This window comes from Manis pentadactyla, chromosome 8 (genome assembly GCF_030020395.1).
Source record: "Manis pentadactyla isolate mManPen7 chromosome 8, mManPen7.hap1, whole genome shotgun sequence".
Taxonomy (NCBI): domain Eukaryota; kingdom Metazoa; phylum Chordata; class Mammalia; order Pholidota; family Manidae; genus Manis; species Manis pentadactyla.
In genome coordinates this window covers 121,069,107-121,141,195 of record NC_080026.1, presented here as the reverse complement: position 1 = coordinate 121,141,195, position 72,089 = coordinate 121,069,107, and positions in this window count along the sequence as shown.

The following is a 72,089-nucleotide window of genomic DNA, read 5'->3' as shown; positions in this document are numbered from 1 at the left end:
AACTATCTTGACAGGTGAATGTGGTTGACCTTCTGATACAGAGTCCTGAGAAATTGTGAAAGGGGATGCAGCCTCTTGAAAAAATTCAACCTAAAGTAAGGCTCTCTTTATCTCTGTTTGTGTCACAGATTCTATGTCTCTGTCACCACTCTTCCCCTAGCAGCAACTAATGCAAAGAAAGGCCCATTGCTCCCAGAAGGTTGCTGAGCAAGGACAGTCTAGGGCCTTGTCAATCTGGTCCTTGTCTAAGCTATCTAGCTTCCTTTCTCATGACTCTTCCCCCCTTGGGTACCATTTCCCTCCTATCTTTGTTCACTTGTTAATGGGCAATGAATGCACCATTATACCATTCATCCATCCTCTCTGTGGTCAAATCATTCTTCAGGTCCAAAGATATCTAATTTAGTTCCTTAAGTGGAGCAAAGTGGTCCTTCTTCTTAGCTCTTTGGAATGTTGTATTGCAGGGAAAATGGATGTCCATATGGCCAGGATCCTCACCTGACCCTAATCTACTTGTCCACTACACGCTTGCAATGATGTAATTGACCTACTGTATAGGCACATGCTTACACACCTGTTGCAATGAGATATTATTGACTGTGCTCTGCCAAGTGCTTTGTGTGGAGACAGTGGTGGAGGGGAATTTGCAGACTTACTGGATACAAAAGTGATTTTAGCACTCAACTTGCCACTGGGAGAATAAAGCTTGGTATAAACCCTTGTATTCCCAATGTTCTGTTGTCATTTTTTGGTCTCAGTGAATCCAGAGTGAATTTGCCCAAAGCTGATATCCCCCTCCAGTGTGACATGCACAAAACTTAGAGCTTTTTTTTTTGGTATCATTAATCTACAATTACATGAGGAAAATTATGTTTAATAGGTTCCCCCCTTCACCAAGTCCCTCCCACAACCCCTATTACAGTCACTGTCCATCAGTGTAGTAAGATGCAACTTACAGCTTTTTTTTGATGATTTGCATTGCATATTGGGTAAAACCCCAAACCTCTTGTATGGCTTGCAGTGTCCTGAAAAATTTACTGTGGCTTCTTTTTCATGCTTCATCTTATGGTATCTATCCCCATGCCCCACCCTGTCTCACAGATATCTAGCTACTAATGACTTCTTCTAATTCCTCAAAAGCAGGGAAACCTCAGGGCGTTTGTCTGTCCTATTATTTCAGTGTAGAAGAGGTTTTTCCCTAGTGTTCATTTGTTCAATTTCTACTCATCCTTCTGATAGCTTAGTGAAACTTAGATTCTTGCAGAGTGGTTAACAGTGTGTCCTGCATAGGTAGAATGTCTGGATTTGTATCTGTTTCTACTGCTTACAGTACTTGACCTTGGGAAATTTGCTGAACCTGCTAGGCTCTGGAAATATAATAATTTCCTAATTATTATATTGGGAATAATAATGGTAAGTACCTCAGAGTGTTGTAAAATGGCTTAAACAACCCAAGGGGACCTGGAAAAATGACAGTCGTGCATTATTTTAAAAATTCCTCCAAATAAACCTAAAAACTTAAGAAGAGAAATAGAATAACAAAAAAAGTCAACCTCACAAAAATCTGTAGTCAACATTTATGACAAAGCTAGTTGACAAAGTATCCTCATGAACCATAAATATGAGTAGGTGGGGACACACCACCCACACTCCAAGGCCTGAATTGTATGAACAACTGTGCTGGACAAAGCAAAGGAAAGCAGTGGGGCACCTAAGGTATGGACTCCAAAACAAGCCAACAGATGTTCACCAGAAACTTAGCTGGCCAACTTGAGAACAGCTGCTGGGCCTGGTAGGGGTGTTTTAGACTCTGCTCGCTGTGTGTGGGAGTGGTGAGGCCTGAAGAGGTCTTTTAGGGCCCCGTGAACTCTCAGAAATAACCAGACAAAACTCCCTTCTAAGACAAAGTCCCACAATGAGTAGAAACTGCTGGAAATAAGTCCAAACTGAGCAGCTTGGGGTGAGTAGAGACAAATGAAAAAGGGAGTCCAAATGAAAGAAGAGGAAGAGACCAGGGCTAGGAGGGTTTCAGAAAGGAAGGCAGCATATTAGGAGCATTTCATAAAAGCAGCACAAGAGGGAACTCTGGAGCCGCGAAGCTGGGAAAACAACCAAATTCCATGTAGAATTGAACAGTACAAAGATCAAGATCAAATTCCATAAAAAGACGTTAAAATATTTTAAAAAGGGAGTAAGGAGCAAAATACCATTCCTACAGACAATTAAAGCATGCCCGAAGGAGCGTATTCTCCAGAGGAGAGAGAAAGCAGGAAGTGGAGTCCATCAGTGTGGAGATGGCATCTGCAGAGAAGGCCGTCTGTGGAAGGGATGTGGAGGAAGCATGGGGCTTTCTAGTCCCCCTCAGGGAGACCCAGCAGAGCCAGCGGGGCTGCCCCGTCAGCCGGAGATGTAGTTCCCCGGAGCTCACTGGGGCGGTGGTTACCATCGCAGCGAATCCAGAGCAGAAGGCATGGTCTTCCATGGATCATGGAACCAGGAATCTGGACTAGAGCAGAAAAGTGTAAAAGCCAAGCATCATTCAGCTGGGTAACAAATGAAGCAGAGCAGCAGCAGTCAGGGGGTGATTTGGAAAGGTGTTCAAATGCTCCTGGGACCTTTCCAGTGCCCATTTAATGGTTGGCATGAAGGCAACCCACAGGCATATCAAATTGGTTAATGTCACAGAATGTAAATGTAACAACATCCATGAACGGGCACCTAAAAAGGTAGCAGAGCAACACAACAGCGTAGTTCAAGCATGGGATGCGGGGTGCATGAGGAAGCCTAACAGGGTGAGTCTGAAGTGGAGTCTCTGCCACCCCAAATCCATTCTCTGACAGCTACTCTTACCCTCCCATCTCACTTACTCCAGATCTCCCTCTTTAGCAATGACAGACCCTCAAGTGACGTCCACTTCTCAGACCACATTGCATCCCCCCCTACTTCATGTTCTCGGGTCCCTCTTTCCTTCTCACTCCGTCAGGCTCCTTGGTTCCGTAAGGTCACTCAGCTGCAAACATCCTTGATGTTGGCCTCTGCCTCGATCGCGCTCAAGTAGCAACCTTGACTCTGATAAGCCTATTTATAGGTCAGTAATTGACCAGTACCTTTTTTCTAGCTCTGACCTTTCTCAGCAATTCCATTTGTTTCCTTGACATTTCCAGTTGGATATCTAAAAGAGTTTCCCAATTTAATTTACCAAAACAACACTGATTCCCCTCCCTTTCCTAGTCTTTCCCAATCTTCTTTGTGTCAATAAACAATGCCACGTTTACTAGCTACTCAAGCCAAAGCTAGTTCTTCTCTCTTTTCAACACTGCATTCAATATACTAATATGTCAGGTGATATCTTCTCCCCAGACATCCACTCCTCTGCACCTCCACTAAATACCCCTGCACAATCTTACTACCTCTCCCTGGTACAGTAGGCTTCCAACTGACCTGTCTGCTCTAAGGTTTCCCCTACCTTCACCCATTTCCCACAGGAACTGGAGTAATGATTCATACTATGCATCAGATCATGTTACCCCATTGCTTAAAACCCTTTAGTGTTTTCTGATTGCCCTTAGAATAAATCCTGAATTAAGCTTTCACGGGCCTAATTTGCCTTTCTGACCTACTTGTCCCTTTTTCCCACTATACCCCAGCCTCACTGGTCCTCTTTAAGTGGCTGGAAACTGTCAAGCTTGTGACCCAAGGGACTTTAGGACAAAGAAAGAATGAAACATAAGTGCTGTGGGGAAGTAGTACGTGGTGCTGGGAGCTGGGTGGCAGGGAGGATTTCCCTGAAGGAGTGATATTTGTGCTGGGACATGAAGGCTAAGCTGGACTGTTAACTATGTGAAGAGCAGTGGGAGAAAGAGTTCCAGATAGAAAAGAAAAGCATGTGCAAAGGCACTGGGGCACACATCACTAGTGTGTTTGTGGGGAGAGGCAAGTGTCACAAGTGGTAGGATATGTCAGAGACCTGGGCAGAGGCTGTATCCTTCAATGTCTGATTGGCCACATCACAGATGATTTCACAGGGGCTCAGTCTACTCATAAGGCTGGCTATTTACTCAGATTTCACTCTTAGCAACTCATTCTGTTAGTATTAAGGCTTGATTCCATTTAAAATGTGAAAATGCCGAGGGGAAGAAATTTCAGGTTATCTTGGTATAAATGAGGTCTCTGTGAGCAGGTTGTATTAGGGGAGGGGCGATGCTTTCTTTTATGGGAGTCATGAGGAAAAGAAAGAATACTGGAGGCCGCATCTCATTTCGGTCTGTTGAGGCCCTAGAGCATGCCTAAGTGGGAGCAGAAGAAGGAAATACTTCCCAGTGGCTCCTGTCGGCCAAAGCCTTCCCATCTCTGGAGGACAATAGCTCACTGACAGGACCTGGGGGTCAGGAAGCAGCTGCCCAGAACCGCCTCTGGAATGTCTGCTGAGCTGTGCTGTGTCTGGGTTTCTCCATTGCCATAAGTTATTGGGACATGAAACACGTATTGCTGAGAGCTCCTGAGTATTTAAAAATAAGAATGACGTTAGATTTGGGCCAAATATGCCAGACTGCTAAGCAGTTATAGACACATTATGATTCTAAGCTTCAACTTCCTGTGTCTCCCTTTGGTTTGTTGACTAGTTAATACTTTCTTTTTCTTCTTTGGTTACTTTTGCCCTTTACTTGTGCTCGTTTTTCTTTCATTTCCCTCTTGCCCTTTCCTCTTACTTTGCAAGTGGATCAGATAAGCCAATGCTCATTGTGTGTCTCTATACCCCCAGCTTGACCACCAGCCTTGAATCTCCAAATCTTATTTCCAGCCACAGATGGAAGACTTGCTGATTCAGGCAGGCTTCCCCATCACCTGCCGAGATGGCTGCAACCTTTCCCTTTCAGCAGACCCGATGAAGCAGAGACCTTTTGTCCCATTTCCCTTCTAGGAATCTGTTTTCCAAACCCCTGTTCTTTTATAGGCCTTGAAGCCTCTGAGGCAATGACAGAACTCCTGTCTGTGCCTTGAAAACCAGTACAGAGAGGGACAGTACCAGGTATCCTTGGCCCAGACTCTCCAGTTCAGGGGCCTGGGCTGACAGGAGTCCAGAGGCCAATGGCTCACTTTAATGGGCAGGACGTATTTTCTAGTGATTGATCACTTCCTCCATAAATTATGGATATGCATCTCTGCTGAGCCCAGTGACTTATGGAGAAGCCTTTTAAGCAGTAAATTCCCCCCTCTGTCCATTCTCTGGGCGGTAATGACATTGCTCAAGTCACAGAGAAGTGCAGGCTGCCCTTTGCAGGGATGGCACTTTCTTTAAAAGCAAATTTTCACTTGTTAAAGGCTCAGCAGGGAAACTTTTGGGGAGGATCAGCAACCTCAGTCTGGGCAGCCTAGCTCCCCTCACTCTCATTTAGCAGGGACGCCTCACAGGGAGCGTGGGCACTGATTTGCACGAATCTAAATGCATGGCTTTGAGTTTGCCATTGTTATTATTTTTTGGCAAGAGTGTTTATTTGTGGGCTGATACAGGAAGAGAGCGAGTGAGTAGGTGTCAGAGGGAAGGGAATGCCTCCCACCTGACTCCTTGTCTAATCTTCCCTGTGAAGAAGGATTAGAGGTGATAGCGAGGGAATTGTGGTGGGAGCTCCGAGCCTCTGGGCACAAGCTCTTTCTCCTTGGGACACAGAAGAGCCAATGCTACTTGGAAAGGGGAATGACCATTTCCCATGTTTCTGCAGGGAATCCTACAGTCCCTTCAGTACTAGCAACCTAGGGGAAGACCCTGATGTCTTCATGAGCACAGGACAGAGCAAGAGGGAGATGGAATAGAAGAGAGTTACACATTAAGGTAACTGTGTGGCTGTGTGGACTAATGATGAAGAGTGATGACTCTGGCTTCAGTTTGCCTAGGCTAGTTGGGTGTCACTGGGCAAATTTCTTAAGTGCTTTATTCCTCTGTTTCCTCATCTATAAAAAAAATTATAATAGTAGTACCTAAGTTATAGAATGACTTTAAGCAATCTGAGATAGAGAAGTGGACAGGGCCTGGTACATCATTAGCATTCAATAATACAAGCTGTGTATTTATTTAAAAAAAAGACGTGTAGTTGATATAGAATATTCTACTGGTTTCAAGGATGCAACATAGTGATTTGACAGTTATATGCACTATTAAATGCTCACCCCAACTAGTGTAGTTACATCTGTCGACATAGAAAGATGTTAGAGAACCATTGACTATATTCTCTATGCTGAACTTTCATCCCTGTGACTAATTTGTATTGTGATTAAAATTTTGTGCCTGTTCACCTATTTCACCCACCCACCAGCCACTCCCACATGGTAACCACCAGTCACTTCTCAGAGTCTATGAGTCTATTGCTGTTTTGTTTTTAGATTCTACATATAAGTGAAATCATACAGTATTTGTTTTTCTCTGCCTGGCTCATTTCGCTTAATATAATACTCTCTAAGTCCATCCATGTTGCAAATGGTAGAATTTATTTCCTTTTTATGACTGAATAATATTCCATTGTACATATGTACTACTTCTTCTTTATCCATTCATCTATTGATGGACACTTAGGTTGCTTCCATTTCTTGGCTATTATAAATATGCAGCAATAAACATAAGGGTGCATAAATCTTTTTGAATCAGAGATTATGTTTCCTTTGGGTAAATTCCTGGAAATGGAATTACTGGGTTGTATGGTATTTCTATTTTTAGTTTTCTGAGGCACCCCCATACTGCTTTATAGTGGCTGCACCAATTTACATTTCCACCAACAGGGTAGGAGCATTCCCTTTTCTCCACATCCTTGTCAATACTTGTTATTTCTTGTCTTTTGGATAATGGATATTATGACTGGTGTGAGGAGATATCTTATTGTGGTTTGATTTGCATTTCTCTGATGATCAATGATATGGAGCATCTTTTTACATCTCTGTTGGCCCTCTGAATGTCTTCTTTGGAAAAATGTCTATTCAGGTCCTTTGCCCATTTTTTAATTGGGTTATTTATTTTTTTGGTGTTGAGTTGTGAGTCTTTATATATTTTGGTTGTTAGTGCCTTATTGGATAAATCATTTACAAACATATTATCCCATACAGGAGGTTGCCTTTTTGTTTTGTTGATATTTTCCTTTGCTGTACAGAAGCTTGCTAGTTGATTAGTCCCACTTGTTTATTTTTGCTTTTGTTTCCCTAATGCAAGCTGTTTTAAAGGTTATTATTAGATTAAAATTGGACTTGAGTGGTTCAAAATTTAGAGTCTGCTCTTAAACCACTTGGCATTAAAAAGAAATTATCCAGACCCAAACTACTACATCTTAGGTCCATCCCTGGCATCTGTATTTTAAAAGAAAGAGTCTTCCAGATGAGTCTACTACAAATCAATGGGTAAGAACAGTTTCAATTAGCATAACAATAAGTTCCCTTATATTTCTGAGATTCTGTGATTCTAAAGATGAGTATGGTATGTTTAGAGAAAACATTGTAGATTATTCATTCATTCTCATCAGAGATGATATTGCCCTGAAGGGCAAAAACATTGGATCTTGCAGGAGGGGGATGGTGAAAAACATCTTACTTCTTAAATATATAGATATAAATCCAATACGTAAACAGATACACAGTATGTCTGTTAATACTAAAATTTCACTAGAGGAGGGCAATTAGGAAAAATTGTCTAAAAGGCATCCTTTGGGGGATGATAATGAAAAAAAAGGTTGCAAAACACTGTTGTAAAAGAGTGAGCTTGATTTTAAGATTAAACCAAAGAGAAATTTCTACCTGCCTTTCTTATAAGTGTTAAGAAACATGTACTCATAAGTCACAAATAAAAAAATGTTGAGACCCATAAAAAATTTCTAAATGTCACTCCTCACTAATAATTTAAGATAGATGAATTCAAAAATTAAAATGTACTCATCTATTCATTTCCTCAAAAAATTAAATCCATTATTTCTACTCTTGGGAATTCACCCTGAAGAACTGGAAGCAAGGGCTTGAACAGATCTATGTATACTCATGTTTGCAGCAACATTATCCACAATAACCTAATGGTAGGAGCAAACAAGTGTCTACTGATAAATGGATGAGTGGAAAAACAAAATGTACATATACACAGTGGATTATACATATTAAATATGTGCAGTTCTTTGAAGGTCATACTAAATAAAGCTGTAAAAAAAATCCTTGAAGTGTTCATTCATTTTTCCAAAAAAATTATTGGGTACAGACCCAGGCACCAGAGCTGCCAGCCTATAAATCCCAGTACCAAGCCTGCCCACCTGTGGACCCCAGCTCTGGGCCCCCGACCATGGACCCCAGCTCTGGGCCCGCCGACCATGGACCCCAGCTCTGGGCCCACCGACCATGGACCCCAGCTCTGGGCCCCCGACCATGGACCCCAGCTCTGGGCCCCCGACCATGGACCCCAGCTCTGGGCCCACTGACCATGGACCCCAGCTCTGGGCCCACTGACCATGGACCCCAGCTCTGGGCCCCCGACCATGGACCCCAGCTCTGGGTGCACTCATCTGCAGTTTCTGTGAATGATGCAGTGGATATACAAGTCCAAATACCTCTTCAGGATCCTGATTTCAATTCCTCTGGGTAAATATCCAGCAGAGGGATTGCTGGATTCTATGGTAATTCTGTTTTTAATTTTTTGGGGAAACTGTATACTATTTTTCATAGTGGCTGCCCAAATTTCCATTCTTACTAATAACAATGTTAATCGTGTTAAAAAACCAACTCAAAAATCATCATTTTTTTCTATTTACTATTTTCTATTTGATTTATTTCTGCTCTACAATTAATTTTTTCCTTCCTTCTGCTAACTTCCGGCTTATTTGTTCTTCTTTTCCTAGTACCTTGAGGTGTAAAGTTAAGTTGTTGGAGATCTTTCTCTTCTTTCAATGTAGACATTTATCACTATAAACGTCCCTCTTAGCAAACTGCTTTTGCTGTATTGCATAAGGAAGGACATTCTGAGACATGCCACATCGTGGATGACCTTGAAGACATTATGCTAAGTGAAATAAGCCAGTCACAGAAAGACAAATAGTGTTTGATTGAACTTATATGAGCTACATAGTACAGTCAAATTTATAGAGACAGAAAATAGTATGGTGGCTGCCAGGGCAGAGGTGGGCGGGGGCAGTGAGGGAGGGTGAGGGGAATGGGTAGTTATTGTTCAATGGGTGTGAAGTTGCAGTTGGGAAGATGAGAAAAGGAGATCTGGAGATGGATGGTGATGATGGTTACAACCCAATGTGAGTATACTTAATATGCTTAATACTTAAAATGGTTAAAAAGGTAAATTTTATGTATATTTTACCACAATTAAAAAATATTTTCACTTATTAGCAAAGTAGCTTCTTTTCATTAATGCTAATACACTGCAAATTCCCTAACATACTTTTGATAGGGCTGAAAAGCAATTTGTTGCTATGTTTCCATGGTCCTAAAAATGTACATGTCATGTGACTCAATGTCCTCTTCTAGGAAATTATCGTAAATATACGGAAAGATTATTTTATTAAGAAATGTGGAGGGAGGGGCGGAAGATGGCGGTGTGAGTAGAGCAGCGGAAATCTCCTCGCAAAACAACATATATCTATGAAAATATAACAAAGACAAACCTTCCTAGAATAAAGACCAGAGGACACAGGACAATATCCAGACCACATCCGCACCTGAGAGTACCCAGCGCCTCGCGAAGGGGTTAAGATACAAGCCCCGGGCCCGCGGGAGCCAAGCGCCCCTCCCCCCAGCTCCCGGCGGGAGAAGAGCAGGCAGAGCGGGAGGGAGACGGAGCCCAGGACTGCCGAACACCCAGCCCCAGCCATCCGGGCCAGAGTGCAGGGCGCTCGATACTAGGAAAACAGGGCAGCAAGAACAGTGAGCAGGCACTGGAGGCCGGGCGCCAGAGGACATAAGAAAAGCGCGTGACCATTTTTTTTTGCTTTTTTGCTGTTTTGTTTTGGCGAGCGCTTTTTGGAAGTCTTAAAGGGATAGGGACTAAAATACTAGGGAAACAGGGCAGAAAGACCGACCGGTGAGCAGAGGTCTGAGGCTGGCACCGGAGAATAAAGAAAAACGAACGACCAACTTTTTTTAAATAAAAACGTTTTTTTTTTTTAATTAAAAAAAATTTTTTTTCTTTTATTTTTTGGTGGGCGTTGTTTTGTTTTGGCGGGTGCTTTTTGGAAGTCTTAAAGGGGCAGGGCGGGTCACTTAATCCAGAGGTAGGGAATCCGGGATCTCTGGGCACCCTAACCCCTGGGCTGCAGGGAGCAGGGAGGCCCCTTACGGAGATAAATAGGCTCCCAGCAGCTCCTGCTCCAACGCGACTCCACCACTGTGGAGTAGCTGCCCGAGCCAGGCCACGCCCACAGCAACAGCGGAGATTAACTCCATAGCAGCCGGGCAGGAAGCAGAAACCCTGTCTGCCCGCAGCTGCGCAGCACAAGCCACTAGAGGTCGCTGTTCTCCCAGGAGAGGAGGGCCACAAACCAACAAGAAAGGAAGTCCTTCCAGCTGTCACTCATCCCAGCTCTGCAAACTATTCCTATCACCATGAAAAGGCAAAGCTACAGGCAGACAAAGATCACAGAGACAACACCAAAGAAGGAGACAGACCTAACCAGTCTTCCTGACAAAGAATTCAAAATAAGAATCATAAACATGCTGACAGAGATGCAGAGAAATACGCAAGAGAAATGGGATGAAGTCCGGAAGGAGATCACAGATGCCAGAAAGGAGATCGCAGAAATGAAACAAACTCTGGAAGGGTTTATAAGCAGAATGGATAGGATGCAAGAGGCCATTGATGGAATTGAAATCAGAGAACAGGAACGCATAGAAGCTGACATAGAGAGAGACAAAAGGATCTCCAGGAATGAAACAATAATAAGAGAACTGTGTGACCAATCCAAAAGGAACAATATCCGTATTATAGGGGTCCCAGAAGAAGAAGAGAGAGAGGAACAGAGATGGAAAGTATCTTAGAAGAAATAATTGCTGAAAACTTCCCCACACTGGGGGAGGAAGTAATCGAACAGACCACGGAAATACACAGAACCCCCAACAGAAAGGATCCAAGGAGGACAACACCAAGACACATAATAATTAAAATGGCAAAGATCAAGGACAAGGAAAGAGTTTTAAAGGCAGCTAGAGAGAAAAAGGTCACCTATAAAGGAAAACCCATCAGGCTAACATCAGACTTCTCGACAGAAACCCTACAGGCCAGAAGAGAATGGCATGATATATTTAATGCAATGAAACAGAAGGGCCTTGAACCAAGGATACTGTATCCAGCACGACTATCATTCAAATATGATGGTGGGATTAAACAATTCCCAGACAAACAAAAGCTGAGGGAATTTGCTTCCCACAAACCACCTCTACAGAACATCTTACAGGGACTGCTCTAGATGGGAGCACTCCTAGAAAGAGCACAGCACAAAACACCCAACATATGAAGAATCGAGGAGGAGGAACAAGAAGGGAGAGAAGAAAAGAATCTCCAGACAGTGTATATAACAGCTCAATAAGCGAGCTAAGTTAGGCAGTAAGATACTAAAGAGGCTAACCTTGAACCTTTGGTAACCACGAATTTAAAGCCTCCAATGGCAATAAGTACATATCTTTCAATAGTCACCCTAAATGTTAATGGGTTGAATGCACCAATCAAAAGACACAGAGTAACAGAATGGATAAAAAAGCAAGACCCATCTATATGCTGCTTACAAGAAACTCACCTCAAACCCAAAGACATGTACAGACTAAAAGTCAAGGGATGGAAAAACATATTTCAAGCAAACAACAGCAAGAAGAAAGCAGGGGTTGCAGTACTAATATCAGACAAAATAGACTTCAAAACAAAGAAAGTAACAAGAGATAAAGAAGGAAACTACATAATGATAAAGGGCTCAGTCCAACAAGAGGATATAACCATTCTAAATATATATGCACCCAACACAGGAGCACCAGCATATGTGAAACAAATACTAACAGAACTAAAGGGGGATATAGACTGCAATGCATTCATTCTAGGAGACTTCAACACACCACTCACCCCAAAGGATAGATCCACTGGGCAGAAAATAAGTAAGGACACGGAAGCACTGAACAACACAGTAGAGCAGATGGACCTAATAGACATCTATAGAACTCTACATTCAAAAGCAGCGGGATATACATTCTTCTCAAGTGCACATGGAACATTCTCCAGAATAGACCACATACTAGGCCACAAAAAGAGCCTCAGAAAATTCCAAAAGATTGAAATCCTACCAACCAACTTTTCAGACCACAAAGGCATAAAACTAGAAATAAACTGTACAAAGAAAACAAAGAGGCTCACAAACACATGGAGGCTTAACAACACGCTCCTAAATAATCAATGGATCAATGACCAAATCAAAATGGAGATCCAGCAATATATGGAAACAAATGACAACAACAACACTAAGCCCCAACTTCTGTGGGACACAGCAAAAGCAGTCTTAAGAGGAAACTTTATAGCAATCCAAGCATATTTAAGAAAGGAAGAGCAATCCCAAATGAATGGTCTAATGTCACAATTATCGAAATTGGAAAAAGAAGAACAGATGAGGCCTAAGGTCAGCAGAAGGAGGAACATAATAAAGATCAGAGAAGAAATAAATAAAATTGAGAAGAATAAAACAATAGCAAAAATCAATGAAACCAAGAGCTGGTTCTTCGAGAAAATAACCAAAATAGATAAGCCTCTAGCCAGACTTATTAAGAAGAAAAGAGAGTCAACACAAATCAACAGTATCAGAAACGAGAAAGGAAAAATCACGACAGACCCCACGGAAATGCAAAGAATTATTGGAGAATACTATGAAAACCTATATGCTAACAAGCTGGGAAACCTAGGAGAAATGGACAACTTCCTAGAAAAATATAACCTTCCAAGATTGACCCAGGAAGAAACAGAAAATCTAAACAGACCAATTACCAGCAACGAAATTGAAGCGGTAATCAAAAAACTACCAAAGAACAAAAGTCCCGGGCCAGATGGATTTACCTCGGAATTTTATCAGACATACAGGGAAGACATAATACCCATTCTCCTTAAAGTTTTCCAAAAAATAGAGGAGGAGGGGATACTCCCAAACTCATTCTATGAAGCTAACATCACCCTAATACCAAAACCAGGCAAAGACCCCACCAAAAAAAAAACTACAGACCAATATCCCTAATGAACGTAGATGCAAAAATACTCAACAAAATATTAGCAAACCGAATTCAAAAATACATCAAAAGGATCATACACCACGACCAAGTGAGATTCATCCCAGGGATGCAAGGATGGTACAACATTCGAAAGTCCATCAACATCATCCACCACATCAACAAAAAGAAAGACAAAAACCACATGATCATCTCCATAGATGCTGAAAAAGCATTTGACAAAGTTCAACATCCATTCATGTTAAAAACTCTCAGCAAAATGGGAATAGAGGGCAAGTACCTCAACATAATAAAGGCCATCTATGATAAACCCACAGCCAACATTATATTGATCAGCGAGAAGCTGAAAGCATTTCCTCTGAGATCGGGAACTAGACAGGGATGCCCACTCTCTTCACTGTTATTTAACATAGTACTGGAGGTCCTAGCCACGACAATCAGACAAAATAAAGAAATACAAGGAATCCAGATTGGTAGAGAAGAAGTTAAACTGTCACTATTTGCAGATGACATGATACTGTACATAAAAAACCCTAAAGACTCCACCCCAAAACTACTAGAACTGATATCGGAATACAGCAAAGTTGCAGGATACAAAATCAACACACAGAAATCTGTGGCTTTCCTATATACTAACAATGAACCAACAGAAAGAGAAATCAGGAAAACAACTCCATTCACAATTGCACCAAAAAAAATAAAATACCTAGGAATAAACCTAACCAAAGAAGTGAAAGACTTATACTCTGAAAACTACAAGTCACTCTTAAGAGAAATTAAAGGGGACACTAACAGATGGAAACTCATCCCATGCTCGTGGCTAGGAAGAATTAATATCGTTAAAATGGCCATCCTGCCCAAAGCAATATACAGATTTGATGCAATCCCTGTGAAACTACCAGCAACATTCTTCAATGAACTGGAACAAATAATTCAAAAATTCATATGGAAACACCAAAGACCCCGAATAGCGAAAGCAATCCTGAGAAAGAATAATAAAGTAGGGGGCATCTCACTCGCCAACTTCAAGCTCTACTATAAAGCCATAGTAATCAAGACAATTTGGTACTGGCACAAGAGCAGAGCCACAGACCAATGGAACAGACTAGAGAATCCAGACATTAACCCAGACATATATGGTCAATTAATATTTGATAAAGGAGCCATGGACATACAATGGCGAAATGACAGTCTCTTCAACAGGTGTTGCTGGCAAAACTGGACAGCTACATGTAGGAGAATGAAACTGGACCATTGTCTAACCCCATATACAAAAGTAAACTCAAAATGGATCAAAGACCTGAATGTAAGCCATGAAACCATTAAACTCTTGGAAGAAAACATAGGCGAAAACCTCTTAGACATAAACATGAGTGACCTCTTCTTGAACATATCTCCCCGGGCAAGGAAAACAACAGCAAAAATGAGTAAGTGGGACTATATTAAGCTGAAAAGCTTCTGTACAGCAAAAGACACCATCAATAGAACAAGAAGGATCTCTACAGTATGGGAGAATATATTTGAAAATGACACATCCGATAAAGGCTTGACTTCCAGAATATATAAGGAGCTCACACGCCTCAACAAACAAAAAACAAATAACCCAATTAAAAAATGGGCAGAGGAACTGAACAGACAGTTCTCCAAAAAAGAAATACAGATGGCCAACAGACACATGAAAAGATGCTCCACATCGCTAATTATCAGAGAAATGCAAATTAAAACTACAATGAGGTATCACCTCACACCAGTAAGGATGGCTGCCATCCAAAAGACAAACAACAACAAATGTTGGCGAGGCTGTGGAGAAAGGGGAACCCTCCTACACTGCTGGTGGGAATGTAAGTTAGTTCAACCATTGTGGAAAGCAGTATGGAGGTATATCAAAATGCTCAAAACAGACTTACCATTTGACCCAGGAATTGCACTCCTAGGAATTTACCCTAAGAACACAGCAATCAAGTTTGAGAAAGACAGATGCACCCCTATGTTTATTGCAGCACTATTTACAATAGCCAAGAATTGGAAGCAACCTAAATGTCCATCAATAGATGAATGGATAAAGAAGATGTGGTACATATACACAATGGAATACTACTCAGCCATAAGCAAAGGGCAAATCCAATCATTTGCAGCAACATGGATGGAGCTGGAGGGTATTATGCTCAGTGAAACAAGCCAAGCGGAGAAAGAGAAATACCAAATGATTTCACTTATCTGTGGAATATAAGAACAAAGGAAAAACTGAAGGAACAAAACAGCACCAGAATCACAGAACTCAAGAATGGACTAACAGGTACCAAAGGGAAAGGGACTGGGGAGGATGGGTGGGTAGGGAGGGATAAGGGGGGGAGAAGTAGGGGTGTATTAAGATTAACATGCATGGGGGGGTAGGAGAAAAGGGAGGGCTGTACAACACAGAGAAGGCAAGTAGTGATTCTACAACATTTTGCTATGCTGATGGACAGTGACTGTAAAGGGGTTTATAGGGGAGACCTGGTATAGGGGAGAGCCTAGTAAACATAATATTCGTCATGTAAGTGTAGATTAGTGATACCAAAAACAAAGCAAAAAAAAAAAAAAAAAGGGCAGTTCCTGTGTGGTAACCTCCAACGAGTTCTACACAAGGGTATAAAGGGCATATAAAAGTGTAGGCAAAGGGTCTGTTTGTGTTTATACAGAGGATCAAAGCCTAATTGGGCTACCCCGAAAATGAACTAAGATACGATATGAAAAAGAACTTCCAACATCAGCACTCTCGGGAAGACTTATGCCAGAAGATGACCATCAAAAAACCCCAACAAAGATCCACGCACTGCTACAGCTGTAGATGCACTCATCCCACCAGTTCCTGGACTTGCCATGGGAATGAGGAAGGAGACATCTAAGCTGGCCTGTGCATACAGTAAAACAACAAATTTGACTGGATCTATACTGTTGGAACTCAACCAAGAATTTGGAGAAGTGCAAATTGTAGCGCTCCAAACTCTTACAACTACAGCCTATTTACTGTTAAAAGAACATACGGCATGTGAACAGTCCCCAGGAATGGGTTGTTTTAATTTGTCTGATTTCTCTCAGACTGTTCAAGTTCAGTTGGACAATATCCACCATATCATAGATAAGTTTTCACAAATGCCTAAGGTGCCTAACTGGTTTTCTTGGTTTCACTGGAGATGGCTGGTAATTACAGATATGCTTTGGTTATGTAACTATACTCCTATTATGTTAATGTGTGTGCACAATTTAAGTAGTAGCTTAAAACCTATATATGCTGAAGTTACTCTACAAGAAGATTTGTCAAAGAAATAATCAATCTTCCCTTGTTTTCTTCCGCCTGCTACTTCTATAGCTTTTCTTCTTCCTTCCTAATTACAACCCTTAAATAGAATTCGTGCCTCATATCGAATTTACCTAGTATCATAATTCTTCCAAGTGGTAAAGATACCTCAAGACAAATGCTGGGCATAGAAGCCACAGGGCATAAATATGCAAAGAAGTAAAAAGCTAACCTTTTCAAACAATAAGGCTTCTCTCTCACTGATCAACTTTACATTTCCCTGTATGGCCCCGGAAGATGACTGGTTAGCCAGAGACGGGTAAGATTCCTCAAGGGAGGAACAACCTAAGACAGGCACAGTCGCAGGGGGGCCATCAGGTGAGAAATTGGGGATCAACAGAGGTGAGGCTTAGAACCTCACCCCCCCTGTTCTGAGAGAAATCTTCTGCATATGTGGATGTTTTATTGCCCTGGTCTAGCTTGGATTAACACATAGTCTACAGGCACACACCTGATCATCTACATTTGCTCTCTTACAACACTAAACTATGTTTTCTACCTTTATCTTGTATCTACCTACCACTTCAGCATTTTATTAAAAATAATAATAATAAAGAGAGAAATGTGGTATCCACATATAAATCAAGTATAAAAATCAAATGAGTATTCATATTTGAACTGACTGTTTAGAGTTCATAATGCATGAGCAAAACCGAAAGTTTCTGTGATGACTGCCCTTGTACTGTTCACTATGTAACTTATTCATTATGTAAGAATTTGTTCTACATGTAAGAACTTGTTTGTTATGCCTCAGAAGATTGGAGACTGATGAAAATTAGGCTTGGGGTGGATTAATGATTGTGCATTGAGCACTGACTCCCCTATACAGAATTTTATTGTCATTAACAACCATTTGATCAATAAATATGAGAGATGCCCTCACAAAAAAAAAAAAAAAAAGGACAGACTTCCAATGGTAAAATAAATAAGTAACCGGGATGTAATGTCTGGCATAAGGAATATAGTCAAGATATTGTAACAGCCTGGTAGGGTGATAGCTGGAACCTAGAATTATGTATATAAATGTTCTACCACTGTGTTGTACACTTGAAACTAATGTAATGTAATACTGTGCGTCAACTACCCTTCAATAAAAAATAATTATTTAAAAAAAAAAAAAAAAGAAATGTGCTGAAGGATTGTATTTTTTTAATGCAAACAATCTAAAGTTTTCAAAATTGGGTAGGGAAATAATGATGTATTCCTACTATGAGACTCTAAATAATCATTTATATTATTTATGTAAATATTTAAGGGTATAGGAAAATGTTGCCAAGATATGTTAGTAAAAAACCTTACAAAAAATTATAAACTCCAAGAACATCCATTTATTTTGTTAAAAAGCAACTTGTTAGCTAGCTAGAAAAAATATTGCTATGTATCACTACATACTATCTATTGTTACATATACATCTATAAAGAGAACGTACTAATCCTTTGGTGGCAGGATTATGGTTCATTTGTATTTTCATCTGAGTGCTTTTTCCTCCTGCAGTTTCTAAGCATTCTGCCTTAAATATTTATTACCTTGCTAATCATAATCACTTAAAAAAGTTATTAAACAGAAGAACAGTTTTTCCAGATCATTTTTCCTACTCCACACTTCCTAATCTCTGTCTTTTGTCAAGGTAAAAGGCAAAACAGTTAGGTTTAGTTTGGGGTAAACAAGGCATTTGCAAAAGCTCTTGAGGATACTCTGGTCCCAACAACGACTGTTCTTTGCTGAAGGGAAAGGTGGCTTTTGTAAGGTCCCCATCTGGGAAGCAAAAAGGTGCAGGGGAAACACAGTATCACACTTCAATCCCCCTAGTTCTACCAATGACTTAGAGAGATCCTGGGTAAGTCATTTCACAGTTTGGGACCTTATGGTTCTCATTATAAAACAAATTTGGGTCTGCTCATCTTCAAAGTCTTCCAGCTTGAGGGCAATTTAATGTTACTGTGTATTGTTTGAGGCTGATGTGTGTCCAGGCTGGGAAAGGATTAGCTCTACTTTGTGTAACCAGGCTGGAACATCACTGCGTGGAGCCCATTTGTTAAAAGATGAGCACATTTAGATTCTGCATCTTCGGGTGCTGAGATCCCCTTTGAGTTTAACCACCAGCCCAACTCCCTGGAGGATTTGCCCGTTTTAAACTATTGGTGTTAGGACAACCAGAAATGGAAACTCATGAATGGAATTCAAACTGTGTTCAAAGTCTTTCATGAGACACTACTGAGAAGTGATTACATAACATAAATTAGGACAAATCAATTAATGAAGTTGCTGTATTTGTAGTTTTTAAGAACATGGGCTCTGGAGTCAGACTAGAAGGAAATAAATCTAGGTTCTGCTACTTAATGGATGTGTGACTTTTGGGAAGCTACTGAACCTCTCTGAACCTCTCTTTCCTTACTCAATATGTGGATAATACCAGTATTTGCCCCATAGAGAGATTAATTAGGTTAGTGGAGATAATACCAATAGAAGTTTTTAGCACAAAGCCTGGCACATTTTAAGACTAAACATATATTGTCAAGTAGTGATAGTGATAGCAGAAGTCATTTTATATTTATAATACATAATATACTCTGTCATTATCCCACTTCTATTTCTCTAGTGTACCTTCAGGTATTGAGGATACTGAAAAACAATATTCTGCTTATGTTATCTTTCAAGAACTTAATATTTAGTGCTAGCATGAGGCTTACTTATCAGACTATATATGTATCTGTGTGTACATATATATATATATGCATATAGATACTCTGTAATTTGGGTAGAGATGTAACTGGCACTTCTCCTTCTCAATTCATGGCCAAGGAAGCTGCCAGCAGGCAGACACTGACAATCCTCCAGGAGGTCACCGAACTGAGAAAAAAAGCTGAGGCTGCTGAACAGTCCAGTAGAACAATGGCAATTAGGATAATGAAGCTTTAGAACATCTCTTGGTGAAAAGACTTTTTCTCAATGGAGAAAAACTTTATCATCACAATAATCTTGCAGCTGTAATGTGGATGTCTTTGCAATAGTGTTGTGTCCCTAGAAATTTTTTGTACTTTTTGCAGTGGGAAATTTCAAGGAAGAAGAGAGGCCCAGATGTCGGTCCCAAGAATGACTTATGCTTCCAAGGTTACTTCCCGATGCTATGTTCCTTCAACATAAATCATACTGTTCCAGTGAGATAACTAGCTAATCTACCCTTTTCAAATATTTTTTCCCAACTAATGATCCTACATGGCTTAAAACTACACTGAGGGAAAAACAACTGCAGTGACTTTTAAACTAATGATACAATCCATAGATAATTTCCTGTAAATAGCTCAGAGATGTGAATGAAAGAATTATATATCATTTCAGGAAGCAATTCCCTCAATGGATTCTACCTGATGGAATTTCAGTGATTGCAGATCAGGTGAAAGCTTTCAATTGAAATAAGACTCTGGAACTGGCTCTGGAGCAAAACCTAAACCCTAAGGGGAGACAGCTGTGAATATATTTAGACCTTTCCACTTTCCAGGAGCTCTTGTGTTACAAATGCCTCCCTTCTGCACACAGCAACTTAAATCTGGGAGGGAGTCTAATGACATAGGTGGTTTTCATCAGATCTTCCCAAGTTTCATTCCTGGTAACAACACTTGGCTTTCTTAATGGGTTACCATCCTGCATTGTCTTAACCGTATTGCCCCAGAGGTTTCTTTCTTTCTGATCTGCACTATGTTGCAGATGTACAGATGTTCATCAGGAAGCTAAGGCACCTTAACAAACCAAATGGCAACTCATGGGATGTGAGAGTATGTAAAGAGATGCATCCCAACCCCAGACAGACTTAAAAATAATGTATAGTTCTTGCTTCTAGCTCTATTATGCAAATATTCTGGTGTATGTATGTGTTTGTGTGTGTGTGATAGAGATCTTTCCCTCCAACCTGGGGCAGATTAGAAGAGGTAATCCTTTTAATCTTTCTTTGAATGTTCCTTTTGCTTGTCTTCTTTCTAGGTCTTTTCTAGGAGAGAAGTAACCAAAAACCCTTGGAGTGACTTGACACTCAGGGACTACAAATGAATTATACAAAATCAAGCCCCAGCTCTACATGGACTCAGACTTTAGTACAAGTCTTCTAATGCTCCTTTGCATTATAGCTGCAAGACTGTGTCTGTCCTCATGTTGCTGTCATCACGGTGGTTACACTGTCTCTCCCAAGAGACCATGGGTACCCCGTGGACAGAGAGGAAGCTTCAGGGTCACCATGGTCCGCTCTACAGGGTTGAGCATGCTAATAGTTGATGTTTGAGGCACGCAGAATAGATTTGTTCCATAGAGAGTTATGACAGTTGGAAGGGGTTTTTAAAGACATAGTTGCTTTTCACCATCTAATTCATAGATTTGGGGGAAACTTGGGGCACATAATAGCCTCAGACTTTAGTATGGAACTGGGGCTTAGGGTGAGAAATCATAAAATTTGGGCTCTGGTTCCTTCTCTGACACTTAACTTGTCAAATCATCTTTGATGACCTTATTGACCGCATGGGGATCCCCTTTCAAATGTCTGACTTGGCTGTTGTAAGGATGCAAGAGGTGAGGAATGTATACGCTGTTTAGTGCCACATGATGCCTACCCATCATTATTAACATTATGCAGTGGTGCTCTTTGGGACTTTGGAATAATCACAGTGATAATTACATGGTACAGGGAAGAAGAGACTCAGTAAAGGTAGGAGTTGGTGAAAAGATTGATGGATACCTACTTTCCTACAAATTTATAAAGTGGTTAAAAAAAAAGCCTTGAAATAACCAACATCCTTCCAAAACACTTGTTTGGCAATTGCTATAGTCCAGGCACTTTCACATGTTCTGTTAATCATGGTAATAATGATAAGAGCCACTGTTTATTAAGAGCTTATTATGTGCCAGGCCCCACAGCAAGAAATGTAATCATCGCTGAATGGGGTTGATACTGTTATTCTGACTTTACAGATGATGAAATTAAGGCTCAGTGAAGTTAAGTAACTGTCCTAAGGCCATCCAGCTAATGAGGGACAGAAAGAGCAAAAGTCATGGAGGCATGGAATTTGGGATCAGCATCTGCTTCCTGTTTTGGTGGCTTTATGATCTGTATGGCCAGGGGTGATCTCCACATTACACTGGCTCTTCACAGCATGTGGCATTCCGGGCCCTGCTGGCGCTCTGCCGCTGTGTCGCATCAGATCAGGGTTAGACTCTGCAGCTAGTTCTCTGGAAGTTGTGTGGCTTGTGATGAGCTAACTGCTGGCGAGACAAACTGTGAGATCAACACCAGATTTCATCCAATCCCAAGAGACTGTAAAGTAATGGATGGTGAGGTCCAGAGAAACAAGACAGATGAAGGAAGATGACACAGGCTGAGCTTAGTGATCCAAAAGGAGGATTTGAGGCCTGGGGATCTGTACAGTGAGAAAACTAACACAGTGCAGTTATCGGGGTGCCCAGGCTATGCCTGGGGCCTCCTGAGAGGCTGTGGAGCCAGCCCCATAGAGCTGCCTGCTGGTAGAATGCCCTGTTATAGAGCCAATCCGAGGGCATGCAGGTGACCCCTATTCCTGACTGGGACAAGGCTGGACCCCAAAAAGGCCCTCACATGCAGAAGAACTTGGGTTAGATATGCAGGTGGCATGCATTTCTGTGACTGCATGGGTGTCTCTTGGACTCCCAGCATTGTACCCTCTGTAGCAATTCAGCACCAGCACCAGTGCTTAGGCATAACGGACCCCGTGGAGGAATATTTGAATGATCTGCTTCCAGTGTGAGTGATGGGTGCCAGAGCTTTCATGGTGACACTGAGCCTGCCTACAGACACATGGTCCAGGCTGAGCAAGAGCAACCTTAGACTCCCTTTTCTATACAGTTAAAAACAAACAAATCAACCAACCAACCCGAACTGCACCCCAGTGCTCCATTCCACCATATGTATCAAGGGAGCTAAAGCCCTTACTCTTGTATTCTGAGCTTGGATTGCTTCATGTTTCTTGCATTTGTGGCTCGGAGTTGTGTGCAGCACAGATGCTGCCCTTGACAGAGGATAGGCATGATCTTTATAAAGTATTTCTAAACAAGGGGAACTTGTGGCTAATGAATCTTGCATACCACAGGCAGCTACTCCCTGCCTCTCATCCTTCTCGTAGGGGAAAGCAACAATCCTCATTTTCTTTGCACCCTGGCTGCCCATGAGTGAAAAATCAGTTTATTTCAGAATCATCCTTAAACCTCCCATCCAAATGGAGTAACCATTACCTCTGTGAGTCATCACCAACGATTTTGCACTGTTATGCTCACTTATGAAGATGGGAAGCTCTGGGCTGGGGGATAAGGAGAGCCTGGTTCTGGCCCCAGATCTTTTACAAACTGTTTGATTTGGCTGTTTAGCCCATCTCGGTCTTGGTGTACTCATCTGCACAATGCCAGGGTTAGCTTTGATACTCCTGTAACAGTCTGTGAAGCTACCAAGTATACATTAACACACATGTGAATATCATTAAAACACTTAGAATTATGGATACAGATAAAATTAGTAATGTTTAGCTATCATTTTTTTTTTTGTTCTAGGTGTCTGATAGGTATTTAATCCAAGTGTCATATTATTTCTACCATAAACTACTTCTGGGATTTCTGTATGCCATGTAGTAGATGTCTTGGAATTATGACGTAAATAATATTTATGTATATCACTCCCTATTTCGTTTCCTGGTTATTGCTATCATTAGCATCACACAGATTGTTAAAGGAGAACATGGCAAATTATGCCCTCCCTTGGGTATGACAGAATACTGCCCTATCCTTCTCTCTTGATCAGTTTTTGGTATCATGCAATGACCAATACCATTCCCCACAAATGGTTGTAACAAGGACACTGAGCCCTTCTAGAATACAGCCCTTCGCTCTTTTCTGAGGGCCAGCAGAGGCTCTAGTTTGAACCAGTATGTTCTTACATAAAGAACTCTGGGGGAAAAATAGCTTCAAAGTGCTCTTCAAACACACGGCATTAGAATGACCGACGAATATAGCTCCTATCGTTGTTACACCTGCCCATGAAGAAGTGTGACACTTATATTGAAAAGGAAGCACAACACTGCATGTAATCACCCTTTGTGCAGAATTTCAGCCATTGTAAAAAGGGTTTGAAACACCGCAGGCCTGAGTGGGAGCACTTGCCAAGCTGATCGACTCTGCTGCCCCCTCTACAGGATGGCCAGGAACCCGAAGCGGGACTGGTGTCCTGTGTTCCTGTGGAGCCGGGTTTGCTGCACTTCCGTGATCTCCCTCATTCTTAGCCACATGCCTGGGAGACAGGTTGCATGTGTACTTCTGCCCCAAACTGTGTCTTCCTTTGAGACACAAATAAGACACATCTAAATTCTTACATGCTTACACTGTTGTCTAAATTGCCCTGTGTGTCTCTTTATCCCGACTGGACTGTAATGGAAGGTTGTCTTTAATTGTCACTGGCTGCCCTTTTTACTTGTCTCGTTTCCCTCTTTAGCTGGCATAAAGTAGATGCTCATCGATACTTCTTGAATGAATGAATCCATTCAGATGGCTCTGGGCAGAGCCCTAGCCCTTTATCTCAGAGCCCTCAGGTAAACTGGGCAGCAAACAGCGTCCTCTTGCTGAAGTCAGCATGTACAGAGGCAAGCATTAGTGTTGGAAAGCTGGAGTTTTATAAATGCAGGTTCGTAGGAGTGTAAATTGGTACAACCCCTTTGGTTTTGGATCGTTAACCAGCAATCAAAGTAAAATTGAGGATATGCATCCCCTGTGACCCAGCAATTCTGCTCTTTGTGAGGTGCCCTGCAGAATCCTACCCATGGCTGCCCTTGGAATTGTAGATAAGACCCTTCTTAGCACCATTGTCTGTAATCTCATCAATAGGAGCATGGAAAATTCATTAAGACATATTCATACAACGAAATGCTGTTCCACCGAGAAGATGCCTGCACAAGAATAATGTGTATCAACGTGAATTTACCTCCCAACTTTGATTACAAATGCAAGTTTCTGAAGAATACACTGATAATAACTGTGCAAATTTTAAAAACAGGAAAAAAATATACTGCAGTTTTTGTTAGGCATCCATAAAAGTGGAGTAAAGATATAAAAAGACAGAAATACAGAAATGATGAACATAATTTCAGAAACCTCCCAGAGAAGCAGGGAGGGGATATCAACTGGAGAAGCATGAAGCATTCACAGTGTGAGTCAGGGTGGTGGGCTCAGAGTTATTCATCATATTAGCCTTTATATCTTGTTGTATATCCAACAGTTCATAGAATTTTCAAAATTATAATCTAAAAGATAAGAGTAGGATTCAGTCATCCATCCATCCATCCATCCATCCATTCATCCATTCACCCACTGCTCATATGCAGGAAATCTGGTTATAAGACTGATTTATCTGACCCCACAATTTCAGTCTCTTTCTACTGCACCACACACACTCCTCTGAAACCGTGCATTTTGAAAAAGCATGAAGTAGTTACTACCCAGCACTTTTCTGATGGAAACAACCAATTATGCATCATATTAGCCCTCTCTTCCCTGTCTGGGAGGGAGAAAATAATACAACATTCAGATTCACTCAGTTATGTAACCCAAGACTTAAAAACTCACTGGGTGTGTGCTAGAATCTGGTCACATTAATGCACACTATCTTTTGCACCCAGATCAAAAGTTATTTCCATGAAAACAGCCCCTGGATATTCTGAGGTTTCAGAGGAGTGTGTGTGGTGCAGTAGAAAGAGACTGAATTTGTGGGGTCAGATAAATCAGTCTTATAACCAGGTTTCCTGCATATGAGTAGTGTGGTATTGGCCATGTCACCTCAGCTCTCTAAGCCTTGTCCTGCATTTGTAAAATGGGGAGAACAAGGTTGATGTAGCATTTGTGGTAATGTATACAAATCATTTGGCACAGTGTCTGGCACCCAGAAGCTCTCAACAGATGGTAACTGACTCTTTAATCTTAGCTGGGGGTCAGCATTCTCTGTTGTAGCATCTACCTCACTGATGACAATGTTACTTGGTATTGGGTAAACAATAATAATCCTCCAAAAGTATATGGTAATCCCATTTCTCATATTCAGGAGAGGACTCAGCTGAACTTTTACATAAAGAAGAAAGGTATGTGTGGCTGCCTGTAGTATTAGCAGACATACTGTGGAGGAATTGGACTTCTCTAGCCTCTGGAATAGGAGGTTTAATCTAATTTTACTCTGATCTTAATTTGACCCCTTGATCAAGGGTCAAATGGCCCCCAGTGACATCTGTACAACTTAAGTCAGAAGATAATTACAATGTAAAATAAGAACTATGATAAGAGAGAACACGGTGCTGTGATAGCACAGAGGGTGGTGCTCAATGCAATTTGGGGCGTGGGAGGCTGGAGAGGAGAGTTTTCAGAGGAAATGATATTAATCTGAGGCTTGGGGATACATAAGAGCCAGCCAAGAAAAATGGGTGAGATGAGTAAATAAGACAGGAGAGGGAGAGGGGAAAAAGGAAGAAAGAGAGGGAGATAAAGAGAGAGAAAGAAAAGTCTGGTATTCCACAGGGACCTAAGGTTTGAAGATTATTTGAGACCCTTCCAAAGGATATCAGATCTGTTCCTAATAGGGAAAATAGCCCAGGCTCTGCCTTTGTGTCTGAGACAGAAGAGAAAAATTCCAGAGAAGCAGCAAGGAGTGTCATGCTAAGCCTGGGAGAAGACTATGCACCTGAGCAAAAATCATGTCTAATTTTAATGTGAGATTTAGGAGACAAAGCTGGTCCCCAGAAATTTGTGGAATTGACCAAATAATCAAGTTGGTCTTGGGTTATCTGTACCCCAATTTCTACTTAACAGTGCTTAGGGCTTTGTATATGTTCATGAGGAACTTTGGAGAGCCCAGGTCCCAATTTATGATTCCAACATGCCCTCCAGCAAAGCTCCCAATCCCATAGGATCCAGTCTCACTTACTAGAGAATACAGCAAATTTAATAGTTACACTCCCGTTGAGACATTAATAGCTAAGTAAAGTATCCTATGCCACAAACACGTATTTCAGGTATCGTACTAGAGGTGCAGAAAGGAATCTTTCAGTGAGGGTGGCAGGGACCTGCCAAATTGGTATGTATTTCAACTTCCAGCCACTGAAACTAAAAATGAAACTCTTGTTTAAAAACACTTCCTCTTTTATGATAATCCATGAGTACACACATATGCATGCACACACACATACTGCATATGTGTGAACATACCCACCCATGTACACACAAACTCACAACCTCCACAGGAAACCAGGGCCTCAGCTAGAGGCTCATCAATCCTGCCTCATTTCATGTTACAAATTCTGCTTGATTTCTGTCAGGAAGATCACACACTAGACATACCCAGCCGAATTTGTTTTCTTTCCAATACCCAGGTAATTATTTGAGGGAAAATTAAAACACATGTTAAATAAAAAATTTATTTTCTGGGCAAATCTCAAACTTAAAGCATTTTTAAGTTGGTAATTTTAAGAAAGTAATTGGAATTAGGGAAACATCCTCACTAGTCGGTAATTATTTTGCTTATAACATGTAAAATAGATTTTAAAAGAAGGAGATAAAAATGTTACTAAGAGTTTTATTGGTTCAAAGGAAAGTTTCAAGTTTTACTGGAGAAGAATAAAGAAACCCTAATAGGAACTGGTTTTCTGTGCCTGCATGCCCATTTTAATAAACAGGGACAGATAATGAATTTGTGGGAGAAGTTCCATCTGGCTGGATTCTTACTATCACCCCTCATGCAGCCTTAAGTTGGTCTTGGACTGCATTCTAACAATAAACAGGTGTTCTGCAGTCATATCAAAGTTTGAGAAACATAGTGCTAAGCAGCTTTTTGTACCAGGATGACCCTGTCACACCATGGCTTCCCCTCACCCCTGTCTGTGAAGTTCAGTAGATTGCAAAACAAAAAGGAGAGAGAGAAGACTATTACGGCCCTCCCCTCTACGAAGCCTTCCTTGACTGCTACATCTCTTTTCTACAGCACATATTCACAAACCATTTGGGTAGCACAAGGATGTAATCACATCCTACCTGTCAGGTGTCAAGAGCTGTGGTTAGTATCTCAGCAATGACACTCACTAGCCAGTGATCTTGCGCTTTTTACTTAACCTCTCTCTATCTCCATTTCCTCATATGTAAAATAATGGTGATAATAATAATGCCTCTCCTGTGGGCTGCTATGAGGATCAGTTGACTAAGACGTGTAGGGTTCATATGGCAGTGCCCAGCACATAGTGGCTCAAGAAATGGCACCTTGTATTAATGAAGGCAGATAGTATATTATTCCCCCTAAAATCCCACCCAGTACCTGATACAGTACCTGGCACACAAAAAGGGCTCAGTGAACAAAATGAATGATTGTGACAACAAGCCATCAGCTCACCAGCTACAGACTTCAGTTCTTATTTTATTTCCACTAGAGATCCACAAGACTGCATATTCTGTAGGACCCACCCATACCCCATCCCTTTTAGAAATTGTTAGTAGGTAGATTGTCTTGGAGAAACTTCCAGTTATTTCACTGCAGATATTACATTCTGGAAAAGGGAAACAAAGACAACAGAAACAAAAAAGCCAGGATCTGTTTAATTCCTGCTCTTGGGAGCCAGTGTTTTTAATCTTCTTTGTGTGGACATGTCAGTCTGGCAGTAGTTGAACAAAGCCATTTAGTCCTTCCGGTTCTTTAAGTAACTGCCATAGTTTTGCCTTCCTGTCCTCCAATCAACCCCAGAGTCCTTTAAAAATCCCACACATGGAATGAAGTGTGCATTTTAGGTTATCCTTTCCTCTATGGGGTTTACAACTGCAGCCAGTATCTTGACTCTGGCATGGGGAACTATATCAGAAGAAGAGGATGCCATTTCGCTCCCTTCCTTTCTTGGAGAGACTATTTTTCCAACAACTGAGCTAAGCGGAGTCATTCACTAAGGATCTTCAGGGGTAGTTCAGTCTGCTCTAATTTTCTACAGATCACATGAAGCCAGGGACCCTCTATTTCTTGACCTAGAATCAAGACAGAGTCGTGTGTGGAGAAAGGTGAAAAAATGCCGAGAGCTTGCTTGAAAATTCTTAGTATCCATATGGATGAATTTCTATTAAACTTATTCTCTGTTGTTACTAGTAGGCAACAGTGTTTCTGTAAAGTGCTTAGAATGGTGTCTGGCACAAAACAAGGACTTAACAAGTATTGGTTAGATTCTGTGTTATACAGTCATCTGCTACTTCATTCTCTTTACATATTTCATGTTCATAATAACTTTTATTTTAATTTTCACTTTCTTCTCAAAACTATTTATGAAGAGGAAAAAAGATATTATCTTGATTTAGTTAAGGAGAAAACAGAGACCCAGGTAGTCAAGGGATGCTGAACACAAAGTAGAAACTGGTTTTCTGACTCCGGGGCTGGCACATTCCATAAATGAAGCCTCTCCCAAGGGCTAGAAGGGCAGGGAGATGAGTGGGTCCAATAATTAATTTTCCTGTTTTCCTGAGAACGATGTTTTCCTTAACTGATACATTCACAGCACATTAGGAAATAAGCCACTTGGAGGCAAAGACCTTCCTTCCAAAAGTGCTTATGCTAATCCTGGGCTAATAGTAATAATAAATCCAAAGCATGAGCACAAAAAAACTAAACATGGAAAGTCAGTGTGCTCCAGACTCCGTGTCCCAGGTGAGTGCCCTACCTTCACATGTACAGCACATGGGGTGCCCACAATGTGGTCACGTGAGTGGTGGAAGTGGGGGCAGATGCCCCTCATGGGTGAGCTGATGATCTTCCGACTTTCATTTGCATTGTGTACACCAACCTTTATATTAATAATTCCCAAACTATTTCAGAAATCTTCAAAGGCACAATCTGGTGTTACAAAACCCTTTTTTGGAGGAGAACCTGATAAAAGCAATTTGAGGGTTACATATTTAAGGGACAAAAATCCTGGTGGGCTCCGATGAAATTTCTCTTCCATGACTTACCTTGGATATTACTGCTCCTACCTTCCCCAATAACGACATCAGTGTTTAGTGAGGAGGTAGCACTGCCCCACTGAAAAGTGCCTCAGTCTGACCCCTGTGCTGCCTTCTGTTTGCCCAACAGATTTATGCAGTAGACATCTCCCTCCGGCCTCTACGGGCACTGAGGCCATTGGAGTTAAGTGATGTGGTCACACAGAGGAACAGCGAGCGAGCAGGACTCCCAGTCTGCCCTTTCCCCACTGGACCATGAGGACCAAATGATCAGGCCAGTGGAACAGGTGGCATGGTGCTGGTGTCGGGAGGAGCACGCTGCTGCAAGCTGGAGGCGTGCACCGTGACCCCAGACTGCCTCCTTTCTGCTGTGGGATCTTAGTCAAATCACTCTACTCCTGGACTTTAGGTGAGCTCCCTGAAAAGTGAGGAGGCTGGATAAAGGGTCTCTGAGTTCCACCCCCTCTCCTCCTGTCTTATCACTCTGAGGCACAGGATAAACGCACTGAGAGTGTCCGGGGCATGCCCCCTCCTTTCTCTGCCACCACATAGCTGAGATTTAGAAAAATGGAGAAGAATGGGAAAAAGCCAGTGTTCCCAGTGAAACCACCCCTGAAGATACAGTCTCACCTATCTCTGACTCCTCCAGGGGTGTTTCTCAGGAATCCAGATATGCGCATGTTGCAGAGAGGTATGGCTGCTAATTAGCAGCTCATACTTGACTCGTGTCCACAAGAAACAGAATTATAAACCTCCGAGACCATCTGGTCTAAAGTTTAGATGAGGAGTCGAGGCTGAGAGAACAGAGAGTTTCCTGAGGTCACACAGTGAAGCTGACACAGAATTGGTGATTCTACCTACTGCCTTCTAGGATGACATGTTAGTAGTGAAGTCCAGTCTTGGTCCACTGCTGGGTCTTATCCTCATGAGATTAGTACCAGGGCTTTCTTGCTCACTCCTGTACCCCCAGTCTCCTGTACAGGGTCCTGCAGAGGGGTGGTGGAAATAGCTGTTGATAGTTGGCTAAAGGAATGAACTGATGAAAAAATGGGTGAGCGGAAGGATGTATGACTTAGATCACTCTCCTTCCATGGCCACAGGCAGCCTGCAGTGCATTCCCTGTCCCAGCCTCTTCATGTAGGCTCTGATGCCGAGGTGATTAAGGCAAAAGGGTGTGGCTGGGCCTATACAGGCCCATTTGTGTCATTAGAAAACAGGCCAGGTCAATGTCTGACATTATGAGAGCTCCCATTCTCAAAATAGAAAGACAACCAACTTCTAGGGCAGTGGGCTGGGCCAAGAAAGACAAGCCTTGGAGAAGCCTGTCCATGCGGGCAGAAATAAAGCCCAACTTTAATATGTGATTTTATTAGAAGTCAGGACTGACTTCTGCAGAGTCGTGAAATTGGATATCTGGTCTTTGGTTATTGTTCCTCCAACCAGCAGCCCCGCCATGCTCAGTGCTCTAGATATTCCGTCATGGCGCCTGGAAGTGCCAGGTCCCGATTTGTGATTTCAACATACCCTCCATCAGAGTCCCCATCGCCCTGTTGCTTTATTCTCAGCCGTTGGAGAAGATGAAAGATCTGACATGTATGTTCCCATTGAGTGCTTTATAACTGATCAGAGTTTCTTATTTCTCCTCTCAGAGGGGTATTTGACTTTACCATTTAGGGGTTTAAGGCTCTTTTTCTGATGCAGAAATTTCAGAGGAATGGTTTAGTGGTGGGAGAGGATTCCTACTGCATGGACATTTCTCATGTTTCATGGCACACTGCTTGTACACACACATGGTGCACACACATACACAAACATGCATATACAAATACAGGCAGAGTAATACTTCACAAACCACACTCATAGAGCCTAATAAGTCCTGCCTCACCTCATAGCAGTCATTTCTGCCTTATTTGTGCCAGGAAGATCAGGTCTCTCAGCCCAACTCCTATAAATAAAATTATTTCTTTCCCTGAGAGGTCTCCGACTTTAAACATTTTAAAGCTGATAATATATAATAAAACAATTCTTTAATTAGGAATATAGTCACTACTAAATAATTATTATATTTATACCACATTTAAAAGTCTTTTTTAAAGAGGGAAATAAAAAGATATTGTTGAGAATTTAACTGGATCAAATGAAAGTTTTAAATTTTATTGGAGAGGATTAAAGGGCCCTAATTGGAATTGGTTTTATGGGCCTCTAAGTACATTTTCAGTGGGGGCGGGCAATGAATTTGAGGGAAATGCAATCTGGCTGGATTCTCACTAACTGCCCATGTGCAGCATGAAGTCAGGTTTGGGCTAATACAAAGTCAGTCCCTGTCCCACCTCTCTGCACCCTTCTTCCCATATCACCTCCAACTTCAGCTTGCCATTGACCCCTTGCATAACTCCTTCTCCATGTCAGCTCTAGTCAGAGCCACACTACCTCCTGCCTGGATGAGTATGACAGCCTCCTAGCTGGCTCCTACATCTGCTTTTGCACCACCAACCTGTTCTCCACATTGTCGTCCTATCAGAGGAAGAACTCTTCTAAGGCCCTTCAGCGACTGCCTGTGGTTCTTAGGATGAAGTCCCATGTCGTCACATGGTAGTGAGTTGGACATGGCCAATGAGTGGTTTTCTCACTTTCTGGGGAACAATTTGCCTTCCTTGGCTAATAGGCCATGCCCGCAGCACCTGCCAGGACAAAATGACATCGAACCACCAAAATGCCACTGATGAAGATCAATGCATTTAGAGCAACAGGGCTAAACATCAAAGCTCCTTGTGTGTCAGTTTGGTATTTCCAGGTGAATGTTAATTCCATCACATGGTACTTAAAAGTACAACAGGACGGTGCTCTTCTGGGAAGTCAGGTTAGTGATGATAGGGCAGATGTCTTCCATTATGAGCTGCCATTCTTAAAATAGTTTTTTTGGATTTTATATATAAATGCTTTTTGCTGGAATATTCTTGGATCTGTTAAAGTTGTCACTTGATTCTGCAAAAACACATTACAATGAATGATAGTGAAGCAATCTCAAATCAAGGAAAAATGCTATGTAGATGCCACCTAATAAACAAAGCAAATTTTAATTGCCCCTTATTGCAATGATTTTTCATGATTTGCTATTACTATTACTACTATTGTTGTCTGCAATAGTTATTTAAAAAATGTGATGTAGCACTTTGTAGTTCACAAGAACCTTCGCATACACTATTAAACTGTATTAGATTCCTACAACAATACTCTATATAGGTTAGATTGGGAGTCAACACATTTTTCTCTAGAGGCCAAATAGTACCTGTTTTGGCCTTGTGGATCATACGGTTGGTTCTCTGGTTAACTGCTACATAACTTTGCCACGGAAGCATGAAACACCTGTAGACAATAGGTAAATGAATGGGTATGTCAGTGAAACTTTATTTGCCAAATCAGGTGCACACTAGATTTGGCCTGTAATTTGCCAAAATCTGAGTTAGATCCTTTTTTTTAAAAAAATCATCTTTTCCTTTTGCAGTGGAGTCTGAGGCCAAAGGATTAAAAGATATCCCCAAGGCCATAGAGTGAATTAGTGAAAGAAAAAGGACTTGGCTGCATGCCAGCTAACTCCCAGTCTGTTCTTCCCTCTGTTGAACTGCAATGGCCAACTTACAACTAAAGGGCAGCCCTGGGGCATTGTCCTGTGTATCAGAAAGGGTACATAACTGCAGGTCTGCAGATCTGGGCCTTGGCCCTAGACTGGCTTCTATTTATCAAGTCATTTCAACTCCCTTAGCTTCAGTCCATTCATCTAAATAATGAAGAGTCTGGTTGAGGAATCTCTGTTCTGGCTTTAAAATGCTGTGTTCTTAAAATCAGAGATGAGGCAGGAATATTTTATTCACATTGATCAGTTATTACAAAATTTACAGTATTTATTCACAGAAGTCATTATTAACCAACAAATATTTACTGAGTCTGTTATGCTGTGAAAAGATGAAAAGTACATATAACATAGTCTTAGTTTTTAAATAACAGTTGGGAAGAAAAGCAATTTCTAGCACTTATAGAAAATGAGTTAATCATCAGTGTGTGAGAGACACTGCTTGGCAGAGATGGCAAGTTCCTTTGGATTTCTGAGGACAGACATCAGAGAGAGCGGGAGCTGTCCGAGAAAACCACATGGAAGGGCAGGTGACTGGGTTTAAAGGAAGGGTAGTGAATGGTGGTGAAGAGAGGCACACCGAGGCCAACAGGGGCAGGTGTGAAGACCCACGTATAGGAGTTGTTTGTGTAGGGAGGCCACGGGGTTTGATTAGGCCCGATGGTGTGCATTAGGGAGATGTGGCAAGTACCGATTTTGTGTATCTTAGTTGTTACTAGGAGTATAGCACCATTATAAAAATACATCACAACAAATTCTAGCTTTGTTATTTGTTAGACAGGTCTTTGCTCCATTTAGTGCCCATCCAGGAGGTTTGCCTGGATTTCATCCTGTTTTGACCCTTGTAATGAGGCATCTCTCATGGAATAGTGGATCTTGCATGACAATTCACTCAGATCTCTTATCTCAAATTCCCCAGAAGAAAAGTGGGCATTCCTGCTACCTGTTTGGTGGTATGATGAGGGGAGGGTTTCATTCATTCCATCTCTGAAGATCTTAAGATAGGAAAGAGGTGGTTTTCTTCAATTTCTTTCAGCGCATTTTCTCAAATAGGGAGCCTGTTTAGAAGCAGGCACTTTGGTAATTAAAGCCCATTCTTTTTGGTCAACAAAGGTACCTGGCTTGCAGGGTGTGGGTTGGTTGGTTTATTGGCCTATGTGTTTCACCACAAAGTTCTCTAATCTGGATGTTCCCTAATTTTCCTCACCAGGCTTCCCCATGGAGGGTCACCTGGAAAACATAACTGGAGCATTATGCTGTGGAAGGTGCTGGCACTATCCCCTGGGAGGAAAGGGTTTGGGAACCTCTGAGAGGGAAAGGCTGGGCCATATCTTCCATTTAATCGGCACACTGTACAACTAACAGCAGTTGCCACTCCCGTTAGGAGTTGACTCTTCAAAGTTGCCTTTGCCCTCCAAAGATGAAGCTAGCTTTCACTGAGTACTTTCTAAAGATCCCACATTGAATTAGGTTTTATTTTTCATACAGTATCTCATCCAGTCCTGATAATATTCTTTTTTTATTAAGGTACCATTGATATACAATCTTAAAAAGGTTTCAAAGAAGCAACATTGTGGCTACTACATTCACCCATATTATCAAGTCCCCACCCCCTGCCACACCACATTGCACTCACTGTCCATCAGCTTCATAAGATGCTATAGAGTTACTACTGGCCTTCTCTGTGACCCCCCCCCCACATTATGTGGGCTAATCATTCATAATACCCCTTAATTTCCTTCTCCCTCCCTCCCCACCCACCCTCTCTACCCTCTTTCCCTTTGGTAACTGCTAATCCCTTCTTGGAGTCTGTGAGTCTGCTGCTGTTTGGTTCCTTCAGTTTTGCTTTGTTGTTATACGCCACGAATGAGGGACATCATTTGGTACATGTCTTTTTCTGCCTGGCTTATTTCACTGATCATAATACCCTCTAGCTCCATCCATGTTGTTGCAAATGGTAGGATTTGTTTTCTTTTTTTTTTTTAAGATATTATCATTTGCTATCAAATCAGTGCATTTTGTGTGGGCCTTATACCCAGTTTCTTCTGCATCCTCTCATTAATTGAAGACTATCTTTTTTTTTTTTTTTGTAGATAATTATTTTTTATTGAAGGGTAGTTGACACACAGTATTACATTACATTAGTTTCAGGTGTACAACATAGTGATTCAACATTTATATACATGACAATTCTAGGTACCAGCTATCACCATACCAAGCTGTTACAATATCTTGACTATATTCCTTATGCTATACATTACATCCTGGTCACTTATTTATTTTACCATTGGAAATGTGTACTTTTTTTTTTTTTTTTTTTGTGAGGGCATCTCTCCTATTTATTGATCAAATGGTTGTTAACAACAATAAAATTCTGTATAGGGGAGTCAATGCTCAATGCACAATCATTAATCCACCCCAAGCCTAATTTTCGTCAGTCTCCAATCTTCTGAGGCATAACAAACAAGTTCTTACATGGAGAACAGATTCTTACATAGTGAATAAGTTACATAGTGAACAGTACAAGGGCAGTCATCACAGAAACTTTCGGTTTTGCTCATGCATTATGAACTCTAAACAGTCAGTTCAAATATGAATACTCATTTGATTTTTATACTTGATTTATATGTGGATACCACATTTCTCTCTTTATTATTATTATTTTTAATAAAATGCTGAAGTGGTAGGTAGATACAAGATAAAGGTAGAAAACATAGTTTAGTGTTGTAAGAGAGCAAATGTAGATGATCAGGTGTGTGCCTGTAGACTATGTGTTAATCCAAGCTAGACAAGGGCAATAAAACATCCACGTATGCAGAAGATTTCTCTCAGAACAGGGGGGGTGAGGTTCTAAGCCTCACCTCTGTTGATCCCCAATTTCTCACCTGATGACCCCCCTGCGACTGTGCCTGTCTTAGGTTGTTCCTCCCTTGAGGAATCTTACCCGTCTCTGGCTAACCAGTCATCTTCCGGGGCCATACAGGGAAATGTAAAGTTGGTAAGTGAGAGAGAAGCCTTATTGTTTGAAATGGTTAGCTTTTTATTTCTTTGCGTATTTATGCCCTGTGGCTTCTATGCCCAGCATTTGTCTTGAGGTATCTTTACCACTTGGAAGAATTATGATACTAGGTAAATTTGATATGAGGCACGAATTCTATTTAAGGGTTGTAATTAGGAAGGAAGAAGAAAAGCTATAGAAGTAGCAGGCGGAAGAAAACCTGGGAAGATTGATTATTTCTTTGACATATCTTCTTGTAGAGTAACTTCAGCATGTATAGGTTTTAAGCTACTACTTAAATTGCACACACACATTAACATAATAGGAGTATAGTTACATAACCAAAGCATACCTGTAATTACCAGCCATCTCCAGTGAAACCAAGAAAACCAGTTAGGCACCTTAGGCATTTGTGAAAACTTATCTATGATATGGTGGATATTGTCCAACTGAACTTGAACAGTCTGAGAGAAATCAGACAAATTAAAACAACCCATTCCCGGGGAATGTTCACATCCCTTATGTTCTTTTAACAGTAAATAGTCTGTAGTTGTAAGATTTTGGAGCACTACAATTTGCACTTCTCCTAATTCTTGGTTGAGTTCCAACAGTATAGATCCAGTCAAATTTGTTGTTTTACTGTATGCACAGGCCAGCTTAGATATCTCCTTCATTCCCATGGCAAGTCCAGGAGCTGGTGGGATGGGTGCATCTACAGCTGTAGCAGTGCGTGGATCTTTGTTGGGGTTTTTTGATGATCATCTTCTGGCATGAGTCTTGCAGAGAGTGCTGATGTTGGAAGTTCTTTTTCATATCGTATCTTAGTTCATTTTCAGGGTAGCCCAATTAGGCTTTGATCCTCTGTATAAACACAAACAGACCCTTTGCCTATACTTTTATATGCCCTTTATACCCTTGTGTAGAACTCATTGGAGGTTACCACACAGGAACTGCCCTTTTTTTTTTGCTTTGTTTTTGGTATCACTAATCTACACTTACATGATGAATATTATGTTTACTAGGCTCTCCCCTATACCAGGTCTCCCCTATAAACCCCTTTACAGTCACTGTCCATCAGCATAGCAAAATGTTGTAGAATCACTACTTGCCTTCTCTGTGTTGTACAGCCCTCCCTTTTCTCCTACCCCCCCATGCATGCTAATCTTAATACCCCCCTACTTCTCCCCCCCTTATCCCTCCCTACCCACCCATCCTCCCCAGTCCCTTTCCCTTTGGTACCTGTTAGTCCATTCTTGAGTTCTGTGATTCTGCTGCTGTTTTGTTCCTTCAGTTTTTCCTTCATTCTTATATTCCACAGATAAGTGAAATCATTTGGTATTTCTCTTTCTCCACTTGGCTTGTTTCTCTGAGCATAATACCCTCCAGCTCCATCCATGTTGCTGCAAATGGTTGGATTTGCCCTTTTCTTATGGCTGAGTAGTATTCCATTGTGTATATGTACCACATCTTCTTTATCCATTCATCTATCGATGGACATTTAGGTTGCTTCCAATTCTTGGCTATTGTAAATAGTGCTGCGATAAACATAGGGGTGCATTGGTCTTTCTCATACTTGATTGCTGCATTCTTAGGGTAAATTCCTAGGAGTGCAATTCCTGGGTCAAATGGTAAGTCTGTTTTGAGCATTTTGATGTACCTCCATACTGCTTTCCACAATGGTTGAACAAGTTTACATTCCCACCAGCAGTGTAGGAGGGTTCCCCTTTCTCCACAGCCTCGCCAACATTTGTTGTTGTTTGTCTTTTGGATGGCAGCCATCCTTACTGGTGTGAGGTGATACCTCATTGTAGTTTTAATTTGCATTTCTCTGATAATTAGCGATGTGGAGCATCTTTTCATGTGTCTGTTGGCCATCTGTATTTCTTTTTTGGAGAACAGTCTGTTCAGTTCCTCTGCCCATTTTTTAATTGGGTTATTTGTTTTTTGTTTGTTGAGGCGTGTGAGCTCTTTATATATTCTGGACGTCAAGCCTTTATCAGATGTGTCATTTTCAAATATATTCTCCCATACTGTAGGGTTCCTTTTTGTTCTATTGATGGTGTCTTTTGCTGTACAGAAGCTTTTCAACTTAATATAATCCCACTTACTCATATTTGCTGTTGTTTTCCTTGCCCGGGGAGATATGTTCAAGAAGAGGTCACTCATGTTTATGTCTAAGAGGTTTTTGCCTATGTTTTCTTCCAAGAGTTTAATGGTTTCATGACTTACATTCAGGTCTTTGATCCATTTTGAGTTTACTTTTGTATATGGGGTTAGACAACGGTCCAGCTTCATTCTCCTACATGTAGCTGTCCAGTTTTGCCAGCACCATCTGTTGAAGAGACTGTCATTTCGCCATTGTATGTCCATGGCTCCTTTATCAAATATTAATTGACCATATATGTCTGGGTTAATGTCTGGATTCTCTAGTCTGTTCCATTGGTCTGTGGCTCTGCTCTTGTGCCAGTACCAAATTGTCTTGATTACTATGGCTTTATAGTAGAGCTTGAAGTTGGGGAGTGAGATGCCCCCTACTTTATTCTTCTTTCTCAGGATTGCTTTGGCTATTCGGGGTCTTTGGTGTTTCCATATGAATTTTTGAATTATTTGTTCCAGTTCATTGAAGAATGTTGCTGGTAGTTTCATAGGGATTGCATCAAATCTGTATATTGCTTTGGGCAGGATGGCCATTTTGACGATATTAATTCTTCCTAGCCATGAGCATGGGATGAGTTTCCATCTGTTAGTGTCCCCTTTAATTTCTCTTAAGAGTGACTTATAGTTTTCAGAGTATAAGTCTTTCACTTCTTTGGTTAGGTTTATTCCTAGGTATTTTATTTTCTTTGATGCAATTGTGAATGGAGTTGTTTTTCTGATTTCTCTTTCCGTTGGTTCATTGTTAGTGTATAGGAAATCCACAGATTTCTGTGTGTTGATTTTGTATCCTGCAACTTTGCTGTATTCCGATATCAGTTCTAGTAGTTTTGGGGTGGAGTCTTTAGGGTTTTTTATGTACAGTATCATGTCATCTGCAAATAGTGACAGTTTAACTTCTTCTTTACCAATCTGGATTCCTTGTATTTCTTTATTTTGTCTGATAGCCATGGCTAGGACTTCCAGTACTATGTTAAATAACAGTGGAGAGAGTGGGCATCCCTGTCTAGTTCCCGATCTCAGAGGAAATGCTTTCAGCTTCTCGCTGTTCAATATAATGTTGGCTGTCGGTTTATCATAGATGGCCTTTATTATGTTGAGGTACTTGCCCTCTATTCCCATTTTGCTGAGAGTTTTTAACATGAATGGATGTTGAACTTTGTCAAATGCTTTTTCAGCATCTATGGAGATGATCATGTGGTTTTTGTCTTTCTTTTTGTTGATGTGGTGGATGATGTTGATGGACTTTCGAATGTTGTACCATCCTTGCATCCCTGGGATGAATCCCACTTGGTCATGGTGTATGATCCTTTTGATGTATTTTTGAATTCGGTTTGCTAATATTTTGTTGAGTATTTTTGCGTCTATGTTCATCAGGGATATTGGTCTGTAGTTTTCTTTTTTGGTGGGGTCTTTGCCTGGTTTTGGTATTAGGGTAATGTTAGCCTCATAGAATGAGTTTGGGAGTATCCCCTCCTCCTCTATTTTTTGGAAAACTTTAAGGAGAATGGGTATTATGTCTTCCCTGTATGTCTGATAAAATTCCGAGGTAAATCCATCTGGCCCGGGGGTTTGGTTCTTTGGTAGTTTTTTGATTACCGCTTCAATTTCGTTGCTGGTAATTGGTCTGTTTAGATTTTCTGTTTCTTTCTGGGTCACTCTTGGAAGGTTGTATTTTTCTAGGAAGTTGTCCATTTCTTCTAGGTTTCCCAGCTTGTTAGCATATAGGTTTTCATAGTATTCTCTAATAATTCTTTGTATTTCTTTGGGGTCCGTCGTGATTTTTCCTTTCTCGTTTCTGATACTGTTGATTTGTGTTGACTCTCTTTTCTTCTTAATAAGTCTGGCTAGAGGCTTATCTATTTTGTTTACTTTCTCGAAGAACCAGCTCTTGGTTTCATTGTTTTTGCTATTGTTTTATTCTTCTCAATTTTATTTATTTCTTCTCTGATCTTTATTATGTTCCTCCTTCTGCTAACCTTAGGCCTCATCTGTTCTTCTTTTTCCAATTTTGATAATTGTGACATTAGACCATTCATTTGGGATTGCTCTTCCTTTTTTAAATATGCTTGGATTGCTATATACTTTCCTCTTAAGACTGCTTTTGCTGTGTCCCACAGAAGTTGGGGCTTTGTGTTGTTGTTGTCATTTGTTTCCATATATTGCTGGATCTCCATTTTGATTTGGTCATTGATCCATTGATTATTTAGTAGCATGTTGTTAAGCCTCCATGTGTTTGTGTGCCTCTTTGCTTTCTTTGTACAGTTTATTTCTAGTTTTATGCCTTTGTGGTCTGAAAAGTTGGTTGGTAGGATTTCAATCTTTTGGAATTTTCTGAGGTTCTTTTTGTGGCCTAGTATGTGGTCTATTCTGGAGAATGTTCCATGTGCACTTGAGAAGAATGTATATCCTGTTGCTTTTGGATGTAGAGTTCTATAGATGTCTATTAGGTCCATCTGCTCTACTGTGTTGTTCAGTGCTTCCGTGTCCTTACTTATTTTCTGCCCAGTGGATCTATCCTTTGGGGTGAGTGGTGTGTTGAAGTCTCCTACAATGAATGCATTGCAGTCTATTTCCCCCTTTAGTTCTGTTAGTATTTGTTTCACATATGCTGGTGCTCCTGTGTTGGGTGCATATATATTTAGAATGGTTATATCCTCTTGTTGGACTGAGCCCTTTATCATTATGTAGTGTCCTTCTTTATCTCTTGTTACTTTCTTTGTTTTGAAGTCTATTTTGTCTGATATTAGTACTGCAACCCCTGCTTTCTTCTCGCTGTTGTTTGCTTGAAATATGCTTTTTTCATCCCTTGACTTTTAGTCTGTACATGTCTTTGGGTTTGAGGTGAGTTTCTTGTAGGCAGCATATAGATGGGTCTTGCTTTTTTATCCATTCTATTACTCTGTGTCTTTTGATTGGTGCATTCAGCCCATTAACATTTAGGGTGACTATTGAAAGATATGTACTTATTGCCATTGCAGGCTTTAAATTCGTGGTTACCAAAGGTTCAAGGTTAGCCTCTTTAGTATCTTACTGCCTACCTTAGCTCGCTTATTGAGCTTTTATATACACTGTCTGGAGTTTCTTTTCTTCTCTCCCTTCTTATTCCTCCTCCTTGATTCTTCATATGTTGGGTGTTTTGTGCTGTGCTCTTTCTAGGAGTGCTCCCATCTAGAGCAGTCCCTGTAAGATGTTCTGTAGAGGTGGTTTGTGGGAAGCAAATTCCCTCAGCTTTTGTTTGTCTGGGAATTGTTTAATCCCACCATCATATTTGAATGATAGTCGTGCTGGATACAGTATCCTTGGTTCAAGGCCCTTCTGTTTCATTGCATTAAATATATCATGCCATTCTCTTCTGGCCTGTAGGGTTTCTGTCGAGAAGTCTGATGTTAGCCTGATGGGTTTTCCTTTATAGGTGACCTTTTTCTCTCTAGCTGCCTTTAAAACTCTTTCCTTGTCCTTGATCTTTGCCATTTTAATTATTATGTGTCTTGGTGTTGTCCTCCTTGGATCCTTTCTGTTGGGGGTTCTGTGTATTTCCGTGGTCTTTTCGATTATTTCCTCCCCCAGTATAGGGAAGTTTTCAGCAATTATTTCTTCTAAGATACTTTCCATCTCTTTTCCTCTCCCTTCTTCTTCTGGAACCCCTATAATACGGATATTGTTTCTTTTGAATTGGTCACACAGTTCTCTTAATATTGTTTCATTCCTGGAGATCCTTTTATCTCTCTCTATGTCAGCTTCTATGCATTCCTGTTCTCTGGTTTCAATTCCATCAATGGCCTCTTGCATCCTGTCCATTCTGCTTATAAACCTTTCCAGAGTTTGTTTCATTTCTGCGATCTCCTTTCTGGCATCTGTGATCTCCCTCCGGACTTCATCCCATTTCTCTTGCGTATTTCTCTGCATCTCTGTCAGCATGTTTATGATTCTTATTTTGAATTCTTTTTCAGGAAGACTGGTTAGGTCTGTCTCCTTCTCTGGTATTGTATCTGTGATCTTTGTCTGCCTGTAGCTTTGCTTTTTCATGGTGATAAGAATAGTTTGCAGAGCTGGGACGAATGACGGCTGGAAGATCTTCCCTTCTTGTTGGTTTGTGGCCCTCCTCTCCTGGGAGAACAGCGGCCTCTAGTGGCTTGTGCTGCGCAGCTGCGCGCAGACAGTGTTTCTGCTTCCTGCCCGGCTGCTGTGGAGTTAATCTCCGCTGTTGCTGTGGGCGTGGCCTGGCTCGGGCAGCTACTCGGAAGTGGTGGAGTCGCGTTGGAGGAGGAACGGCTGGGAGGCTATTTATCTCCATAAGGGGCCTTCCTGCTCCCTGCAGCCCAGGGGTTAGGGTGCCCAGAGATCCCCGGATTCCCTACCTCTGGATTAAGTGTCCCGCCCTGCCCCTTTAAGACTTCCAAAAAGCACCCGCCAAAACAAAACGACCACCATAAAAGAAAAAGGTGGCCGCTCGTTTTTCTTTATTCTCCAGTGCCAGCCTCAGGCATCTGCTCACCGGTCTTGCTGCCCTGTTTCCCTAGTATTGGGGTCCCTATCCCTTTAAGACTTCCAAAAAGCGCTCGCCAAAACAAAACAGCAAAAAAAAAAAAAAATTGGTCGCTCGCTTTTCTTATGTCCTCTGGTGCCTGGCCTCTGGTGCCCGCTCACTGTTCTTGCTGCCCTGTTTTCCTAGTATCCAGGGCCCCCTGGGCACATACTGTGTCTGCACTCTGGCCCGGATGGCTGGGGCTGGGTGTTCGGCAGTCCTGGGCTCCGTCTCCCTCCTGTTCTGCCTATTCTTCTCCCGCTTGGAGTTGGGGGGATGGGTGCTTGGCTCCCGCCGGGCCGGGGCTTGTATCTTACCCCCTTCGCGAGGCGCTGGGCTCTCTCAGGTGCGGATGTGGTCTGGATATTGTCCTGTGTCCTCTGGTCTTTATTCTAGGAAGGGTTGTCTTTGTTATATTTTCATAGATATATGTGATTTTGGGAGGAGATTTCTGCTGCTCTACTCACGCCACCATCTTCCGCCCCTCCCCGATTTGTTTTCTTTTTATGGCTGAATAATATTCCATTGTATATATTTACCACTTCTTCTTTATCCATTCATCTACTGATGGACACTTAGGTTGCTTCCATTACTTGGCTATTGAAAATAGTGCTGCGATAAACATAGGTGTGCATATGTCCTTTTGAATCTGGGATCCTGTTTTCTTCGGGTAAATTCCTATGAGTAGAATTCTTGGCTCCAATGGTATTGCTATTTTTAGTTTTTTTGAGGAACCTCCATATTGTTTTCCACAATGATTGAACTAATTTACATTTACACCAACAGTGTAGGAGGGTTCCCCTTTTTCCAAATCCTCACCAGCATTTGTTGTTCCTTGTCTTTCGGATGTTGGTCATCCTAATTGGTGTGAGGTGATGTCTCTCTGTGGTTTTTAAATTTGCATTTCCCTTATTATTAGCAATGTGGAGCATCTTTTTATGTGCCTGTTGGCCATTTAAATTTCTTCTTTGGTGAAGTGTCTGTTCAGATCCTCTGCCCATTTTTTAATCAGGTTATTTGCTTTTTGGGTGTTGAGACATGTAAGTTCTTTATATATTTTGGATGTTATCATGTATGTCATTTACAAATATATTCTCCCATAGTGTGGGATGCCTTTTTGTTCTACTGATGGTGTCCTTTGCTCTACAGAAGCTTTTTAGTTTGATGTAGTCCCATTTGTTCATTTTTGCTTTTGTTTCCCTTGCCCAAGGAGATGTGTTCAGGAAAAAGTTGCTCATGTTTATGTTCAAGAGATTTTTGCCTATGTTTTCTTCTAAGAGTTTTATGGTTTCATGACTTACATTCAGGTTTTTTACCCATTTCTAGTTTATTTTTGTTTATGGAGTTAGGCAGGAATCCAGTTCCATTCTCTTACATGTAGCTGTCCAGTTTTGCCAACACCAGCTGTTGAAGAGGCTGTCATTTCTCCATTGTATGTCCATGGCTCCTTTATTGTATATTAATTGACCATATATGTTTGGGTTAATGTTTGGAGTCTCTGTTCTGTTCCACTGGTCTGTGGCTCTGTTCTTGTGCCAGGACCAAATTATCTTGATTACGGTGGTTTTGGAGTAGAGCTTGAATTTGTGGAGTGTAGTCCCCCCAGATTTATTCTTCCTTCTCAGGCCAATCCTGAAAATATTCTTATATTTCTATTCTCACTATATAGATGAGGAGGAAGCTGGGTCTCCCTGAGGCTAACCTGCTCAGGTTTACCCCTAGGTGACAAGCTGCATAGCATTGCTTTGAAAGAAGGCAGTTTGCTTCCTGGAATTTCATGATTCACTAAAGTAATTCAAAATACACTAGAAACCATCATGTTCTGACAAACTTAAGTTAATGAATTTAATGCTAAGATAAATAGAAAGGCAGAGAAATACAATTCTCAAGGTCATGGGCTCATTCCTGGTGCCAGGCAGATAATGTCAAGAGTGAGGGATGTACTGGAGAAGAGGGATAGGATATATTAGTTATCACTGTGCGGCTCAGAAAACATAGGTTTACTGATTGTATCAAGTCTCGGTCAGTCCTGTCTCCCTTTTCCACACAGTGGTCTTTTGGGCAATTGGAGGCAGCGTGGGAAAGCCAGAGCCCCAGGGAAGCCACCCCAGTGCCACAGTTTCACCCAGCCTCTGCCCCAGTTGAGGCCTTTCTCAAGATTCCACGTGTGTCTTCCCATCAGAGAAGCCTGACTACCAGCCAGCAGGTCATGTGTGGTTGGGGTCCTGAGGCCAGAAGACTTCTGTGGGGGCCTGGGAAGTTCTGCTAACTACAAGGGCCCCGTGTATCCTGAGATGAATTGGGGTGAGATGACTTAGGAAGAAATCAGAAAAGCTTAGCCTCCAGAAAATGGCCAAAATTAAGCACCCTTTATGTAGTGAGACTTCTATTTCAATGTAAAGTTAAAAATTAGGTAATGGGAGCAGTGTGTTTATGGACAAGTTGTTGGTCTCTATAATCCTCACTTGCCTCATACATAAAATGAGAATACAAAGATCTACCTCTTCTTTTTTTGGTGATAATCAAATGAGAAAATGCGTACCATGGGCCGCTTGCAATGTACTTAATTGGTAGCTGTTGTTAGGAACCAGGGAAGAGTAGTGGTTACAGTACCTATGACTCACCCTAGCTGTATGGCCTTCCCCAAGTTACTCTGTGTCTCAGTTTCTCATCTGTAAAATGGGGTAAATCCCAGTCATTGTGTGGTACTTAAGGGAATTAAACTGGAAGCACATGTAAGGCATTTAGGAGAGCGCCTGCCAGGCGGTGCACACTAAGTCAGCTCAGCTGTGGTCCAGCAGCTGCAGCTGTATGACATCAAAAATGCATTTCCCTGCAAATTAAAACCACAGTGAGACATCACCTCACACCAGTCAGGATGGCCAACACCCAAAAGACAAGGAACAACAAATACTGGTGAGGATTTGGAGAAAGGGGAACCCTCTTATACTATTGGTGGGAATGTAAACTAGTTCAGTCATTGTGGAAAGCAATATGGAGGTTCCTCAAAAAACTAAAAATAGCAATACCATTGGAGCCAAGAATTCTACTCATAGGAATTTACCTGAAGAAAACAGGATCCCAGATTCAAAAAGACAGATGCACCCCTATGTTTATCACAGCACCATTTACAATAGCCAATATATTGAAGCAACCTAAGTGTCAATCAGTAGATGAATGGATAAAGAAGATGTGGTACATATACACAATGGAATATTATTCAGCCATAACAAGAAAAGGAATCCTACCATTTGCAACAACATGGATGGAGCTAGAGGGTATTATGCTCAATGAAATAAGTCAGGCAGAAAAAGACAAATACCGAATGATTTCTGTCACTTGTGGAGTGTAACAACAAAGCAAAACTGGAGAAACAAAACAGCAGCGGACTCACAGACTCCAAGAAGGGACTAGCTTAGCGGTTACCAAAGAGGAGGGGATGGGGGGGGAGGGAGAAGGAATTAAGGGGCATTATAATTAGCACACATAATGTAGGGGGGTCACGGGGATGGCAGTATTGCACAGAGAAGACAAGCAGGACTCTATAGCATCTTACTGTGCTGATGAACCATGACTGTAATGGGGTGTGTAGCAGGGACTTGATAATATGGGTGAATGTAGTAACCACAATGTTGCTCCTTTATAAGATTGTATATTAATGATACCTTAATAAAAAAATGCGTTTCCTTTATAAGTGAGCTTTAGCACAAAGACTAAGTCTTTGCAATAGTGACGTCTTTTATTTAAGTTTTAAAGTGAAAGATGAGATTGTTGCTAATAGGAAACGTCACAGTATTCTCCTAAACCATTATAATGCTGCTGCAGACTCTCTGGCCCCCAGATTAATGCTTCTTTAGCTGCTGGCCCCTTTTCTCTGAAGCCCTGTGGTAATGATGCCAACTGAAGTAATTACACAAAACTCATGTGGCTAGAGGGCTTTCTGGTTATGGCACTTCATGTGTTTGTTGTATCAGCCTTTAAAAAATATATGAAAGTTCCTAAATTATTAATTTTTTCCAAAGTGATATTTGATGGCAAAAGTAATATCTGTGTGAAATAGTAACTGCATTTAAGAAAAAAGCTGAATAATTTGACAGTGTTAAAATTATGCTGTCAAAGATTCCATTTTTCTCAGAGCCATCTCTATCCTGGCTTCAGCTTCACAGACTGGCATGAGGATATTGAGATTTATTTTTGCAACATGGCAGCCAGTTTTACAGGAACTATAGCTAAGGTGCCAACTCTTCAGAAGGGTGCAAAAATGCATGACTTCACTTACATAGGGAATTATGTGCACGATTAGGAAAATGGCTTGCAACAAAGTGATTGGAGAAAAACAGGTCTTATGGATGCCTGGGGTGCTGTTTAGATGTTTAAAAAAGTATACTAACCAGTGATTCATTTATTTGTGGGAAGACAGAAAGCACCCTCCTTGCAGAGAATGGGAGCTTGACCCCTTTGGTCCAGTTTTCATGAATCCGATATAGCATGCATTATTCACCTTTCAAAGCTATTTTAAGGTCTGTTTGTGGCTTCCCCACATAACCTCAGAAATTTCACACATAATTCACTAGAGACAGATAATGATCTAGTGTGCAGGATCAGGAGATAGAGTCAGTCCTGGCTTCTTTCTTCTATCGGCTACTTGTGTGCTGTAAGGCAGTGTGGTTGGTCTGCATTTATTTGGGCTCCTAAAATGTTCATCTGTGTTCAGTATCGTGTATTAAATGATTTCCAGGGATGCTTGTCTTGGCAAGGTCCTGAGGGCCATACTCAGGAAACATAAGATGAGCCTCAGGGTACCTTACAATAGTATTAGACAATTAAGGCTTATGTTTATAAAAACTCAGAGGACGAAACTAAACTCTGTACTCTCAGGTGCGAATGGAATATAATCAGATGCATCTGAGTGTTGCCAGCAGAGTTTTGCACCAGCTCTTGTAGCCTGAATCACAGCTCCACTACCAGCCAGCTGTGTGAACTGGTCAGCTGTGGGAGATGATTCCAAGGGTAGCAAACCTGGTCTGGGGCTCAGGGAGGGCCTCCTCAAGGAGGTGCCATTTCAGCTGAAACTTCAAGATTAAATAGGCATTTTGCTTTTATAAATGATGCTGTACACCTTATTCCTCATGCTCATATTTGTGGGCTGTTTCTTTATATTGACTCTTAGAGTTTTGAGCTAGTACCATTGACTCCTTATTCCAGACAATGGTGAAATCAGTATACTTCAACTCCCTCTCAGCTCACCTCTTTCCTGTCCACCTCCTGATTATAAGATTTTTCTTAGTGCCTATCTGAAAGGGCAAGCTCCCAGATTCTATTTTAGCCAATTGAGACCCGGATCCTATTTCACCCAATCGGAGCTTGGTCTCTCTCCCCTCCAGTCAGCAAGAAGTACACCCACCACCCCTAGACCCTGCCAATTGACCAAAGCCATGACTCATCCCCCCCCAACCACCCCCAGGCCTAGCCGATCAGCCAGGGCCATGGCCATCACCCCCCCCCAAACCACCATGGAAACCCATAAAACCTTTGTTCTGGGGAAAACGCGCTCTCTTTCTCTGGCATCTTGCCACTGCGTTGGTGTAGATGAGAGATTGAGCTCGAGCTAGCTCGAATAAAGGCTCTTTGCTTTTGCATCGGTGTTGGCTCCTTGGTGGTCTTCTGGGATTTGTGACTTTGGGCACAACATTTGGGGGCTTGTCTGGGATCCCAGAGACCCCCAGGACCCCCGACCCGGAGAGCCCTGTGCCGGCTGGTGAGTGCACTCAGTTATCTGTCTGTCTTTGTCTGTGTCTCACTGTTTTTGTTCGCGAACAAGCCTGAGCCTGTACAAGCCTGTAGGAGCTCCAATCTGTATCTGGGTCAGCATTGACTTAGGCGGACGCGCTGGCAGGTCGTCGACTGGGGGTCTTGAGAGAAGTCCCTTGCCCCCGTCTGGAGAATGAAGTCCTCATCTGTGAGGAAAGTTGACTGCTGCTGCAGTCTGACAGGCCCTCAACTTACTTTCAGTTTTGCCTCCGCGGCCACGGCAGATTCTTCTCTGTAGGTGCCTGTTTGTTGTTTGTCATGTTTGTCTTAGTCTTGTTGACAGAAGAAACGGGACAGACTCAGACGACCCCCTTCTCTCTCATGACAGACCATTTTTCCCAGACGTTAGGAAGAGAGCTCACAATTTGAGCATGGACATCAGGAAGGGAAATTTTCATGTTTTCTGCACCTCCGAGTGGCCATCCTTTAACGCTGGCTGGCTGCCGGAGGGAACATTTAATCCAACCACTCTTTTACAACCTCTCTGTGGAAGTCCAGAAGAGTCGGTGGCAGACTTTTTGTTCTAGTGAGTAGCCAGTTTTCAATGTCGGATGGCTGCCAGAGGGAACCTTATCATTATGTCTCAGTCTGTATGTTTGTGTGTCTAAGTGTGTAAATGAAAATATCTTTCTACCTCCGGATGGTATTAATGAAATTGATTTAAAGACAAGCGCTTGTGAAAATTGGGCATTCTAAAACTTCCAGAAAATCTGATAAAAAATGTTAAGCATTAATGCTAATTTGGGTTTGCCTGAGGCGGGCATGTCCTTGTAGTTATCAGCTGCCTAAGTTTACCTAAGGTCATTTAAGTCATGTTATCTGCTAAATCTTTTAAGAATAAAATGCTTAAAGGCTTGGCTTTGTCTAATATTCAGTAAAGGTCTTGTAAGTAATCTAGCATAGTTGTTACGAATGAATGAACTAAATGAGTGTGGCAAGTGAACAGCTTTTTAATTGTGTGTTACAGTGTGTATACCTACCTGCAGCCTGAGAATCTTTGTGGTAACCTAAAACCTTAAAGTTTTGCTAAGTTAAGAAGATATACTCTATGTTTAGTGAGAGATTGTGCTGTAAAGCTCATGGTTACAGAAATTATAAAATGTGTTCATAAATTTGTCAATCTAAAGAATGTTAGTTTAACAGTTTACAATAGCCTACTTCTCAGTGTTCACTGAAAATTAAGGTTTCTAATGGTTTTAAGTTCTAATTAAAACTACTTAAAGTAATAAAGAAAACATTTCTCTATGCTAAAAGATGTATGTTTTAATAACAGAAAGTATAAGGAATGGAAATTCGTTCTACATGCTAAAGAATGTGTCTTTTGATAAAAGAAAGTAACTTTGTTCTAAAGTACAGCTATTTATTTATTTAAAGGAAGACAGAGAGACAGAGAGACAGAGAGCAGTGTGGTGCAGCAGCGTGGTGCCTTTTATTGTGGTGGATCCGCTCATCCTGTTGCTTTGGGGGAGGGTCAGGATGTTTAGAGATAAGGTGGGGTAAACCCAGTCAAGCCCAGGCATAATTCTCACCGGTTTATGTGCTTAGGACCATGGGGCAAATGGAGAATAAATTACTATATTCTTACAGATATAGTCATGCTATGTGAAATTAAAGCAAGTGAATCTTGATATCAAGTACACAGCAAAATTAGAATTTTGTTTCCAGTTAAAAAGACAAAGTTTTCTTTAACTGTTAGTCTGCTCTTAATGTTGAAAGATTGCAAAAGGTTCTCTAATTGTTTTATCAAAGCAGTTTCTCATGCTTAAAGTCTCAGTGAGTTGCCAGAATATTTAAAAAAATGAAATCTTAATATTAAAAAGACTAAAAGCTGAAGTTTGCTAACAACTGTGTAAACTTCTTTATTTGCCTTTGAGGTATTTTGTCATTCTGGTTAAATGGATAAGTATTGCTTCATAGCAACCTATAATACCATTTAAGCAAGAGCCAAAGAAACTTTCTTCTGACAACTTCCCAAAATCAAATTCAAAAAGGTACTTTTACCTCTAGTTAACTCTGATATTTTCCAGAGGGCCCCTGGAACATGTCAGAGGAATTTTTTTTCTCATTGGAGAAAGTATTTGACTAATTTGGCTTATTTATCTGACATATACTTACCTGCTTAATTACCTGGAAAGCACTGTCAAAGGGAATGATGCTAAACTTTGTTACTGAATGTTTTGTTACAAAAATATCCAAATTTCCTTATGTCAACTGTCTTATAGTAAGCTCTCATCAGATCTTTAGCCATTGTCATTTGTAAGTCTTTTGTCATTTATAGTCACTGTTTTATTACTCCTAAACTACTAGTAAAGAACTAGATTTCAGCAGAACAGGCATTGGTTACATAAAATTAAGTGAACTAAGGAAGATGGTTTTGTGACTTTTTGTTTCAGGTGCTGCTGATAAAGTGCTTTAAGCTTTTTCTCTTAAGCTGACAACAGTTTAGTAAATGACTATCTTTATAAGCAGAATTGAAACATTTATCTTTCTCTCTACCTGATCTCTCCAGAATTTAAAAACTTTCAGTGATTATTTTTATATTTCATGGCAGTATGTTTATTTACATAAGTTCAATAAGAACCTGCATTCCTTGTAAGAGGACCAATTAAAAACACAGGTTATACTACCAAGGTATAAGTTCAATAAGAACCTGCATTCCTTGTAAGAGGACCAATTAAAAACACAGGTTATACTACCAAGGCTTTGACTGGAATGTCATACCTGAGAGACACGTGCATAAACTCAGATATGGACAGCTTTAAGGAACTAAGGTTGACTTTATAAAGCCAACAAAGCCCCTTGGAAGAACTGGCCTGGTACCTTGCTTACAGGGTTCCTAGCAGCCTTACCAGGTAAGGAAGGTCACTTTCTGGCAGGTTCAGGAACCTCAAGATGTTTTGGGGACCTCGAGAAGAAAAGAATTCACCCGAATCTACAGGTACTGAAGGCAAAACCTGATGGCAAGTCTGGCTTGGCTGTCTGGCCTCAAGAGGCCTTTGAAAGTTCAATCTGAAATTCCTTACAAGAAGTTCCAGCAAAGCACATTTAAAAGAGCCTATGTAATCAATTGCTCTTCTTGCTGCACTTATGCAAATTACCAAGCCAACTGTTAATTATTTTCTTAATCTGGCTAATTCTAATAAAAATAAGGGTGATTTTAGAGAAAAGTATTGTTTCAATAATGCTGTCTTGTCTATACTAAATCCTAATATCCAGAATTCTAGTTTCCCCATAATACCTGACTATGATTCTCAATTAGAGTCTTCATATTTCTAGTTCTCATATTCAGCCATGCATTCTTAATCTCGTTAAGTTTGTCCTTCCAGAATGGAAAATCCAACTCCACATGTTGCTACTTAACCTAATAACAATTTGTTCTATCTTGCCTAGAAGCCACAAAACTGCAAATAGTAATAGAAATGAAACCCAGAATAGAAGCACCAACCTTCTGAAGCCCTCTCAACTGAACAGTGATGGAGACCTAGCTGCACCCTTTACTGCGCCCCCTTCTCAGCATGAAGCAGCCAGAGCGGTCATCGCCCCTTTTCCCTAGCAGCAGCTAGAGTCTCCATCTGTAGAGGGGAGAATGAGACAGGGACCATAAGCTTAGACAGAATAAAGTGAGAGCCTCTAGAGAAAGCAAGGCAGGATATTTGCAATCAGAGCAACGTAACTACATGCTGGAAACTCCCCCTACTAAAACTATGTTGAACATTAAGCTCTAGAATCATTCCTCAGTGAGATCAGTTAATGTTCCCCAGATAAAGAAGAGTAGCACGTGTTTTATTATGCTAATCATTTGTAATCGTGTATAAGATTCACTTTAGCATACTAAAAGGCCCAGGCCTATGTGCTGTCTTTCCTCCTTCAGATCTGACTAGGTAATTTTGCAAGCTGAGCAACTGAGCATGCAGACCCAGCTGTAGACCGCATAGTAAAAGGCAAGATTCTTTAGCAAATAGACAATACCTCAGCACACCTTAGGGACTGGGCAGGCAGTCTTTTGATGTGCTCCCAGACCAAGGCGCCAGTATCCCAGAGAGAAATTGTTGGATTCTCCCAGAGGAGGACGCCGCCCCAAATCACTCATGGAAGGCGTCTCTTGATGCAACAAGCAAGAGGAATTTATTCAGAGGCCAGCTAGCTGGGGTCCATGTGTTAGCCTGACGCAGCGGGTCTCAAGGACCCCGAACACACAAAGCCAGAAGTTTTTATAGCATTTTCAAAGGGGCAGTATTTTCTACAGTCACAATACAGTGTTTTTTTTTTCATAGACACATAAATTTTTGGCTGACACCTCATCCTGGGGGTCTGGTTAGATAAAATCACTTTCGGAATGTTTAGGGTGGTTCTAGCAAGATAAGCTTAACTGATTGAGGTTGGCTAACTAAAGGTCACTACAATTAACACTGGCTGACTAACTTGTTTTTCAAAGTTCTAGTAATTTTTCTCCTTCTAGGTTAGAAAATGGTGTTTGAGCCTTTAAGATGGCTGTGCTTATGCTAACTTTTGATTCTTCAGGTTCTACAAAATCAAGGCAGGAAATTAATTTTTAATATTCAAGGGCCCCTTGCCATCCTACTCCTTTTACTAACCCTTGAACCCTGTATTGTCAACAGGCTGGTCCAGATTGTCAGAGATCACGTGGGGGCCATCTGACTGATCATCCTCCTTGCTCAATACAGGCCCCTAGTAATCTTGTTACTCCTGCTTACCTTTAAACCATGTATCCTCAATAAACATAACTTTTATTAAAAATAGAGTTAATACAGTCCAGCTAATGGTGCTAAGACAACAGTATCAGCCTTTATCTCCTTACAACTGCAAAACCTTATTAGACACATGATTGGGTCCCTTAGGATCCAGAGAAAGGGGGGAATGAAAGGGCAAGCTCCCAGATTCTATTTTAGCCAATTGAGACCTGGATCCTATTTCACCCAATCGGAGCTTGGTCTCTCTCCCCTCCAGTCAGCAAGAAGTACACCCACCACCCCTAGACCCTGCCAATTGACCAAAGCCACGACTCATTCCCCCCTCAACTACTCCCAGGCCCAGCCAATCATCCAGGGCCATGGCCATCACCCCCTCAAACCGCCATGGAAACCCATAAAACCTTTGTTCTGGGGAAAACGCGCTCTCTTTCTCTGGCATCTTGCCACTGTGTTGGTGTAGATGAGAGATTGAGCTCGAGCTAGCTTGAATAAAGGCTCTTTGCTTTTGCATCGGTGTTGGCTCCTTGGTGGTCTTCTGGGATTTGTGACTTTGGGCACAACATATCTTTAAACATTTAAGTATTTTTATATGGCTGAGTAACAATAATTATCTATGGGTCTTCTGTGTTTCTGCATGCCTTGCACCAGCTTTTGTTTGGGACAATCTATTCAAGGATGTTGACATAGAAAATGATCTTGGAATATACAGTGTCATCCTCCAGGGCAGAGGGATAATTTGCTGCTTAAGATAATAAAGATAATATCTCCCTTTGGGGCAAAGTTTGGGCAGGTTTGTTAATAGACCCCTTATAAAGGATTGGGGTTTCCTAAATTCTGGGTTCCTCAGCTATGAGGCCGACCCACTGCATGCAGAGCGTTGACTGGCTGCTCTGCATTGCCCCTAGACTTGGGTCACAGGTGAACTGGCAAAAGCATGAAGCTCATGTTGCTTTGCCTCTGGCCCAGGGTCTGGGGTTCTTGTAAGCATGGGTGAAACTGTAATAGAATAACTAGCTAGCTGCAAGCAATGTTAAATCTCAGACTCATCACAATTCTTGAGGTATACTTCTATTACTTGACTGGCCAGCTCTGAAGGTGCTCATACTATGTTCCATTTTTCTCTCCTCTTTCCTATTCCAACGTTGTTCTATCATTTCCTTCACCAAAAATTGTTAGAACTAATAAACAAATTCAATAAAGTTGCAGGATACAAGATCCATATACAAAAGTCTGTTGCATTGCTACACTAGTAAGAAACTACCAGAGAGAGAAATTAAGAAACAATCCCATTTACAGTTGCATCAAAGAGGATGTATACCTAGGAATAAATTTAACAAGGAAGTGGAAGATATGTACACTGAAAACTATAAGACTGATGAAAGAAATGAAGGAACACATAAATAACTTGATAGATATTCTGTGTCCATGGATTGGAAGAATTAATATCATTAAAATGTCCATACCATCCAAAGCAATCTTCAGATTCAATGCAATCCCTATCAAAATTCCAATTATTTTTTTCCAGAAATACAATAAATAATCTTAAAATTTGCGTGGAACCACAAAAGACCCCAAACGTCATTAGTCACTAGGGAAATGTAAATTAAAACCACAATGAGATGCCACCCATTAGAATTGCTGAAATAAAAACTCTCGACCATACCCAGTGTCGCTGAAGATGTGGGGGAATCATGAGGCTCAGGCATGGCTGTTGGTAATGTACACACTTTAGAAAGTAGTTTGACAGTTTCATAAAAAATTAAACGTATCTACCATAGGATCCATTTCACACCTAGATACGAAAGCATGTAACCATAGGACTACTTGTATACAAGCATTTCTATTTGTAATAGCCAGAAACTGGGGACCACCAAAATGAGGTGAATGGATAAACAAACTTTGATGTAGCCATACAATAGAATATTTAGCAATAAAAAAGAATGATTGATACCCACTAAAATATGGATGAATCTCACAATACACTCAAGGAAAGAGGCCAGATAGAAAGAATATGTTTTGTAATTATATTTATATGAAATTCTAAGAAATGTAAATTCACATACAGTGATAGGAAGCAGATAAATAGTTATCTGGGAATGGGCTGTGGGGAAAGAAGGGCAGGAGGGAGGAATTACAGAAGGTCTCTAGGAAGTTTTGGATATGCCCATTATCTGGATTGTGTTGATACTTTCATAGGTATATACATATATCAAAACTTTTCAAATTCTATACCTTAATATATATATTTTGTGTTAACCGTACCTCAATAATGCTGTTAAAATAATAAAACTACAAGATGGGAGGTGGGGGGGTCACTAAATATTCTTCATTCCAGCTGCCAGTGATAAAGTTGGCCTAGAAATCCATTTCATTTTATTTGGCTCTTGTTTTTAAATTTCTGTTATCAGTTGGCAAGAGCGGACAGGAGAGTACAGATATATGATCATACAGCTAGAGCATTAAGAAAGTTCACTAGATCTTTCAACTTTCAACAAATCATTTCAACAATGATTGTGGCACAAGCAGTTATTTATGTTCTTGAAATGGCATGCACTGTCTCTTAAAATTGTGTCTGTATCACTAGAGATTTACATATCACACTTCAGGCAATTTCTAGGTTGGAAGGCCAATGAGGATGGTGTTGTTATTTCTGGAGAGGAAGAGAGAATCCACCCAGTCCAACCTCCTCAGTTTACATATGGATGAGAAACTCAGGAACAGTTATTTTACCTTTCTGATCCTGAGTTGCATAGTTCATTTGTAGCCATGTGTGTGGGAAAAAAAATCCAAGAGCTGTTTATTTCTAGTCCTGTCTCTGGTGCAACTGATAAAAACCTTGTTCTCCTGAATCAAATGCATCTAGGTTTAAAATCTGCCTCTAACACTTGAACTTAGCTTTGTGACCTTAGTCATAATTGTCATTTCTGTTTTGTAGATTTATAAACTGAAGTTCAGAGCAATGGGGTTATTTGAACAGTTCATGAGATTGTTGTTATGAGGAAATGAGATCATCTTGCAAAGTCCTTACACAGTGCGTGGGACACCATATGTGGCTCTTGATAAATGGGGACTACTATCAATATTGATTATTACTTTATTTTTATGATTAAGGCATCAGCTGCCCCTCTTTAGTCAACACCCATCAATAAGCTACCTTTAAAGTTCTTTCCTTGTATTCCCTTCCCCAGCATACCTGGGAGCCTGTTTTCTCAGCCTGATCTCTAGGTCTGAGCCACATTTGCTCCTTTTAAAAGTCTTTCCCATTTGTGCCCCAGCATTAGCTTCTGAGCTTCTGCACTGTCTGGGGGTGAGGGGGTGGTTGTGAGTTTTGTTCATTAGATTCTAAATTCCTGCCACCAAAAAGTGACAAATGACAGTTTGCAACCTTTTACCACCATAAAGCTCACGCAGTAAAATGACAAGGAGCTATAGAGAAGCAAAGTTGGTGGGATCACAAGGCATATATATCTACCGCAGGCAGTTTATCTAAGTGAAAGATGGTGAGTCAATACTGAAGGAAGAAGATAGTTTTAGTTAATGACATGAAATATTTAGGAACACTGATCTGTCACCATTGCTTGCCATATAAAATAGTAGATGTGTTACTTCTGAATGCAACTGCATTAGCAGAAACATTCGCTCCTATTGAAACCCCAGAGTGGCAATTTTGTTAATAAAGATAGGGGTTGTCAAAAGTTTCTTCTCATCCTTGGAACTCTTCCAGCAGCTTCCTGACTGTGGGCCATGGCCTTTCTGGGGACTTGCTCCCTGAGATGAGCTGATGACTGCAGCATATTTACCTGCACTTGGGAGCTGGGGTGGACACTCTGAGCTGAGCCCCAGGATTGCCCTGTGACGGCATGATGGCTGAGTACATGTCCTTTCTGTAAAGCAGAAATAAAGAGGTAGAAATCCTAGAATGTCAGAACCAAAGCAAAGCAATGCCCTGTAGTGGGGAATTATCCAGGTGTCCACCGGGCCTCTTGCCCCTGCTCTTCATAGACAGGGGTCTCCAGAGAGTTTCTCTACTTTCTCACTCTCTCTCTTGTCATCTCCTTTCCCCATCTGAAAAACACTTTAATGGTTTCTCATTGCTCCTAGGACAAAATAAAACTTTATAACATGACTTATAAGAGCCCATGTGGTTTTTCCACCACCTCATCTCACCCCGCCCTCCACCTTCTCTGCCTCAAGCTCCCAGCGCTCTGCTTTATGCCTCACACTTGCCACACTCCCTCCTGACACGGGAATGTCTCGCTGACCCTCTTCTCTCTCCCTTCCCCAGTCACACCCTGGCTAACTGGTACTCATCCTTCACATCCTGGCTCACGTGTCACTTACATCCTCAGCATCTCCCACCTCAATCCCCTGTGACATGATTTACCCCTGAAAGTAATAACTTAATTTTTTAAAATGTGTGCAGTTATTTGAGTAATATCTTTCTCCTCTCTGACTGAGCGCCATGGTGATAGGAGCAATATCTGGTTATGCTCTCTGTTGTACTCTCAGAACCCAGTGCAGTGGTGCTTAATACTGTTGGTTAGATACATTGAATAAGTAAATCAGGAGGTCAGGTTCGGGTCCTGACTCTACTTTGGATGACTACATGGCCTTAGAGATAAAAGACTTGCTTAGATCAAAGAAAATCTGTCCTTGAAATTTATCCACACAAAGCAAACATCCTGCCCACTGGAGGATTCAATCCATTCACTGATCAATCCTTTAACAGAGGTCTCAGTTTTTAGAAGTGTAGGCCCAGGCAATTGGCAGCACTCAGTTGCATCAGTCTAATTTCTGAAATTCCCTCTGTCAGCAGTGGCAAAGACTGTAGGGTGCAGATTTTACCTGGCTGAACTCTGTCTTAGGAACATATTCAGACAGGGGCAGCAGATTACATTCTTCTGGGGCTGCAGAGATACAGAAGGTGCACAGCTGGTCACAGTCGGCGGATACCCTAAACTTGCTATGGTTGCTCGATGGATTGGAGCACCATTGAGTCTGTTGCCATCTTCTCTGAATCTTTTACTTTGGAAGCACTTACTTCCAGAACCAATGGGCCCACAGTTTATTATAATTGAGGGCTGCTAACAATTTCAATGAATTTTCACATGATTTGTCACGTTTTATTTTCATGACAACTCTAATTTATAGGCATTGTTTTTATTCTCATTTCTTATATTAGAAACAAAGTAGAGGAGGTAAATAGCCTGTATTCTGTGGCCCCTCTAGTAAGCTTGGTTTCAAATTCAGCTTTTCTCATTCCAAAGCTGGTAAGTTTTCTACTACATCATTTAAGTTACTTGCCCTGTTTCCAGACTGTAATGGACTTAATTCTGTCTATATAAAAATTTTTATGTTGAAGCTTAACCACTGAAGCAACTGCATTTGGAGATAGGGTCTTTAAGGAGGTAATTAAGGTTAAACGGGGTCATAAGGTGGGACACTAATCCAATAGAATTGGTACCCTTATATGAAAAAGAGACACCAGAGATCTCTCTGTCCCCATGCAAGTTCAGAGGAAAGGCCCTGTGAAGACACAGTGAATAGTCAGCTGTCTGCAAAACAGGAGAGGTCTCACCGGATACCGACACTGATGGCACCTTGATCTTGGACTACCAGCTCCAAAGTGTGAGAAAATAAGTCTATTGTTTAAGCCATGTGGTTGGTAGTATTTTGTTTCAGCAGCCATAGCTGACTAAGTTGGGCTGCTGTACAAAAGGGCTGGGTGGGTATGACGCTGGTTACAAGGCAAGTGGACCTGAAGTCCCCCACATCAAAGCAGGGCCAACTCAGGTAGAGGCTCCAGTGTTTACAGAGCACATATGGCCTCTCATTCTGGGGATGGTTTGCTCACTGCTGGGTGCAGTGGCCCTGGGCCCATAGGAGCCAACTGAACCCAGGTTACAGTAGGTATTTCTGGACCACCAGATTCTTTGCACACTCCAGCCCCCACAATATGGCATGGAGTGGTCCCAAATAAAATGTGGCGTATAGTTAAATCAGAGATAGTTTTAATAAAGCAGTAAGCTAAAGTCTGCTCTTTTGATCACAGTTTTAACTGAAACCGAACTTTCCTTGGAAACACAACAGATAGATCTGGTGACTCTTTATTTACATGAACAGAGGAAAGAAGATGGACCATCTGATTCACAGGTCTCGGCCTCCCCGAGCAGCACAGGCCAGGCCTGAGAGCATCTCTCCACCCCAGGCCTCCTCTCCGGCTCCGGCTCCACTGGCAGGGGCGTGCTGGCTCTCCAGGGGGACAGTGGCCTCATCCAAAAGCCACATACCCTTTGATGGGCAGCATCCTCCATAATTTTCAGGGAATGGCAGCCAAATAAAGAAAATAAATCTCTAGAAGCCTCAGAGAACACGCTCTGGAGTGGGTGGAAGGTCTTCCCTGGCCTCAGGGCTGCTTTTGATTGTATTCGCCATATTCACTAATTTCACCTCTGTCAAGAGCCATTATGGGTGAAACAGCAGCTATAAAAGACTGACTCCCAGGGAGGGAACTGGAAGCATCTTTCTTGGGCTGCACATGAGCTGCACACCACAGAGGCTTGCGGGCAGAAAGTGCTTACAGATCAATGGGAATTCTCTTGGAGAAGAGACCCCACAGGAGCACAAGTGGCACTGCCAGTCCCCAGTCCTCTGTAGCTTTACGCAGGGTGATCGGCCACATTCCTGTGGAGCCACTGGAGCGTTAAGTTTAACAAATACACTTTATTTTTCAGAACAGTTTTAGACTTAGAGAAAAATTACAGAGAGAGTGCAGAGACTTCCCATAGACCCCACACCCAGTTTCTCCTATTATTACATCTGACATTTGTATGATACATTTTTTATAATTAATGAACCAATGTTAATACTATTATTAAATATAAATACTGAACTTTATTCAGATTTCCTTAGTTTTTACTTAATGTCCTGTTTTGAGTTGCAGGACCCCGCTGAGGATGCTAGTTTACATTCAGTTGTCATGTCTTCATAGGCTCTTCTCGGCTGGGCAGTTTCTCAGACTTTCCGTGGTGATGATGACTGACAGTTCTGAGGAGTGCTGGTCAGGAATTTTGTAGAATGACCCTTGACTGGGATTTATCTGATGTGACTTGCCAGGTTTCTCTACTGTAAAGCCACTCTGTTCCTGGCTTTCCATCTATACTCTGGAAGGGAGTCACTTTGCACAGCTGACCCTTGAGTGAGGAGCCTGCTCAGTTTGATGAGGGTGGAGTGATTTAGTCTTTTTTTTTTTTTCATGAGGAACATTATGTTTACTAGGCTCCCCCCTTCACCAAGTCCCCCCCACAAACCCCATTACAGTCACTGTCCATCAGTGTAGTAAGATGCTGTAGAGTCACTACTTGTCTTCTCTGTGTTGCACATCCCTCCCCGTGCCTCCCCCCACATTATACATGCTAATTGTAATGCCCCCTTTCTTTCCCCCCACCTTATCCCTCCCTTCCCACCCATCCTCCCCAGTCCCTTTCCCTTTGGTAACTGTTAGTCCATTCTTGGGTTTTGTGATTCTGCTGCTGTTTCGTTCCTTCAGTGTTTTCTTTGTTCTTATACTCCACATATGAGTGAGATCATTTGGTACTTATCTTTCTCCACCTGGCTTATTTCACTGAGCATAATACCCTCTAGCTCCATCCATGTTGTTGCAAATGGTAGGATTTGTTTTCTTCTTATGGCTGAATAATATTCCATTGTGTATATGTACCATATCTTCTTTAACCCTTCATCTACTGATGGACACTTAGGTTGCTTCCATTTCTTGAGGCTTTTTGAGTAACCTCCATACTGTTTTCTACAATGGTTGAACTAATTTGCATTCCCACCAGCAGTGTTAGGAGGGTTCCCTTTTCTCCACAATCTCGCCAACATTTGTTGTTGTTTGTCTTTTGGATGGTGGTGATCCTTTCTGGTGTGAGGTGATATCTCATTGTGGTTTTAATTTGCATTTCTCTGATGACTAGCGATGTGGAGCATCTTTTCATGTGTCTGTTGGCCATCTGAATTTCTTGTTTGGAGAACTGTCTGTTCAGCTCCTCTGCCCATTTTTTAATTGGATTGTTCACTTTTTGTTTGTTGAGGTGTGTGAGTTCTTTATATATTTGGATGTCAACCCTTTATCGGATCTGTCATTTATGAATATATTCTCCCATACTGTAGGATACCTTTTTGTTCTATTAACAGTGTCCTTTTCTATACAGAAGCTTTTCAGCTTGACATAGTCCCACTTGTTCATTTTTGCTTTTGTTTCCCTTGCCTGGGGAGATATGTTCATGAAGAAGTTGCTCATGTTTATGTTCAAGAGATTTTTGCCTATGTTTTCTTCTAACAGTTTTATGGTTTCATGACTTATATTCAGGTCTTTGATCCATTTTGAGTTTACTTTTGTGTATGGGGTTAGACAATAATCCAGTTTTATTCTCTTGCATGTAGTGTCCAGTTTTGCCAACACCAGTTCTTGAAGAGGCTGTCATTTCCCCATTGTATGTCCATGGCTCCTTTATTGTATATTAATTGATCATATATGTTTGGGTTAATGTCTGGAGTCTCTATTCTGTTCACTGGTCTGTGGCTCTGTTCTTGTGCCAGTACCAAATTGTCTTGATTACTGTGGCTTTGTAGTAGAGCTTGAAGTTGGGGAGCAAGATCCCCCCTGTCCCACTTTATTCTTCCTTCTCAGGATTGCTTTGGCTATTCGGGGTCTTTGGTGGTTCCATATGAATTTTTGAACTATTTGTTCCAGTTCATTGACAAATGCTGTTGGTAATTTGATAGGGATTGCATTGAATCTGTAGATTGCTTTGGTCAGGATGGCCATTTTGATGATATTAATTCTTCCTAGCCAAGAGCATGGGATGAGTTTCCATTTGTTAGTGTCCTCTTTAATTTCTCTTAAGAGAGTCTTGTAGTTTTCAGGGTATAGGTCTTTCAGATTTAGTTTTTATAAGGTGAATTCCACTTAAATCCAGGACAATGCTGACAAATTACTGCATTCTCTCTTGGGGAGATGCCGGAAGCTAATGCTCTGGAAACTCCCCCTTATTTTGTGAAGAGGCATGGCTCCCAGAAAAACATTGAATAAGTGGCACAAGTTTAGACTTTCACTTTGGAGTGGGGGTTCCCCATTCTCCCTCACAGAAGCTCAACAGTTCTGCTCATTCTTGTGTGTATCGTACTTTGGTGTAGATGGTGAGTGTTGGTTTTGTTTTGGGACCAACATGCTTTCTTCTTCCTGAAATGCAGCCTTTATGTTGGCATCTTTGTCACTATGCTAAATATTGGATATGGTAAAACTATGATTCCAGAGTATGTCTGGGGAAGATGGCAGGATAAATGAAGCCAGTTTGCATCTCCTGTGTCGCTGCCTGACAATTGAACAAAAGTGCTGCTGTGGTCATGACATCAGAAATACATTACATGCCAGGCCACCCATCAGAGATGCTAGTTGAGAGTACAAGCAAACTATCAAAGTGGGATCATTTCCTTCATAACAGGGGTTTATCTTTTATCATATTTGTTTGTGGTAGAAGAAGGATAATGTAAGAAAAGAAAAAAGCAAGGCGTTAGCATTGTGTTCATTTCTGAGTTATTGCACTGACACCTAAGATCTAAATAGATCTGTAGATCACACTTCAAAATAGAAAAGTCTTTTAGTTCCTTTTTCTTTCTCATTTAAAAAACTTTTGGAAATGCTGCTGCTATGCAAACAGGATTTCTACTAAAATGAGCCACTTTTTGTAGCCACTGTGGGGAAAATGAAAGATGCGTTATAAAAAAATCTCAAGTATTGTTAGTAATTGTACAGTCTGCACTGTTATGGTCCCACATCCCACTAGACCAACTCCTGAGTCTTCCCTTGCCTTTATTTAAAAAAGTATTTCAATGCAATCATTTATCAGCATAGGCTGAGCAAAGTAGGAAATACTGCCTATTCTGCCAAAAGTCATAAGTGGGTAAGTTATTTGCTATAAAGACACAGTAAATTCTTCATCCCAGGAAGGGGCTGCCTACAAGAGCAAGTGAAGTGAAGCTGTGGGCTGGCAGTTGCTGGCAGTTGGCTGGGCCGCACCTGCCTACCCTGGTGACCTGCCTGCCTTCTCTGGAAAGTGGTTCCCATCATCCGCGCCTTGTGTCAGGATCCTTTCTGTTCCTGTTCTGTCCGGGTGATGGCTAGTTACTGAGCTGGCTCATTTGAAGCTGCTTCTGCTTCTTGGATTGACTGGGAGCCTTTCTGACTCCCTAGCCTGGGTGAAAATTCTCCTTCTGCAAGCCCCTATAATCCTTTGAACTTCCTTATACTTAATAATTGTGAATATTACTAGCCACACAAATTTGATGATTTCTATCTAGTTCCTCTACTGGGCTATCAGCTCCATGAGAGCAGGGACCATATGCTCACTTTTGTGAACATCTCAGAAATCTACAAACTGTAAAGACAGATACTGGGAATGGGTGGTAGCAGCAACTCCAAAGGGAACCTGGACTTTAGGAGCTCAGCCAAATATGGGTGGTCAGGGCTGAGCAGAAGGTCACCTGTGAGCCCTTGGTTAGGAGAGCGGACCAGCCTTCCAGGCCGTGGTCTCTCAGAGCCAGCCTCAGGCAAGAGACTATGAACATCTTGAACATAGGAGTTGTGTCTTGTTTATCTTTGAGTCCCAAGAGGCAGCATCTTGTCCACTGCTGGCTGTCAGTGCATGTGGGCTCCTCGTGGGGGGTCACAAGCTGTCATTGTCCAGCTCTAGCAGGGATGAGGATGTGTATCCATAGATGGCGAGTTTGCCGGACAGTGTTATTTCTTGATGGGTGAATGGAGGTTATCAGTCTCCAGATTGGTAGTTGCAAGTCATATTTTGCCAGCTGAGCACTCACTAGCATGAGATCTGGTGCATGTTCTGAATGTTTGTGTCCCCGTGAAATCTACATGTTGAAATGTTACCCCCCAAGGTGCTGGCATGAGGAGGTGGGGCCTTTGGAAGGTGAGGATACAGTGCAACCTAAGAACAAGGAAGTGAACTCTCACCAGTTACTGACACTGCAGGCACCGTGATCTCGGAATCTGCAACCTTTGGAATTGTGAGAAATAAATTTCTGCCATTCATAAGCTACTCCGTTTGTGGTATTTTGTTAGAGTGGTCTGAACACACTGGCACCTGCTAACCCAGGTCCCCGCCAGCACCCGGGATCCTAACAACTGAGATGCAGCCAAACCCAAATGACGCCAACAGCTCACTTGATTCTATAGCCCCTTCGTGTGCTTCCAAACTCCGGGATTCCTGCATGAGCAACACAGTGCTAACTGATCTTTTTTTTTAATGAAAAAACCTAGAAGTTGGCATTATGGTAAATGTTGAGAGAACTAAGATGTGAAGGCTTTACTTTTTTTTTTGGAATCTACCAAATTCTGTACCTTTCCAAGAAGTGACAGACATTGAAAGTGGGATCTGTTTCCACTTTTCATCTTCCCGTTTAGGATTTCAGAACAGCCCTCACTGGTTTGCACACAGAGATCTTTCTAGAAAGATCATTTTCTCCACGATTAAGACTATGTTATTCAGCCTGGAGGAAGAATCTGCAATTTTGAAGCCCAGTTGCTCTTGTAGAGAAGGTTCTTTTCCTGCCTCTTTCACTTCTTTTCAAAACCCCTGAATTTGATCATCAGTGAGGGAATTTTCTTGAGGGACTAAATTTTAAAAATACAGCCACCAAATGTTCCATCAGAATTTTTCAGCTAACCAAGGATTGTTTGCAAAATCCTTTTTTTTTTTAATACCCAGACAACTTTAATGCCCTCATTATTGATGAATCATGATTACTTGGAAATTCTTTGTGTAATTATTTGTCAACAAGAGCTTATATGAAATCCAGATTTCATGCTATCAGTTTGCAGCTTAGCTCTCAAAATTTAGTTTTTTTCCCCCTCTCTTTTTGCTTTCTTTCTACTCCTTGGTCTTATACCTTTTCAAAACAATCCCCTTTTCACTTGGTCTGGATTCCAGAGAACATGGGTAATGTACAGTAATTAACTCATGCAATAATATAGCCTATCTATTTCATTTCTTCTGCTTGCTGTATGAAAACCAAACTGCTATATGTGTACAAATATTTGATCAACATCAGATAAGGGTTTTTAAAAAATTATTTAACATTTTTTTATTGAGGTATAGTTGACATATATTAGTTTCAGGTGTTCAACATAATGATTCAATATTTGTATATATTGCAAAATGATCACCACAATAAGTCTAGTTAACATGTCATCATACATTGTTACAATTTTTTTAACCACCAGGTAAGTTTGATGGTAAAAGTGGTTAAGACTTCCAAGTGAGAAATTCCAAAAGGCTCTACTCTTTAATTTATTAAAAAATTGGATGGTTTGGTGCATTTGGGCTCCAATGCACTATTTTGTATAAATGGTGAGTCCTTTTAGAGAAAAGGAAACCTGCTATAAACTAATCTCAATAAACTCCCACTACTTCACAGTTTTTTGAAGTTTGATATCTTTTATATAATTATTATATTATATCACATTATATTTAATAAAAGCAATTTTCTAAGAATCAGAGATAGGTACAATCTAGCTGTGGGTCTAATATCATTGAAAATCACACCACAAATTTCACTGTGGTACATTACAAACTAAGTTGAATTCATAGTCTCAATACATCAAGACAGGGCATTGATTTGGAAAGACTAAGAGCCTAGAAGTTGCAATGAAGATATTTGGGTAGACATAGACAAAGCTGAGAATTTCAAAGGCACTCTTTCTGGAGAGCTCATACATACTTTATGTCTCTCAGAGCCTCCCTTGCTAGAAGAGGTAGCCTTTCCTCCTGTGTCTAAGTCTAGCTTTCCCTTACTTGTAATAATTTTACCAATTCCTTCTGTTGAAACAGAATGTGATTTTTATTTTCAACTGGACTCTAAATGATGCATCATCCTAAAACATCATTTTATTCTCATTGAAAATAGTTTCACAGACTGGGAAAAAATTGACAATAATAATTATTCACCTCCATATAACCATTGGGTTTTATTTCTACTTTACCACCTACCAGATTATACTCTCTCATTTTTAGTTCACATTTTTAAGTTAACTTAGTATGTTAAAAGTTTTCCTTCAGATTTCTTGAATATGGAGACCATATTTAAATTTATAATGACATCTCCTTAAAAGTGGCTGATGTTATAATGACATCTCACAATTTATAGTTTATATATATATATATATATATATGCATCTTTTTTCTCCTTTGATATGCAGCAATTGGTGAAAAGGAAACCTGCTATAATCTCAATAAACTCCCACTACTTCACAGTTTTTTGAAGTTTGATGTCTTCTTGTATAAATATTAAATTTTATCCCATTATATTTAATAAAAGCAATTTTCTAAGAATCAGAGATAGGTACAATCTAGTGTGGGTCTAACATCATTGAAAATCATGCCACAAATTTCACTCTGGTACATTACAAACTAAGTTGAATTCACAGTCTCAGTACATCAAGACAGGGCATTGACTTGGAAATCAAGACCTCACTATTGGTGAAGCTAACTAATTAAAGCCAAACTTTAGTCTCCACCTACCCCTAAACATGAACTTTCCCTGTCTCTCCTACCAATAATAATACAGTCATGCAAAATTCAAGTTTAAAATGAGCTTTAACCTCTTCTTTACCTGATAAACTGCCAAATTATATTTAGTTTAGCAAATGTTAACTGTTGAGTCCCTATTCAGTAAGCTCTCATTACCATAAAAAAAAAATGTTTACTTATTCCTGATCCTGCCAGCGCACTAGGCACAAAACTTGCCTCTGAAGCAAGCTACATTCTCATTTACCTCTTTCAGGTTTTATTGTTCTATTCTTTTGCATTATTGCAGTCTCCTTACTGGTCTCTGACTCCTCGTTCTCTTCCCTCTCCAGATTATATTTATTTACAGAATTCTAAGACACTCTTTCTGGAGAGCTCATACATATATTATGCCATTAAGGGAATATCAATACAGCTCAGGACCTTGGCAAAGAGAGAAGTGGCCTAGCATGTCTCATGTGATGTCTTTGTTGATTCTCCTATATCTGAAGGACACAAAACAGTTGAGTAACCACAACTGGATAACACAATGGTCCCATATTATTCTTTATAGAACATAATTTTCTCTATAGTGTGATATTTAACAGGGTGAAATATATTTACCATGCTTCCATATAAAAATATATATGCATCTGCATAAGTAATAATTGGCTCTTGCCTCCGCTGTTCACGATCTTGATACAGTAATGCATGTCTCACGGGGTGAGCCCTGCTGATGGCATCTCCAACTGTTCCTGGGGATAGAGCTGGAAGCAACAATGCTTGTGTTGGTTTTTTGTTAATGAAGGAAAAGATCCAAGGCCGGGCTGACCTTTACTTATCCAGAGCCCATTTTAGTTTAGCAAAATTCAATCTGCTTGAGATGAAAAGAAAATTGACTTTCTTCTCTCCATTGTCCTATCTTACACTGAGAAATAAACTAAAGAGGTGAACAGAGCTGCCTGATCATCACAGAGGACTGGCTCTTTCTGCAGCTGGGAGGCAAAGGAAATTGAAATTTACAACACAAGCATTCCTCCTCCTCTGAAACAGGTCAGTTTGATTATCTTTGCATTACTGGGTTTATTTTATATATTCACCATGTTCCTGCCCAACCAGTTCCTTATAGAGAACTCTGTGTGTCTCTGAGATCAGAGTTTCATGTAGGTCAACCAAGGCATTAATCAGATAAATATTATTCCACCTAAAAAATATATGTTTTTCAGGTTTTTGCTCACCTCCTCCCTGCCCCTTTATCCCCATCCTTTGAAATAATACACTCATAGTCACAGAAGGCACCTCAGTAGCCCAGGGGTGAGGCAGGAGGCTGTCAATCACTTTTCCTTTTAAGACTTTACAGGAAATTGTGCTCAAAGACCTGGAACAGGTACAGTTCTCTTCCAGGGGCACTTCTTTCCACTCTTCCCAGAACTCCTGATCCTGAGAGCAGACCTTATTTGTAGGCAAGAAACACCTTGTGGTTCTGTGTACAGACAGCGATTAAGAGGCTTTGTAGTAAAACATACCTGACACTGTATGTGCAACATACATGCACACCAGTTGCATGACCACTCAGAGCCTCAATTTTTTCATGTGCGAGTTCACACATGCTGCATGGGGATGGCTGAGAAGCTAGTAAGTTAAGCAAACAAATGAAATTAGAGTGGCTGCAGAGAGGTAACTCCAACATTTGGGATTGTTTGCTAAAAATAGATTCCCAGGCTCTCCTGACCTGGTGAATCAGGATTACTCTGCTTAATCCAAGTGAAATACTCTTCCCAGGTGGCTTTGCTGGGCATTTAGACTTGGAAGCTGGATGGACTTGGATGAAGCTGATGGTTTTGAACTCCTACTCTCATTCATCCCCTTCCAACTTCTAATATTCAAATCCTTCCTGCAACATCTTCCCCAAGTGTACTTCTAGCATCTGTTTAAATACCTCCAGAGACAGAGCAAATTCAGTGCCACTTGGAGCAGCTGTGTCCATATTTGGCAGCTTTCAGAATGCTTCTAATACTCAACCAAAAGCTGTCTTTGATATTTTTCTCCCATTGATGCTAATTCCACTCTTGGGGACATGCAAAGTAGATTTACCTTTCTTCTTATTTGACAACCTTTCAGAGATTTGAAAATACTTTTCATATCCCCAAGAGTATGGTTTCTAAATTAGTGCCTTCTGCACCAAAATTCTAGTGCCCACATTTCAACCTCTGCCTATCCAACCCTTGCCAAATGCATCCCCTTGGCTAGAGTTCCTGTTGCTGTACCTACCCTCTTCTCTCTGAGCTGACGCACCTCTGGAGTGTACCATTTCTCACTTCCAAACACTCTTTCCCATATCCCTGTGGAAAAAAAGATGCTCTTTTCTGTAAGGTAAGTCAAAAGGAATATCACATCTTTTAATCTGTTTTCTATCTTCTCAAGCATAATGCAAGTTGCTCAAAACCAAAACTTTTAAACTGAGATCTTTAGGTTGTAGGACAGAGATGGGGGCAAAGGGGTTGAGACAACACTCAGCCTAACTTCCTTCCATCAGACCCATTTTAAAGATTAGACTGATGCAGCCACTATAGAAAACAGTCACAATTCAGACTAGAGGAGCAGACTAGAGGTTTCCATCCTTTAAGATTAAGGCTTGCTGATGCCTGAGGAGCCCCATGGAGTGAAAAGGAATCTTCTCTGGAGGCCTTCCTCAGAACTCAGTCCTTGGATCACCTGCCTCAGAATCACTTGGGGCAAATTTTACAAAAGCAGTTTGCCAAACCATAGATGATTTACTAAATCATAATCTCTGCAGATGGAGACCAGGAGTCTGCCTTTTAAAGGGTGCTGATGACATGGAGGCTTACTAAACAAAAGGACCCAGAAATCAGTGTTTGGAGAATAATAACAATTTGAGAACTGTTGTAGAATTGAGAGAAGAATTGGGGTCATTCCAGCAATAGGTGTTATTCTGAACCAGATATCATGGGGGATACGAAATGACGGGCCCAGCCCTTCAGTGATGTTTAATTGAGACCCTAAACAGGTACAAACATAAGGAACATGTAGCAAAATAAGAATTATTTAAGTGATGTAAGGTTTTTAAATTACTTAATTAAAAATTAAAAAAAATTAATTACTTAAGCAATTATTTAAATGTTGTAAGGTTTCAGGAAATAAATGACCCAGTACAAGAAAGAATGATCTCAGAAAGAGGTGATATAATTGAGAAGGAGGTAAGATGGTCGGGATTTTGAATAATGTCTGGGGATGAAAAATGCATTTTCTAAATTGGGGACAATATGGGTAAATGTGAGGAGATGGTAACAACTATGGTGTTCAGAGGTGTTTGATGCAAAATTGAATAGATCGGGGATAAAAAAATTTTACAATTTTGTGTTGCAACTGTTAAGAGGAGTCAAGGCAAGACCTGAGAGCCTGGGTCTCAAGGCTGCACTGTGGAGTCTTAGGTAAGGTTGCTGGTTCTATCTTAGAGGGCACTCAAGTCGTTTTAGAAAGGTGTAGTTTGCTGGGACATTTGGCAGTGAGTCTCTCCTTCCCATCAAAGACTTTGGCCTGGAAGTGTGTGGACCAGTTCTGCTTTGGGCAGAAGAAGGTATAAACTGAACCAAACTGACATTTGTGAGAACAACCAAAACCCTACACAAGGAGAAGGAAGAGGTATAAAGGAGGGAAGACAAAAGCCAGAGATCTACCTGCCTCCACTTGTATTTCTAACCTGCTCTCAAGAAATCATTCCCCTGCTCTGGAAACCCAAGCCATACCTCTGCAGCAGTCCTTGAGTGCAGCAGGATTAATAAACAAAGTTTAACTTTCTAAATTACTGTTGAAATGAACTTGCAGCCTTATTCATTTTAAATAAGACTAAAACATAGAATCACATTATTTTTCCTGGTTGCATTGACTTACTGAATTGGATTATTCTTATGCTAATCCCAGATTGCGTGGAAATCCATTACAAGAGTAATTTGTGTCTTTTTTTTTTTCCATCTTGTGGGGAAAATAGAAGTTCCTATGGCCAGGATCCTCACCTGACCCTAAACTACTTGATGATGTAATTGGCTTCTGCTAGGCTAATGCTTCCATGCACATAGGCAACAAGCTATATAAAGAACTCTGCCTGGTGTTCTGGGCAGAGGCAGAGATGGAGGTGGATTATGGACCTGCAGACTGTTGGATGCAGATGTGATCCTTGTGCTTGACCTACTGGCTTGAGAGTAACACCGGAATTAAAAACCCTTTTACCCCAAGAATGTTACATTGTCATTTCCTGGGCTCACCAAATCCATAGTGAGCTTGCCCGGGGCTTAAAGCCTCAGACAAGGCAATTAGAAAAATAAAGTTTGCCCTTCTTCCCGTTTCTGAACCAGGATAATATCGTTCATTTGCCCTGCTCAGGTATGACACTAGATGGAAGTTAGCCTCGTAGGCAAGTATGTGTAGACACATAGATTTTGCCTCTAAACAATTTACTGGGGATTCTCAGTGGAAGATGCTGGTGGCAACTTGAGGCATGTGCTGTGTGGAAGAGTCTCCTGGTGGCTGTCTGGTGGCAAGGCCACACATCCCACTGCTAGTGGAAGGCTTGAAAGCATCCACACCAGGTGTGGGTGTGAGAATCCTGCTTTGTTCTGGTTTTATATCAAAACTGTAACCCAGGAAGTTCATGTATGTGTTGAGCATAATGAACCCTTGTTCTGTTTCGGTTACCCAACTTTCATTTTCCCTTCTTTTGGTAAAGATGACCCGCATTTGCCTCTGAAGATCCCCAGGGGCCCTACTCTCAGAGAATGTGCTTTGGATGCAGTTGACCCACCTCCTGCTCTGGAGGTGGGCATATGACCTCAGGCCTGAGCCAATCAGCACATTCCATTCTCCTGGCCACAAAAACCTGGATTCAGGGATAATCATAGAACCAAGTTGAACCAATGATAACTAATCCTAGGACTTGCCAGGGGTACCCAGGAGAGAGACATGCTATTTCCTCTCTTCTTGAATAAACAGATGCTGCCTGGAAGTCCTGCAGCCACTTTGACATGACAAGATGAGCAAGAGACCCACAGCAGAAGGGAGACTGCAAAGATGTCATTTGAGTCTTGAGTCAAGCC